Source organism: Phaenicophaeus curvirostris, chromosome 2, assembly GCF_032191515.1.
Source record: "Phaenicophaeus curvirostris isolate KB17595 chromosome 2, BPBGC_Pcur_1.0, whole genome shotgun sequence".
Taxonomy (NCBI): domain Eukaryota; kingdom Metazoa; phylum Chordata; class Aves; order Cuculiformes; family Cuculidae; genus Phaenicophaeus; species Phaenicophaeus curvirostris.
Window position 1 is genome coordinate 72,773,904 of NC_091393.1, and position 72,089 is coordinate 72,845,992.

Here is a 72,089-nt window from a genome sequence, read left to right on the forward strand (position 1 = left end):
GGTAAACTGAACACCCCCCCCTTCTCATTAATGGAAGAAAATACAGTGGGTGATGTGGAATGCATGTGTACACATGTACACACACATATAAACAAAGAGTTCCTCTTTTTCAGTTTTGACTCCCAAGGAATATATACATATATATACATATATATAATATGTGTTTATACACACATACTCTTATAATTTTTATGACAATTCATGTATTTTTCCTCTTTGGAGTATACTGAGGCATTCCCAGGACCAGTTCTCTCTGTGAAGGGATCAGGCAGCACTCTGGCATTACGTCTAATGTAGCCTTGAGTATTTATTCCTATTGTTGTCAACACAACATATAAAAACTCTTTCAGGCTGGCAACTCTCATCTCTTACATCAAGGAAATTGAATCAAGTACCTTGGCCTAAAAATTTAACATAGCTTGCATAAAAACGTTTTGATAATATCCTTGAGATTCCTGGTGAGATGAATACAAATACAAAGAAACAGGAACAGCATGTACGTAACACTTTTTTTTTTTATTTAAAAGCCATGGCATCAGTGACCATCTGTACTTAGCTGAAATTGCAGCACTGGATCCTATCAGTGCACTAAATAAATAAACAGATGATTATGTGTTGTGCATGCAGTTGAACTAATGGAGCCAGTTTCCTATCAGGTTATATCTTGTAGTTCCATTCTCTCACATCTAATAAAAAGTAACCTCTGCTTTAGTTCTTCCTGTCCTTGCAAAATTATTCTCTCCTGTGTGGATAAGGGGTGAGCAATCTACCCCATCATGGGGACACTAATTCAGGGCTTTTTCCTTTAAAAGATCAACAAATTGAAAGAAACTTGTCAGAAGTTAATTTGTCTGTTGAATTGTCCAACAATTCAAAAGTACTGGAAAGGATGCAGGGGTGCAGTTACACTTGCACACACAGAGGCATAAAGACAGCACAGTTATAATAACTCATCTCCTCCGGGAGTTATACTAAGCAGTGTATCTTTATTTGAGGAAAATAGAAAACATCAGTGTGCTGTTACCCATATTCTTTTAACTCCAATTTATTGTTTTTTTCATTAAGTGCATTGGATAATTGTTCAGGGCAAGAGCAGCAGAGAATACTGACGAGTCTGACAGTGAATGCTTCCCCATCCCATTGAGGTAAGATATAATTTTGTTTATTTTTATAGCAAAGATTCAGGGGAATTCAAAACAACTTGACAGATCACTAGGGTTTCTGGCCAGCTGGTTGCAAGTCTGGTCAAAGGTATTTAAGCTTTCACAATATTTGGTGATTTATTAACGAGGTTTGATTATATGCTTACAAGGCAGCTGCTGAAGTAATAAGTATGAAGTGTTGCTAACACATTAAAAGTTTCTGTATTCATTACAAGCAGTAGATTAATCTCTGGCTGGGGAAGGGTATTTCACAAACAGTATATGACAAAAGAAAGTCTACAGAAGAATTACAACTAAAGAATTTTATGTCAATTGTAAAATACCAATGCCTTCCATACAGAAATGAAAACACCAGTAACTTAAGTCATATCTTGGCTGGAAATTACATGCATCAGTTAATTACAATGTAATTGTTCTTTCACATGCTGCTCTCTCACAATTGCTCAATGATAAGCTAATATTTCTAATATGACATAAAAATGCTATCCAAGGTTAAAATTTCCCCAAAGGTCAGTTACACCACATGGCCTGGTTTTACACAAATGGTGCTGTAAGAAGGTGCCCTATGCCGGTGTGTCAGCATTGCATCTCTGGTGTGCTGAGCTTATCCCCAAATATCTGCCTAGGGCCAGGGGTGGAGGGAGGCAGGATGTCCACAGAGTTATCACCATCCCAGAGCCACTGACCATCATGAAACTTACTGGAACTTCAGTATTGTGACATCTTTCTTTGGTCAAAATTGGCTGAAATCAAGCTACAGGTTCAGGAGCTACTGGGTGGAGAAAGTCTCAGGGTATTGCCTGATAGAGGGACAGCGCAGAGACAGTCAGGAGACACAAGCTTTGTCTTCTTAGGACGTAAAGCTAAAAATACACTAAAATACTAAAAAATCATGGGACAAACATTTTATCATAGAATCATAGAATAGTTTTGGTTTAGTTTTAATTTAAAACTATTACCCCCTGTCCTGTTGCAAGAAGCCCTGCTAAAAAGCTTGTCATCAGCTTTCCTGCAGGCCCCCTTTAAGTACTGAAAGGTCACAACAAGGTCTTCCCAGAGCCTTCTCTTCTCCAGGCTGAACAAGCCCAACTCTCTCAGGCTGTTGTCATATGGGAGGTGCTCCAGCCCTCAGATCATCTTTGTAGCCCTCCTCTGGACCCGTTCCAACAACTTCATATCCTTGTTATGTTGAAGATTCCAGAACTGGACACAGTGCTCCAGATGAGGTCTCACAAGAGAGGAATAGAGGGGCAGAATTGCTTCCCTCAACCTGCTGGCCACGCTTCTTTTGATGCAGCCCAGGATACAGCTGGCCTTCTGGGCTGTGAGCGCACATTGCTGGCTCATGTTGAGCTTCTCATTGACCAGCGCTCCCAAGTCCTTCTCTGCAGGGCACCTCTCGATCACATCATCCCCCATCCTGTACTGAAACTGCGGATTGCCCTGATCCAGGTATAGGACCTTGCACTTGGCCTTGTTAAACATCATGAGGTTCTCACAGGGTCACTTCTTCAACTTGTCCAGGTCCCTCTGGATGACATCCCATTCTCCTGGTGTGGCAACTGCACCCTCAGCTTGGTGTCTTCAAATTTGCTGAGGGTGCACTCAATCCCACTATGTTATTGATGAAAATATTAAACAGTTCTAGTTCAAATATGGACCCCTGCGGGACACCAGTTGTCACGGATCTCCATCTGGACATTGAACCGTTGACCGCTACCCTCTGAATGTGACCATCCAGCCAGTTCCTTACCCACCTAATGGTCCATCCATCAAATCCATCTTTCTCCAATTTAGAGAGAAGGATGTTGTGGGGAACTGTGCCAAAGGCCTTACAGCAGTCCAGCCATATGACATACATAGCTCTTTCCTTGTCCACTGATGTAATAGCCCCATCAGAAGGGTGTTGTTAGGGAACAGATGAAGTTCTGAACTTGCATGATTTTTAGGACTTCAGGTACAAAGTTTCTTTTGAACTAGTAAAAATATCCACATGCAAAATAACAGCATTCTTCTGAAAACAGATCCATTCAGTTTTCAGAACATAGGTCAGATTTAGGCCAATTTAATTCTGCCATATCTAGGCAAATTCATGTTTATTTTCCCAGCTTGGAAAGCTGTTGTGTTCTGGCAGGTTTCTACATGCATGCAATAACTTCTGTGCTTCCACGCTGCTCTGCCTGGTTAAAATGCCCACAGGTGAGAAGCAAGTAAGGAGTTTGGGACCAGACAGGTGACCTGATTTTCACAGTTGCTACATATCCAGGCAGTTGTAGACAGCACTTCTCCTGGGCCATTATTTTTGTAAACATGCCCAGTTGTCTAAGGCCTTCAGCCTAGGATGGCCAATTTGGCTTACTTAGGTTTTTGCATCCATAATATTTTGGTTGAGCTATGTGCTGTTTCCCCTCCAATTAATTATCTTTTTAAAATCCTTTCCTGATTTAGTTGGCTTATAGGAAGATTTTTGGCAGATGGCATTGAAAAGAGAAAATAAATGTTCTCCACTAATTCTTATTACTGTTCCTGAACATTTGAAGTACCATCAGTAGTCCTGTTAAATTTTAAAATACCAATGGACTATGTAACTTAAGAAAATTACTTATAGTGAAATTTGTTCTTGAAAATAATTTTATTTTAGTAAAGTTTCCATAAAATGGAAGAGAATTCCATCTGTGATATGAAAGTTTCAAATTATAAACTTCTGAACAGATTATACTTCTTATGTAACCAGGAAAACTGTGGAATACTAAAACGGTATTAATTTTTCCACCTTAACAAATTTCTACCTTTCCCTCAAGTTGTAGTTCAGTCTCACATAAGGGTAGCTTCACCTTCAGGTTCTTAATGGAGAATTAGTTAGCAGCTGTAGTTATTTTAAAGGAAGTCTTCACTTGAAGATAAATAGACATTGGACTGATATACATTGGCTTATTTGCAGTAAGACTGAAAATTCTTGCATTCTTGTTGCCTGTTTAAGGTACTTTTTTTAACAGCACTTTGTTTGCTTTTTAGGGGTAATTAGTATGCTTTTTAAGAACCACATCATGCTGTTTGTTTCTGAGTGATACGGCTGAGGAAGATTCCAACTGTGGAAGAGCAGTTTCTTTCATTCCACAGATGCAGTAGTTTCCATAATGGTTTCCTTGAGCCCCCCCACAGAAGAACATTAATTTTAGACCTTTAAATTCCATCATGATGTTGTGTGTAGGCATCCTCCAGAAGCCTTCAGGAAGACTGAACTGGAGAGGGGCAGACTAAACTTGAGAGGGGCAGATTTAGATTGGATATTAGGAAGAATTTCTTCACCATGAGAGTAGTGAGACACTGGAATAGGTTACCAAGGGAAGTTGTGGATGCCCCATCCCTGGAGGTTTCTAAGGCCAGGTCGGATGGGACCTTGAGCAACCTCAGCTAGTGGGATGTCCCTGATCATGGCAGGGGGCTTGGAACTAGATGATCTTTAATGTCCCTTCCAACCCAAAATATTCTATGATTCTATGACTGAATGGGCACAGCAGGTTGTCTGTGATGATCCTTCTTCCATTCAAGGCCAGAAACAGGAGGCAAAGGAAGCAGATCCAGGAAGAAATGCTGTCAGAAAGGAGAAACAAGGGTCTTGTAAGAGTCACCAGTAAAAACTATCATTGAATCATAGAATAGTTTGGGTTGGAAGGGACCATAGAGATCATCTAATTTCACTCCCCTGACATGGGCAGGGACACCTTGCACTGGACCAGGCTGCTCAAGGCCCCATCCAACCTGGCCTTGAACACTTCCAGGCAGGGGCCATGCACAACTTCCCTGGGCAACCTGTGCCAGTGCCTCACCACCTTCATTGTGAAGAATTTCTTCCTAATGTCTAGGCTAACTCTTCCTCCCACCCTCTAATTTAAAGGCATGATGTCTCAGATGGCACACAGTAGCGATACCCCCTGCAACCTGTTAAACCCAAATTCCTTCATGACTTTAGGTAATCTGTAATGGGCTTTGGCAATATCAGCTTTGAGAGGTGTCCCTGCCCATGGCAGGGAGGGTGGAACTGGATGATCTTTAAGGTTCCTTCCAACCCAAACCATTCTATGATTCTATGGCTACAACTGTAATAAAGTTTTTGTGCCAGGACTGCTCCTCTTCCTGGCAACTGCACGGTGACTCTCCCTGATTTTGCCGCTTCAGGTCTTCACTAATGCAGTGGAAATGCAGTTTGTGTAAAGCTCAGAAACAGCAAAAGTTAAGTTAGCAAAAACAAGTAGCCAGCAAACTGAAGAGACACACAGTGTGTGATCACAGATGTGATCTATCCGGACTTCTGTAAAGCCTTTGACATGGTCCTCCACAGCATCCTTCTCTCTAAATTGGAGAGATACAGATTTGATGGGTGGACTCTTCAGTGTATAAGAAATTGGTTAGATGTATGCATTCAGAGAGTAGTGGTCAAGGGCTTGATGTCCAGATGGAGATCCGTGACAAGTGGTGACCCTCATGGGTCCGTACTGGGACCAGTGCTGTTTAGTATCTTCGTCAATGGTATAGACAGTGAGATTGAGTGCACCCTCAGCAAGTCTGCAGATGACACCAAACTGAGTGATGAAGTTGCCACATTGGAAGGATGGGATGTCATCCAGAGGGACCTGGACAAGTTGGAGAAGTGGGCCTGTGAGAACCTCATGAGGTTCAACAAGGCCAAGTGCCAGGTCCTACACCTGGGTTGGGGCAATCCACCATTTCAATAGAGGATGGGAGATGACATGATTGAGAGCTGCCCTGCAGAGAAGGACTTGAGGGTGCTGGTTGATGAGAAGCTCCATATGATCCAGCAATGTGTGCTCACAACCCAGAAGGCCAACCATATCCCGGGCTGCATCAAAAGAAGCGTGGCCAGCAGGTCGAGGGAAGTGATTCTGCCCCTCTATTCCTCTCTTATGAGACGTCATCTGGAGCACTATGTCCAGTTCTGGAATCCTCAACATAAGAAGGATATGAAGTTGTTGGAACGGGTCCAGAGGAGGGCTACAAAGATGATCTGAGGGCTGGAGCACCTCCCATATGAGGACAGGCTGAGAAAGTTGGGCTTGTTCAGCCTGGAGAAGAGAAGTCTCCAGGGAGATCTTATAGTGACCTTCCAGTACCTGAAAGGGGCTACAAGAAAGATGGAGAGAGGCAGATTTAGGCTTGATGTAAGGAAGAATTTCTTCACCATGATAGTGGTGAGGCACTGGCACAGCTTGGCCAGGGAAGCTGTGGCTGCCCCATCCCTGGAGGTGTTCAAGGCCAGGTTGGATGGGGCCTTGGGCAGCCTGGGCTGGTGGGAGGTGTCCCTGCCCATGGCCAGGGGGTTGAAACGGCGTGGGCTTTAAGGACCCTTCCAACCCAAACCATCCTATGATTCTATAGCGGGTCACCCCACGCCGTTCCCCACGCGCTCAGCCCCGCCCCGAGCCCCCCCCACCGCCGGGGCGGCCTCCTGCCACCGCCTCCTCCCGCCCCTCGGTCCCGCCCCAGCGCGGGGCCGCAGCGCCGCGGGGACGCGCCGGGGCCGGTGCGTAGCGGGGGCGGCGCTGCCGGGGCCGGGGGGGCGGTCGGGTCGCGGCGCTGTCTGCCGGCTCGGCGGTGGCGGGGGGCCGGTTTTGTGAGTTGGTTTTTTTGGTTTTTTTTTTTGCGTTGAAATGATGCGGAGCCGCGCGTGGTCCCCGCCCGGCTTTGCCGCCCCGGCGCACGGAACCGGCCGGAGCTCCCGGGCTCCTTCGAGCCCGAAAGCGCCGTGACTTGAAAAGCGACGTGACGGGGAGTCCGGGGGCGGAGGGGGGGGAGCGGGAAACGCCTTTAACTGTGGCTGTTGCTGTTTCGCAGCTTTAGGAGAGCGCGGAAATGGCTCCCTTCGAAAATAAGGGACTGATACTGAGCATAGTGGCAGGGACCGCGGGGTTAAGCCTGATGCTGATCTGGTACCGCAAAAGCCGCAAACGTCACGCGCTTGTGCGATTACCTGCGCTTCTAGGCGGGGGGAACCGGCTCAGTTCTCTGAGCCTGGAGAATGAAGCTCCTAATGAGCAAGGAGAAGTAATGGTTTTACACAGAAGGCAGCTGCAGATACTGGAGAAGCTGAACGGCTTGCTGCTGAGCGTAGAAGAGCTCAAGAGAGAGGTGAAATTCCTGAAAGAAGCTATTCCGAAGCTGGAAGAGCTTGTTCGAAAAGAGCTTCAAGGGAAGGGAGATGTTCAGAGAGTGAGCCCGTCACACAGAGTGACAAAGCGGAGAAAAGCCGAAACAGCTTCTGGTGCAACTGAAACTACCAGCTCTGAGGAGGCTGAAAGTGAAGGAGGGTGAGTCAATAGTATTTCGTATGTACTACATACACCTACAGTGCACGTTGCATCATTACCTGGCTGAAACTCTGTGTTGTAAACAGGATCCCTTTTGAAGTGCTGTGTATATTTCTCTGTATTCAGAGGAAAAACAAAACCAAAAAAACCCCCCAAAAATTCGCATTAGTCATTTTTAGATGAGAGAAAAGTCTAGGTGACCATCTACACCTTAAGCTGGCTGAACACCAAGCATAATAAAGATTTTTTTAAAGGTTCATTTGGTAATGATCTGATGCAGTATTGCTACATAGCTATGCAATGGGAGGCAAAGTTCAGAATAGTGATGTGATTATAAAAGCTTTTGTAATAAGAATGCTCTCTTGTGTTGCTGATAGAGGTTGCTCAAACTGTACAAATGCTCTTGTGCTTTTTGTGACAGTTGTCTTCTGTGGGCCTTAAAGGTGAGTTATTACAGTGTTATGCCCAAGGTATTACATACTATGAAAACTATGTCCAAATGCAACACGGCACAAATGCCAGCATGTTTACGTATATTTGCTGTTATATACGCATTCTGGTGGCTTAAAAAATAATCATGAAGGGTTTAGAATATTGACTGAGTAAGGCAGGAAGTTCCTGGGTTTGATCACATTTTGTAGTCCCATTGTGGTTAATGGCATCTTTCATATGCAGGAGTTGAGGGTGAAGGTGGAGGATCAGCTGCACCTGGAGCCCAGGAGGACTATACTTTTGTCTCTTCATATGTTACCTAATATACCTTTCAGTAGTAATGTAAAAATGGTAATGACATTACTCTCCTGTAATTGCAACTTTGTTTTGATATAATAAGATTAGATACTTACATGCAACTTAATAAGTGTGTGTTTATAGCAGCGGAGTTTTTAGAACCATCTCCTCAGTGTGTTGTATGCATACACTGTGTAGGCAGCATTGTGTCTGTAAATTACCTATGTTAAGTCACTTTTTTCTATAAAGGTATATAAATTAACTATAATAGTCTGAAGACAGCAACATGCTGCATATAGTAGTTAATGGAGTTCTGTTTGTTAAGAATTCCTTCAAGTTTGTTTTCAGTCCATGTGGCCATAATTTTTTGTTGTGTTACACACAGCCCACGTGCTTCACAGATCTTACATTTTGATACCGTATTTTACTGTTAGTTCTTTGTTTTAAGTATTCAGTATTGGCATGGGCATTCAAAGACATTTCCCCTTCATATAATGTAGAAACGTTTCAGTTATATTAGTTTCTCAGATTGTTTTATCCATTAGTTGGTTTGCAGAGGTGTTTGTTACACATAAATACTTGGAGAAGTAGACACAGCTAAAGAACCAATTTATGAATAATCAGGTTCATAGACACAGTATGGGGGTTATTCCACACTTAGCATTTGAGAAGATACTGCTTTCTGGTCAGGAGAGATGTGTTGCTCTTTTAGAACTAGACAAGAAAACTTGTCTGGTCAGGTTCTTCTGCGTGATACAGCAGCTGATGAGATCACACACAGAATCACTAGTTTGGAAAAGACCTCCAGGATCATTAAGTTCAACCATTCCTATCAACCACTAAACCATGTTCCCGAGTACCTCATCCACCCATCTTTTAAATACCTCCAGGGAAGGTGACTCAACTACCTTCCTGGGCAGCCTCTGCCAGTGCCCAGTGACCCTTTCTGTGAATAATTTTTTTCTGCTGTCCAGCCTGAACCTCCTTGGTAGAGCTTGAGGCCATTCCCCCTTGTCCTGTCCCCTGTCACTTAGGAGAAGAGGCCAGCTCCCTCCTCTCCACAACCTCCTTTCAGGTAATTGTAGAGAGCAATAAGGTCTCCCCTCAGCCTCCTCTTCTCCAGGCTAAACAACCTCAGTTACCTCAGCTGCTTCTCATAAGACTTGTTCTCCAACACCTTCACCAGCTTTGTTGCTCTTCTCTGGACTCGCTCCAGAGCCTCAACATCCTTCGTGTGGTGAGGGGCCCAGAACTGAACACAGTATTCAAGGAGCGGTCTCACCAGTGCCGAGTACAGAGGGAGAATAACTTCCCTGGACTTTCTGGCCATGCTGTTTCTGATACAAGCCAAAATGCCATTGGCCTTCTTGGCCACCTGGGCATACTGCTGGCTCACATTCAGTCGGCTGTTAACCAACATCCCCAGGTCCTTCTCCTCTGGGCAGCTTTCCAGCCACTCTTTGCCTAGTCTGTAGCACTGCACAGGGTTGTTTTGCCCCAAGTGCAGGACTCAGCATTTGGCCTTGTTAAACCTCATGCCATTGATCTCGGCCTAACCTGTTCAGATCCCTTTGAAGAGCCTCCTGACCCTCCAGCAGATTGACACTTCCACCCAGCTTAGCGTCATCCCCAAACTTACTTAGGGTGCATTCGATCCCCTCATCCAGGTCATCAATAAAAACATTGAACAGGGACCCAGCACTGAGCCACTTATGACTGGGTGATCCCATACCAGTGATTAAAGTGTGCAAGGGCTTTGAATGCGTCCTTAAGAGAGGCCTTCTCTGACAAGTATTTGTATACAGTCAGAAGGAAAGAAGATAATTCAAGGTTATAGACAGGGTTAGTCGTTTGGGTATGTGCTTTTCCAATGCTGTTTTTTAATGAAGAGAGGTGGTGTTTCCTATTAACACCATATACTTGATGTGCTTGTTTTGCCTATCTCCTCTAAAGCTAGTTCCATGTGCCATAGGTAAAACACCATGTGCATTCTTTTATACTGTGCTGGGGTGAATTCCCCACACAATAATGCAATCAGTTGCTAGTTTGTGCACTGGAGAAATAGTTCTCTTCATTTCATATTAAACATTTTTTCACTTCCTGTATTCTAGCTAAACTACATGCAACACGTTTCATTGCCTCAGCAGTATTTTCATGATCTAGAAGATAGGATTTTGCTTGTGTTAAGCACCTCTAGTTTTAACTGACAAATGGATACATGCTGGAAATTCAAGATTACTTCATCTTTCAGAGTTTTATGGACTTGTGCTGGATGAATACATTGGTTTCAGATTTGTAAACTTATTCCAGAAAAGCTTTTAGTAGTACCTCTTTTGTTCCCATAAAACATTTGGAAGTATGGTCCTCACTGCTTTGATCTGTTCCAATCACATTCTCAATGTGATTGTTAGTATTCAACTCCTTCAGAGGAGAAGCTTTGTATTTTTGCCTTTCAAAATTTATATTTTTTTCTTAAGTGGAAAATATCGCATACTTTTTAATAAATTAGATGTATTTTTATATTATAACAGGTAGCCTGAATGGAAGGTACACTGAATGATTGGATGTTGAATGCTAAAGAGCCTACAGTTTCTAATCTGTGCTTCTCTGTATTTTATTCTCAATAGTTTGTTTCAGTTCTCCTCACTTACTATTGAGAACCTCTATCTTTAACATCTGAGAATGTGCAGAAAGCACTCATTCGTTTACAAATGTGATAAGTTTTTTCTGGATGATCACTGGGGATAGAGAGTGTCACCTAATTCTCCTGTTTGTGATTTTAACGCTGTTTCCTCCTAGATACAGCATCTGGCCTGGCATGCGAGCTTTTCACATTACATTTGGTATCAGTCACCAGAAAGATTCACCTCAGTAAAAGCTTTTCCTGCAGATGTTTTATTTATAATATTTCCTTGATATAGTTTAAATATTCAGCAGGGAGGGTAATTTCCCTTGTCTGCTTCTGACTATTGCTTCACTTACATGTCTTCATTTTTTAATTTATTTTTTTTGTGGCCTATTTGTTTCCAGTGCAACTCTAAGCTGACCTAAGAATCTGGCTTGCCAATCTTTTCCTTGAAGGCCTTTCCCTTGAAGTTATCGTTACTGATGGATCTGTACTTCATTGCGTCATGGAGTGATCCAGACCAGTCTGTGACATGATCTCCTTTCTACTGAATTTGTTGGAGCAGATGAGATGGTGTTTGTGTCAGCTTGTGATTTGCTAAGTTGGCAGGGAGACAACATGATATTTGGTCTGCCTAAAAGCTGAAGTGCTGTGAACAGATGATACCTGATTAAGGCTGGTCTCTGCCAATTTACAGGCAATCCAAGACAGTTTTTTGAACCAGCAAAGTGAGTTTGTACTTCAGTTTTGTTTTATTCTACGTAGCTCAGCTTTTTTCTTGATGCAGTACTAAGTGCCTGGATTTATTGAACAGCTTAACCTCAGTGAAGTGAATCTCCAGCACTGTTTCCAGTTGTTCTTTGAACTTTGAACAGTCCTTTGTTATCCAACTGAGTCCTGCTGGCTGATTGTTGCCCCTCACATTTTTACCACTGATCTTTTTTTTTTTTCTTTTAAATAAAATCTATTGGTGAAAACAAATCAGCACTGATGGTAGGCATTTTTAAACTTTTCCCATTTTCTCAAATATTGATTGATGTGTTTATCACATTTCTATTTATCTTCTGATAAAACCTGTTGCAGGAGAATGCCAGGTAAAACTGCAGATGTCAATGTTGTTATATGAGACATTTTTAAAACAAACCATAATGGTTGCAAGGGTTGGACTAGATCATCTCTGGAGGTCCTTTCCAACACCTACCGTTCTGTGATAATGACTCTTCCTCATTTTTTTTGTTTCTCTCTCTTCTGAATTACTGTTATCAGCCCTGAGACTCTTTGAGTTTTTAAACTGTGTTAAGAAGAATCTTTGTTTCTGTTTATGTTAGTACTGATATTTTTTTATCATATTGTTCTTCATAACATGCTTTTGTTGAATGAGTGGTTGTATAAACACCCTAGCTGCTTTGCTGAAGTCAGTTATCAAGGTCTTCTTAATGTAGTTTTATATCAATAGTATCTGTTACACTTATTTTTTTCTTAAGTAGCTGGAAGGACTCTCTCACTTGTAATAATACTGACTGCAGTACAAATTGGTAAAGTACAGCTTACCCAGGTTGGTAGGAAAAATTTTAGCTGTTTATTTTTTAAGAGACCGTATTGCCTTCTTAACATGTTATGTTTTCTTGCTTGAAATATTTCAGCTATGATAAGGATCAAGCAGAGAGCTAGTAAGAAAAAATTAATGTCTCGGAAACAGAACAGAAAAACATTCTTTATGCCTAGTTTGCCAAAATATTTGAAGTGATATTTAGGGTTTTTTACTTGATTAAATTACCGCTGCCTTTTTACCCCCATGACTCCTGAGCAGTGTTTGAGTGTGAGTGAGATGCATGACTAGTGAGGGAGGAACTCATCAGGGGTAAGTCATGAAGCCCTTGGCTGTCACCTTGGTGCTTTTCCTGTAGGAAGTGCTGGAAGGTTGCACTGTCAGTGGAGCCAAAGAAGAAGAGACAGGGAAGAGAGGACCTTCTGAAGGCACTTTTCTGAGGAAACAAAGGAAAAAATTTAGAGGAACGCTGATGCATCTCAGGGATAGCTAACATGCCCAATGTTAAGCACTAGCAATTGTTTGCACTCCATTGGACATTTTGGTATCAGGACATATAATTCTTCCATGAAAAATACTATTGCCTTCGAAACAAACTTGGAGAAGATTTTAAACGTTTTTTTTCTTTTATTTGAGAGTGACATTCTTCCCTGTCAATTGTGCAGAAACTCCTGCCCCTTAGAGTAGCTCAGTGTCTTCTCAGTGTCTGTGTCAGCAGGCACAGGGTTCTACGGTTTGTTGCAATCCCTAGGAATTACTGGTGTTGCCTTACACTGAGAAGAGTTATTTACTGTTGTGTTTTTCACTTCCCACGTGTTGTTTTCTAGGCATTGTTTTGCCTTCTTTAAAGCACACAATCAACAAGTAAATTGACATTTATGGCAGCAATGTTTAAGATGGTGTTCTACCACCGGGTGCTAAGTACAAAGTGCTATCAGCACTTTGATGCTTTCAGCATCAAAGCTGAAACTCTCGAATATTCTGTGAAATCAAGTTTTACTCATTACAACAAGAAAGGTAACAAGTGATCTACAGTGATTAACAACAAGTTAACAAAACAACTTTAAAGGCAATGCATCTAATCATTACTACAAGAGAATTAGTAATTAAGAAAGGTACATCACCAGTTGTCCCATTATCATCATCCAGATCCGTAGTCCCTGCAGGAGCCTCTTTTGCAGCAAAGATTTGGAGAGCCTGTCCCTGGACAGTTGAAGGGGTCCTACGCAGTGTGTCCACTTGTAGGTGGAGTCTCCAAAGATCGAGTCCAGCTTTTATATCCTTGAATAAGCAACTTACATCATTCTAAAAACCACAGAATTTCTGGCCTCAGCTGCTAGTACTGCACCCCCCTCACCTCTCCTCTCCAAGAGAGGAGATAAGGAGACAGCTGGATATCTCTTATCTTGAAACTAAGGGGTATGTTGAGGTGCAGCACTCCTACATGGTTCTTCTTTCACACAGTGCTCGTGCTCATGCTGATATGTCAGCCAGGGTGTTGATTTCTTGTCCTGTGTATACTGGAGAAGCTATAATTAAGGTGGCACAGCCCAATTCTACTGATAATGCAACTATGATGTGTTTTCTCACATTCCACCAATTAAGAATAGCCCAGCATAATTCTATTGATAACAGCAATGTGAGAAGTTACAGACTAAACAATGCAATTTGAATTAGCCATGGGTCACCTATATTGCTTTAGGCCTGTCAATCAGGTGCTATTGCTTCAGATGGCCTGCCCCGTATTCAAATTCTTCAAGAATTCATAAAGTAGGTAAAGAGAGGAGCTGGGAGAGAATTTCCCAGGACAGTGGAAGTGAGAGAGAGTGGGGAAGAAATGATGTTGTGTTTCTGTAGGAGAGATGGGGTGAGGAAAGGCTTCAGGTAGTATGGTCTGACCTTAAAAGATCATTCTTCCATGATGTTTCATAATTGGCTTTAAATCAATTCATATCATCTGTTAGATTGTGACCTTCTTCACACTTTTTCCATTTGAGTGTCTCAGTGAATATCCTCATGTGACTTACGTGATGTCATATGAATTTGATATTTGGCCATAGCCAACTTTGATGCAGTGCTGCTGGAAATCTCTGCTGGGCTTGTTTGGAGTAGCAGGACTTGGCTATCAGCTCAACCTTGTCCTTTATATTTTTGCTGGAATAGTAACTTTTTCTAATAATCACTTTATTTGTTTTCTAATATCGGAACAGTAGTGATCATAGAAATTTTAGCAGATGTTTATGCAGTGGCGATAAAAGTGACAACATCCACACTAACTTCTGAACAGTGATTCCTTACTGTCATATCTGCCTGCTTAGGTAGGTGGATGCAGTGCCCAAATTCCTGTAACTAAAGGAGTGTTATGGTTGCAGTATTGTATGGGAATCTGAAATTGCCTTTACTGCTTAATTGTTACTGTTTTGTATTATCTAGTGGACTACTTCTAGGTCAGTAATTGCACAAACCTTCAGTGCTTTTATCTCTTAGTTGGTGGGTGTGTGAGCATCCAAACCATGTAAGGAAAAGTACTTTCCAAACACGCTTCACATCATGGTATTGTGTATAGGAGCTAAAAGACTGCCTCCCTCCCACCAAATCCTGTCCGCTGTTGGTCCAGTTAGCGGTCTTACAAATGCAGCTCTGTATGATGTAGCTCTGCATCCACTTCAAAATAACAATGGATGAACAAGATGCTGTGTTTTCTGAGATACTTCAGAAATCCAAAGTAGGTGTTTGGTGACTTACAAGTAAAAACTCTACAGGATACAACATCAGATGTGGCATTAACTTCACCATCATCAGGACAGTGTAAAACAAATCTGTAGGAATCTATAAAGTTTCTGATCTCTGCGCTGCTCCAGATTGTTTTCCAGTCTGAACACATACATATGGCTCGTGTATGTATTGGTTTATCCCAATGTATTTTTCATTCCTTTTTCCCTTATTGCTGGGTTAATTTTGTAGTGAAACTTTCATGCCATGTCTAGCACTTTTGTAGCTTGGTAAGCAGTTGTACTTCTTCATTTACAGGCTTTAGGTGGATCTGCTTTTGTTTTAGTTCCGGTCACTTCTGAAAGAAACATACTGAGAACAGAATGTTCAAAAGCCATGATTTTTAACCTCCATTTATATTGTTAACATTCTGTATTGGTTATATTTCTGAAAAAAAATGTGTTATTCAGTTGCTTAGTGTGTACAATACCTTTCATGCTTTTCTGCTCACAGTTACCATTTAAAAAACTCTGAGCCTGGCATCTAATACTTTTACATTATTATTTCTCATCAGAACAATATTTACAAAAGCAGAAATGCAGAAGGTTGTGCTTTTCTGACCATTTTTTAGTACCTAAGCAAAAAGCTACTTTGATGAAATAATGCCATTCAGCTGCTCCTATAGGAAGCTGGGGGGCCCTACAAAGACATGTAGTGATAGGACTAAGGGGAATGGGTGTGAATTGGAGAGGGTCAGATTTAGTGTAGGCATAAGGAGGAAATTCTTCACCATGAGGGCAGTGAGGCACTGGCAGAAGTTGCCCAGGTAAGTTGTGGCTGCCCGATCCATGGAGGTGTTCAAGACCAGGTTGGATGGGGCCTTGGGTAGCCTGATCCAGTGGGAGGTGTCCCTGCCCATGGCAGGGGCATTGGAACTAGATGATCTTGAAGGTCCTTTCCAACCCAACTTATTCTATGACCCTAACGTGTGCTCAGCACTTTGGACAGTGAGGCCACTTGCTTATCTCTGTTTAGTATTTATGGCTTTTGTAAATATTTCCTTTGTCCTTGACTGCCTTGTGCTGTGTACTTGTGCACTAAGTGTAATTAATTACTATAAGCCCTTTCCCAGTTTCAGGTATTCTGACCTTCTGGATGTGCAAAAGAAATAAGTGATTTATAACCACGGTGTTATTTCTTATGTTTAGATCTTGCAAGTGCTTAACAAAACACTATGTGTTTCTTACAGCACTTAAGTTTTGGTTAATAAGCTCATTCCTGTTTAAAAAAAAATAGGGAAATTGAGGTAAAGAGTTGAAGAGGCGTAGTCAGGGTTACAGAGCCTGTATCTTAATACACATTAATGATTTTAAGTGTTGTTCATTTGTAACACGAGGATACATGTGTTTCTGATGTGTATCTGCATTTTTTTAGTGCAGTATTAGGTAGCAGAATAGTGTAATTACTTGCCTGTTTTGTTTGGAATAGGGTTGTGGTGTCCCTTTGAAGATAAAGGTTTAATAATAATAATAATATTGATGCCATGAGTTAAAAACTCCTTTAAAGTTGAACAAGTGGAAGAACTTAATTAATTTGAATGTAACAATGCTTTACCGATATTTTTAGGACAGATGGTTATTGTTTTCTGTGATTTTAGTTATCTTACAGCTCATACTGATTCTGAAGGAGACTCTGAGGAAGAAAAGGAATGCATGAAATCGCCCAATGCTGTTGTGAAATCAGAAGAAGAAGAAGAGTTATTCAATTTTTTACAGCAGGTGGACAATTTGCACAAGGGTTCAGAGAATGATAAAAAAGAGGCCTTCAGGCTGCTGCTTGAGAAAAATGACAAGGTATTAATGGACAAACTTAATATCATGTTGCTATTAGCTTCTGCTTTGCTCTGCTTTTGATAACATCCTTGAAACAAGCATTAAAATGCGCATAGGAAAGGAAGATGACATTTCATTTATATTTTTAAAATACAGTAAAAAATAAATGTTTCAAGGTGGTATCAATATTCATGTTGGCTGGGCGTAGAAGTTTTATTATTTTATATCCCTTCCAGGTTCTGTAGCTTTGAGGCTTTGTTTGAAGTATGTATTGTGGCATGTGATGAAGAAAGATGATGACCTTTTTCTTTGTAAATGATACTTAACTTTTGCTGGTTTAAAATGGCCTTTGTGAGAAGGTCCTGTGGAATTAAGTAGTAACCGGACCAAGAGTAGTCAGGAAATCAGACTATGAGCCTGTAGTCTGCTTATATCTTTCTGATATACTTCATGTGACATTTTTCTCCTTTGACTTTTTTGTGCGCATATGTAACTCCAGATAATATTTCAAAGTGGTTTGATGTGCACTGCTTAGTTCAGTGTATCAATTTCTTCTGATTTGGCAAGCATTAATTTTGATTATATTTTGATTTGCCTATTAAAACCCAGGAAGGTGGATGAGATACTAATTGAGAGTGAGTGTGGTGCTTACGGCATACATAAAGAAAATATACATCACATCATTCAGGGATCTGTTGTGCTTTACAGTATTACCTTTTTATTTGTTATAATAAAAGAACTTTAGAACTGATTTATGAAATAAAACCTCTTTTTAGACAGTCTGCAATATTTCCAAAAGCTTCCTTCTTTGGTTGTGAAAAATTGGTCATCTGGTTGTTACTTAAACTAGAAGTGATATGAAAAGGTGCAAAATAACTAGATTTGTACAATCTTATAATAGTCTGCTTTAAGTGTTGTGAAACTGTATTGTTTAAATCACGTTCTGATCAGTTTAAGCACCCAGCTATCCTCTACTTTCAGTATGAAAACTATGTGGACTTCCTTTGGAGACTTGTGCGTTCTTATGGAGATCTGTTTGAGATGACTACTGATACTGAGGAGAAGAGGAAATATGTTACTGATGGTAAGCAAAGGAAAAATGTTTATGTCAAATGCCATCTGAATGTAGTGAAATGTGCTTTGAGCTTCAGTTAATTCTTCCAATTCAAGGAATTCCCAATGGGAGCATTTGCACCGTAATAATATTTTTTTATGAAATAAACTGCCATGGTATACAACTGCAGTCAATCCTTTCCTCCCTGGAGAGATCCAGAATTGGTGAAGGAGAAGTATCGTGGGTCACAGTTGCAGGCTGTTGACTCTGGATGCTGCTTTAAAATTCTGTATTCTGTTGAGAATTGGGCAGATACAGAGTGTGAAAAAAATAGATGCTGTCAGCATAGTTTCGTAATTACAACTTTGAGAGAATGAGAGGAATAAATGCCAAGTCAAAGTTAATGTTTGTTTTTCTGCTTTCCTGTGGCAAAGGAGTGCTCCTGCATATCAGCAGCCTCTTTTGTGGTGGTGGTGGGGGTGAAACTTTGTGAATCTGGAAAAACTGTTGACCAGAAACAGAAGTCACGTGATAATTGATGTTGCTTTCAGGCATCTCTCTGTGTGTGTTCCGTTTGACAGCGTAATCTCAACAAAGTTCTGATTTTCTTCTTCGCAGCACTTTTTCTTTGTTGATTTTAAAAGCATTGCCCGTTCTTTAACTGCCTGGATGCATATTGGTTAGAGCTACAGTTTACATTTCCCTTTTTGTTTTGGATCTTCTCTTTATTACACTAAAACCTACATCTTTTTTATCCGTGTCACTCTCCTCAGGTCAATGCACTGTTCTTACAATAACCCTTTTTGCCTGTGTCTGGGAATACTTTCTCTCTCCTTTGTTTTCTTCATTGCCTCTCCCTTTTTTGCTGAACCAAATTCAGGATTTATAAAAGTATTCCAGGTTTGGGTTATTTTGTCTTTTTTGACTCTTTTCTCTGTCTCTATTTTTTGTTCTGTCAGCTGTGACAACATCACTGACAAAGCAGATTTGGCTGCCCTTTGTCATGCTTAAAGGCAGTGTCATGTGTTTCTGCTGTCAGTACATATTCCATGGCCAGCCTCAGCTTGTCCAAGGTCCTTGTCTATATCTTTTGCAATCTAAATACTCAGAAACACGTGCACTGTCTTAGCTACTTAATTTATACACTCTTTGCTCTAGTAGCAATTTGGCTGCTTTGTATTGAAATCACCTAGTACAGTGAGAATTATGACACTAAATTACAACAGTAAACTCTGCATCCTTTGCAAACATAAAGAATGATGGAATGGAAATGGGTCTTAAGTGTTGAGTAGCCAGCTGAGTTTGGCTCGTTCTCATGAAGTGGTGGGTGGTGGCAGCCTTTTTCATCTCAGTTTTCTGCAAGTGATGCAGAGGGATTGAGACTGTGGGGGAGCTGGCAGTAGTTTCGTGGATTTTATTTCATTCCGCTGGGTTGGAGGACTGTGTATGCTATTATTGTTTTGATGAAGTTAACTTGCAATACAGAAATGTCAGTGTGGCTTAATTGGCTGCAGCTGAGACTTTGCAAACTGCAAGCATCTCATCTGAACTTCCTAGCGGGAGTGAGGGTTTGATCAAATCACCTAATATCATCTTTATTCAGTTAAAAGTGGAACTTGCTGGAAGTCTTTGTGCTGGACAGAATCTTCTTATACCCAAGGCAGGAAACAGCTTTGCTGGTTCTGACAGGTGCTTCTTTAACCTGCTTCTAGGGGTCTTCAGTCTTACAGACAATGCAGCTTCCTTTGGCAGTCCAGTCCTTCCATGATCTACCTGTATCTGAATTGGATTTGAAGTGAAAGTACTAAAATTGCACCCTGTCCTGGCTGGGATAGAGTTAATTTTCAAAGAAGCTAGGAGGGGATGCAGCCTAGGCAGCTGACCCAAACTGGCCAAAAGGATATTCAATACCATGGTGTAGTTTGGATCTCTGCTTTGTGGCTTGGTAATTGTGGCTGGGATACGTGGTTCAGGATTCTGGATCATAACCATGTGTGGCATCCGTTTTCTGGGCAGTGAGTGGTTTACACTGTGTATAATTTGCTTTATATGTTCTTTTATTGTTATTGTTACTGTTTTTCTCCTCCTTTTCTGTCCTGTTAAACTATTTTTATCCCAACCCATGAGTTTTACCATCTTTGTTTCTGATTCTGGTCCCCATGATATTGGGGCTGGGGGTGTGCCAGAGGACTGGCTATGGGCCATGTCTATGGATGTGTAAGTGATGTCAAGCCAAGGTGTTACATTGTCGATCTAAATGTTTACAAGAGAAGGAGGCAATTTTTTCTTTGCAGCTAGAATATATCAGGTTGCTTTATTCTTGGAATGCCTGAAATGTCAAAGAGTACAATAAATCCTTTAATATATTGTGTTCCATTTACAGGAAAGATACAAGCTGAAAAGGCTGTTCAGCTGGATGCCAGGAGTGCTGAAAGTCACCAGTGGTAAGTTTGAGAAAGTGTGCATTTGCAAAGTTGTATGTGTTTATCAAATCCAAAAAAAGAAAACCCTATCTATCTTTGGCTTTAAATGGTGCCCACTGCAAATTATGTTTATCATGCTGCATTTTGACATTCATTTCATGAATTATTCGTTAATATATTTGCATAGTTTATTGAACTCGGTTATCATCAGTTACAGCTAAAAGTTGCATTGAAGTATTCTGTGAAGCATTTTGAAGCATATTGAACAACTCAATAACCATACTTAAGTACAGATCATGAAATATAGAAATATTGAAATATATTTGCTTACGCTAGTATATTATTGCTCAGAGAAAGCATAATTTTCCATTTACCTTCTCTTTCAACAATTGACAAAAGAGTATTTTTTGACCTTATATTTTGTCCTTTCTTTTCCTTGTAGTAATCTAAATTCTAATAATTAAAAATAGACAATGAAAGGACTATGGAAGCTTCACTTAACTTCTCAATTTGTTTTTTATCGTATCATTTTCCTCCAAGTGCTTGGATTAATTTTGTAGACCTTGCCAGCACCAACAAACTCTTTGCAAATGTGAACAATTTTTATCAAATCAGCATTATCAGGTAAAAGATAGTTCTACTGAGTTCTAGCTGATAGTTCCTCACCGTACTATTTTAGAAATCGAAATGAAAAGGAAAAGCTAACAATACTAGAAAAGAAATCAGTAAAATTGACTAATATGTTCTTCATTAATATTGTCATTACACATGTAAGGTGGGATTTCTCTTAACTTTTACTTATCTAAACCAAAACCTTTTTATCTCAGGCTCCCTTCACAATTTAAAAAGAGGTAGCCGCTTCTGGAGTGCAGTTCATTTAAGTCCATTTTGCCCATCTGTGTTAGAGTGAGATGAATTTTTCCTGAGATTCAGCTGACATCGTCTCCATTGCCAGTAAAAGAAGTACATGTCAGCTAGCTCAGGTTTAGATACTTGGTTAGAAACAGATGTTTTCATATAAGTAGGTAACTTTCTGGCTTTGTTTCTTTCTCCTAAACTTCAAAGATGGCTATGTTGTTGTTCCATGCTGTGTTCCTGTGAGTGGTGCATATTTCTGTGATTCTTTTTTTTCCTTCTATTTACAACAACCAGTGATCCAAAACCCCGCTTTGTAACGATGGGGTGCTAGAAGTGGTGTGCTGTAGGAATCTAGACTAAGCTTCACTGTCACAGACAGATTTGCATTTTCTCTTTCTGATGTCTTGGAAGTAATGATGATGCCTGCTTGGAGGTGAAGCCTAGGCTCCAGGTGGCTATAAAATGGCAGTTTAAGATTGGAGTCTTTGCTTTTGGCTTTACCCAACTGCTTGTTAATTCCTATCAGGTGGATACTGCCACCATGGCAGCAAAACTAACAGGAGAAAATCATCTGAGCATCACACCTCAGTGCAATGTGTTTTGCAGACCGTGTAGCCTTTTTTGTCTGTGTTGTAAGTGAATGTGAGGGTTTTGTTAGTTACTGTTGAACTGGTGGCTTTGTGGTGATGTAGGTGAACACTACAGATCCAAATAGTTTATTATAATATCTTTTTCCTGAATATTTTATCTGCTTATCTTTATTTCCTGAAGTCTCTTCTGAAGCGTGATGCCCCACACTGCTTATGTTGCTCCGAGGATCTGAGTACTGGGCAGAATGGACTGCCGTGCTCCACACAGTCGTTTGTATGTTTTTGTATAGCCTGCTAACTTTGTTCTGTTTGTGGTTCCTGTAGGTCCTTTTCTACTTTCCTGCTGCTAAACCAGATGGACTTTTTTTTTTAACTGTACTTTTTTTTTTTCCTCTTCCTTGGTATAGTACTTTACACACATTTCATTGATTTCATGTTGGTTTCAGATCATTTCTCCGTTTTATTGAGACCATGTAAATGCTTGCATCCACTCCCGATTACAGTTTTATTTTCAAAGTGTCTTCTGGGTTTTTTAAAATCATTGACTTCATTAATTAAATTACTGGAAGACAATGGAGCCAGCACAAAACTTTGTGGAACACCTGTTATGATGCTTAGGTTCACATGAACCTGGTTCTGCAACCATCTACAGGTGATTTAATCTAAACTAAATTTCCGTGGTTAGATTTTAAGACAAATCAGGTAGGACAAAGTCAAAGGCTACATGTTGTATTCTTCTAATATTCCGGGCTTGTTTATATTGTTAGAAAAATAAATTTTTGTTTGTTACTGTTTGTTCATTAAAAACTTGCCTTAACTGTTTTGTATACTTCTAGCACTTACAGAATAATTTATCCATTTATCCTGGGATGTTTTCAGGTTAGGCTGGTTTATCTGTAACCTCTGCCCTTTCCTTTTTTTTTTTTTTTGATAGCAACTATGTTTGCCTTTTTGCTTTCTGCTAGGACTTTCTGCATTACCCAGGAGATCTTGGTAATGATCTGTATGTCAGGTCTGGATTGTTTAGGTCTGGCTGATGCAAACGTATCCAGTTTATCTAAACATCATCTTCGTGTTAATCCCCATGAGCAGGAAATAAGAGTTCAGGAAATCCCTGCAGAAATGGTGCTCTCAAAGATGTGTGCAACTAGAGTTTTGCGTAAAATGATAAAAAGGTAATATTATGTGTAAATAGAAAACAGTGTGATAGAATTAAGGCATGAAGAAATAATATATGAAAGTAACATGAAATCCATAGTTAACAAGGATAAAAAGAGAGGAAAAGAAACTTAAAAGAAAAAATATTTATACAAAAATACTAAGATCACTAGCAGATGGTCGCTCAAAGAAGAATGATGTAGCAGTATTACCTAGGTTCAGAGACAAAGGGCAGTACCCAATTCCAGTTGACACCTAAACATACTATGTCCAATGCATCTGTCTCCCTGTGAGCAAGGGGCTTGTCTTCCACTTAGAAGGGATGGAGAGTTAACGTTTGATAGGTGAGATGTGCCAGGATATTTGCATGGCATGACAGGTATCATGCAGGAACTTTGAGGGTCTGTACCCTTCCAGGTCAGCAGCTGGAAGTGGTGGAAAACCCTAGGGCATCTCTAGTGGCAATATGCACCTGTGTCCAGGCAGGGATTCTGTGAACTGAACAGGGTCTCTGTTGACTGTAATAGGAGGTCAGATGCACAAATGAGAAGCTCAGCATGAATGCAAGCTCAATTTGAAAGCAATGCTCTCTCAGACCAAAATCCTTACTTTTCATCTCACCACTAACAGAATTTTTTTTAAGTTCTGTAAGGTAAATAAACGTAGCCTGTGTAAGATAAGCCCATCTATTCATTAGACAGTTTTCTTATTCTGCATGTAAGATTATCTCATTCTGTATTAGCTACTGATGAGGATGCTGGCTTTCTAACCTTGCCTAAGGAAAGTTTTGGTTTATTTCTTAGTAATATGTACTTTCTTATTTCTGAGGAGTTTTGATAGGCCCTATCAGCACAACTGAGGTTTTAATTCCTTTTTGGTATAGCTGCTGTCTATATTGTCGACTCATGCATTATTTCTAATGTTCCCTTAAACTGTTTAATATATTATGGCTTACTAAATGAGTGAGGATTAAATGATAGGCCTGTTTCTTGTTCTCTTCTTACAGTTAACCCTTGAGGGAATGTAAGTGAAGAATAAATTTAATTCAGCCTTATTGGTTTCATCTTTTGTCATTTTTTCTTCTTTGCTAATTGTTCTGTACTTTCATGTACATTTCTCTTCCTTCTACTGTATTTATAGAGCCTCTTCTTATGGCCTCGTATATCTCTTGTAGATTGCAATTCAGCTTGTACTTAGCATTTGATTTATATATATATCTAAGTATGCCATCCATTTTTGATAAATATACATACCTTTAATACCCATCTAGTATTCCTAGCTTAGTCACGTGGTCTTATTTTCACTTGCAGCCTCAATTACTTCTGTATTTTTGAATTGTAAAATGGCGTGGGTTGGAAGGAACCTTAAAAATCATCCAATTCCAACCCCTTTGCCATGGGCAAGGACACCTTCCACTAGCTCAGGTTGCTCAAAGCCTCATACAACCTGGCCTTGAATACCTCCAGGGGTGGGGCATCCATGACTTCTCTGGTCAACCTGTTCCAGTGCCTCACCACCCTCACAGAAAAAAAATTCTTCCTAGTATCTTATCTAAATTGCCCTGCTTTCAGCTTAAAACTGTTACCCCTCATCCTATCCCTGCACTCCCTGATCAAGAGCCCCTCCCCAGCTTTTCTGCAGGCCTCTTTAAGTACTGGAAGGCTGCTAGAAGGTCTCCCCGGAGCCCTCTCTTCTCTAGGCTGAACAAGTCCAACTCTCCCAGCCTGTCCTCATTTGGGAGGTGCTCCAGCCCTCTGATCATCTACGCGGCCCTCCTCTGGACTCACTCTAACAGATCCATGTTCCTGCTGTTCTCGGGACTCCAGAATTGATTGCAGTACTCCAGGTGAGGTCTCATGAGAGCAGAGTAGAGGGGGAGAATCACCTCCCCTGACCTATTAGTCTCACTTCTTCTGATGCAGCCCAGGAAATCAATGGAGAACACCTCTCTGGAGCTGAATTAGTCTTTAAAACTATTTCCTGCCTTTCCTCTATATCAAAAAGGGTCATTTGCTATTGTGCTTTTGAGTATTGTCTCTTAATAATTTTTCTGTAGAACTTTTTATAACATTGCACTCTTTTATGGTTTAGTTTTCTTCATTAGAAATGTACACCATGCCTGTTAAGCAAGGACTGGGGCTATAGACCTCCTTTGAAAGTTCATTTTGGAAGCGCTGCTTGAAAGCTCTGTTTACCACATAAATATGTTTCTGTAATGCCATGACTGACAGAACTGCTCCAGTAAAGCCCTAGTGTAGACAGAGTTATGCTGGCAAAAACATCCCTTTTTCAGAGCATAGTTTTTCCTGTTTTGTAACACTGCTATAAGAAGTCTGCAAAGTAGAATGTATGCTTTGTCTCTACCAGGGGAATGTAGTGTAACGGTCTCATGAGCAAACTCATACTAATGTAGGAGTAGACTTCAGCTGTCTTGCCTTACTTTTCATATTTACTTCAGTTAGGAACAAAAAAATGCCACATATATTCTTAGTATGTCACCTATATTTTTCTTGTAAGGCTGTGTATATATATATCCAAAATAAAACCAGCCAACTTACTGATCAGAATACTGACAAATAACCAGTATTCATCCTCTAATTACATTAGATCAAATTATGCGGAAAGAAGAGAGCAAAATGTCTCTAAGTAGTCGGTCAGTTTTGGTAATGAAGTTTTGCAGCTGTAAATAATTTTCCTATCTGAATCCAGATTTTTGAAAACATGTGATCACACTTAATATTGTAGTTGCCAGCGAGATCAAAAAACGTTCAGATTTTTTTTAATGGTGACCTCTAACAAACTATGTAAATAGAAACACCGGAAAGAAAATACATAGCTGAAACCTTCTACTATTTGTATGACCACCCTAAAGAGAGTAAATATTCGAACAGATTTGTTGCTTTCTTCAGCCTGTGTCATATATTCAAGTTGTGAAGTAGCTCACATGCAAAGGTTGACATCAGCTAGTTGCAGGTTGTTTTGTTTTTCCCAAGCCTCAAACAAAACATTTGTGGGTCTGTGACTCTCAAATGATAGCTATCAATCCTTACAGCTCAATTTGGAACATGTAGCATCTTTATCACCCACATTTTAATTGGAAATGCTACAGAGTTCACTGCTGCAGTTACTTCAGATGGTGCTGCTTTACCACTTTACAGTTACTTGAAAACACAAAATATAGAGGCATGTTAATAGTGTTTTTATTTAAAATGAAGCAATCACTTTGAAATTATTTTTTTTCCCAAATAATTTAAATGTTTGTGGGTGGTTTTTTGCTGTTTTTTCTTCCAAAATCTGGAAGAGATCCAAAAGGCTGCTTCTGCCTAGAACCTCCTCCTGCACCTCCTTTTTTACGGGCTTTGCAGAGGAGAGAAAGGTTACTAGATGTGGACAGTGTTCACGGCGTTTACTCAGAAAGATCATTCATTGCATTGAGCTTTGGTTTATTTGCCACAAGCAAACTTAGTGCAAGAGTTAAGTTTGGGTTACTCTATAGAACTTACCCACTGGTAAGAGTCTTACAGCATGTGTCTCATTTAGTAAGGCATTTCATGGCGTGAAGCTATCAAGTGAAAACCTAGTAATTTTAAGTGAGGTCTCCCCTTGAATCACTGTTGCCCTCATTTTATCTGTCATGTATATGTGGGGAAAAGTGCCGAAAAAAAGCTTTACAAAGCCAAGGCTGTCCATGGAAGGAGGTTCCAGAGCTGACAGCCTTCCACTGACAGGGAACTTTGTGCAAGACAATGGATTTGCTTAGTTAAGGACATGAATAATTCTCACTTAATTAGGTGTTTTGTATTAGTAAAACAGAAAAATGGAGAAGGATATAATAAGAGAAATTGTATTGGCTTTTGTTAGTTGTAGAGATTTGTTACTCACTTCCAGGACTAATTAAAAACGTTGACCCTTATGTTCGCACATAATTTTGTGCTAAGCTTGTGCCTGGGCTAGGACCTATGCTTAGGGAGTCTTTGATTTGCTAGTATGACTTGTCCTTCTGAGTGGATTTGCTGCAATTTGTCTACAAAAAGTGAAAGAACTGATTGACCTGGTAGAACATATTGCAGTGAGAAACTCTAGAGTTTGGGGAGGTACTGAGAGGCTTCTATGTAACCTTGGGGTATCTAGCCAGAAGGCGTTTTATGTTACTTGAGACGTACAAAGTATCAGAAATGTAGAAAGCCATGTTTCTGCACTAGGAAAGTATTCAGAAATTTACAAACTTTTAACTCCTGTGTCTTGTGAATAAAAAAAGATGGTAGGCTCACTCATAGTAAGCTAAAGAACTGCTCAGAAGATTATTCCTAAGAAAGTTTACTACTATTTTGATCCATCCAGCATTAAATTTCTCCTGGATTTCAATCGATGGATTAACCTTTAAGATATGTGATATTACTACCCAGCATGATAAAGCCAAGTTCATAACCTGAGTAGCTTGGTTATTTTGCAGGAATGTGGCAAGTTGTGCAGAAGCAGGACAAATGTAATTTTTATGGTAGAACAACTTGTATGCTGGTTGGCATGTACATGCAGAGGGATTTTATACAAACTTCCTACAAAAAAGTGAATGTCATGTACTCTCAGCAGTAAAATTATAACAGACAATTTGTCAGATTTGTAGGGTGCAATGGCATAAAAAAATTTGTCTAGTGATACAGAACTCTTCAAAATTATAGAATATGTTTTAGGGTATTATACTACTGAAAATTCATACAGTGTTTCTAGCTAAATTCTCGTAACCTTCTGCCCTTAATTGTGCCTTATTTAAACTTAGAAGAGACAGATACCTTACATGCTGCGAGCATCTGCTTCTGTCATCCAGTCCTGTTTTTCAGGAGTTGATACCTTGTCCAGAAATATTGTTTTCAGTCAAAACTTCATTTAGCAAAATTTCACCTTAGTAGTTACTTGCCCTGTATTTGATTCATGGGGTGACCGTAAAGGCTTTACATCAATCTTTGTTTTTAGTTATGCTTAATCTTAGTCAATTATCTTTAATCTTTTCTGTTTAAACTACTATTTGGGCAAAAATAATTTAACCTTTTAAATATAGAAGGACAAATTCAAAAGCCATTTCTAAAAAGCTGTAACTTGTTCTGCAGTAAGTGCAGCAGAGGGATGTGTAGCTTCTTGTGTATTTCTGGTTAAAGAGCATTTAAGTGAGGCAATGGTGGAAGGTCATGCATTACGACTATGTGGTTGCTGGGTTTAGGGATTAGATCTGATAAAATCACTTTGCAGAAAAAAAATAAATCACAATCTAGTGGAGAGTTGGTTGGGGTTTTTTATTATTTTCCATTGAGCAGGTCAGTGGAATATTTCAGTTCAGAAATGTTGTTGCAATGTCTTACAGTGTTTGTGGTCCCTTCTCCAAGTTCTCCATCTGTTGATCTTTTTTCTCAGCACATATTTCCCTCCCCACTGAAGGCAAGTGTCAGATGCTAGCCCTTGTGCGACAGTGTAGCCCTTCACAAGGGACTGAGTTTAGGTCTGTAGGCCAGCCTGTGAAGAGGAGTGTGATGCATACCCTGGGGATAGGTTCTTGAAGTACCAGTGCATTGGGGAAACACTGCAGCATCCTTATGCAAGTGCAAAGGAGGTACATTTGAAATACGAAAAGATCTGTTTACTTCAAGCTTTTTGCTGGAATAGTCACAGCTGGCAACCTAGTGATTCCTATTACATTTCTGTCAAGGAGAGTTGTTGTGTCACTGTCTCTGAAAGCTACTGTTTCACTCTGTTTCCGCATTTGTGCTGTATGTGTTCTGTTAATTTCTTAAAGACTGCATTTGCAACTATAACAACTAAATATGTCTGTTGTAAAATTTGCACGTTCCATAGCCTCAGAAATGCAGAACGTATCATCCACATATTCTGCAGTTGAACATCTGGGAATATGCATTAAAAGCAGCATTTTTACTTGTTTTGGTATATTGTGTGCGTTAAATGAACTATTAAGCCAGAATTCTTAAATTTCTTTAATTTCAGGGGTTTTTTTTACCAAAATACCAGTTTGTTTCCTGTGTTTTTGCAAACATCACTTACATCAGTGTGTGCTACATCTGATATTTCCTTGGAGCTCAGCTTCAGTTCTCTAGTGAATTTTTAATGTATAAAACTATATTTCTGCCAGTTTCTGCAATGCAGACTCAGCTGTATTCCAAGAAGAAGGGAAGAAAAAAAAAGAAAAGAAAACAACCCCCCCCCAAAAAACCCACACGAGCACTTCACCCTGCACCTTGGCACATATTACTTTGTATATTGGCAGTCTTGCACATTCCTAGCTACTGCTTCCATACCCACACCACCACGAAGAAGGCGATACCAAACTGATGCTTTACTTTCCCATGGAAAGTTAGTATCAGATGCATTTTTATAGATGAAATACCAGGGCAGGAGAGTGATAGAATTTCAAGTATGCAAAACTGTGATCTTTGGAAAGGTAATGCAACAGGGATCAGAAACAGTAATGTAAGTTGCAAAAGTTCCCTACGTAGGAGTTGATGATATCTCCTTTAAACCAAATTAAAAAGAGAGCCTGAGGGTCTGGCTGCATTGCAGAGACTGTCATAATATGCAAGTGCGTGAAACTGATGAGAGAGGGAGTCAATGGCTAAGAAATAAGATGGGATGCACAGGACTCTGAACTGTGCAGAGATGGGGAGACTCAAGAATGCAATTTAGAAGTGGAATGGAAATGAACTTTCTTTTCATTAGGCCTCTGTGTTACCCACACATTAGCCTTTACTCATACTACCTTATGTGTAAAAAATGTCTCAGTCAAAGAGGAAGAAATGAAAAATAGGTAAGAAACAGGTGAATTAAATTCTTTGATATTAGCCAATATCACAAACTCTCTTCCCATTCACAAAGTTATACCAATTACAATTAAGAAGAGCTTTCTTGTTGACACTAGGCTAGTGATATTAGGCTGCTACAAGGGATACCTAGACTTCTAAAGCTGTGTCTTGTACCTACACATTTCCAAATTCTATATGAAATAAGAAGGTTTTTTGGAGTTGGAATACATGGAAGGAGATATAGAAGAAGGAGGAAAAATCCTATGGAGATACATGGTGGTTTTTTTTATTTTGATCCCATGAAATTTATCAGGGAACAGATAAAACTTGTGTTATTTTAGTGTCCTAATGTGGCTTAATCTTGATTCGAAACTTGAAATCTGTTCTGTAAATCCACCTTGTTATGGTTGTCGTTACTAAAGTCAAAGTGGTGGTAGTGTCTCTCAGCATTTTTGGTATTAAAATTCAGATTGCTTGCAAACATGTTTGATAAAACTCACTGCATCAGCATGCTGTTCTTCCTTTGGCAGCAGGTAAGGTATGCTCCTTAGCATTTTATCTTTTCAGAGTACTAACAGAAATTCTGGAACACCAGAAGGGAAAACATTAATTCTCCTTGATCTGGACCCCTCTCCGCAGGCACTTGACATCCATCTCTGTCACTATGGTTTCCTATAAGTCTGAGTTTTGGTGACGTTTGTAGCAAAAGGACATGGTGCTGGCTTACAATTGAATTACTTCGATTGTGTTTGTGCTTAGAAAAGGAGTATTAATTGTGGGCAACTAATCTGTATGCTTCTATATTGTTTTCAGTAACTTTTCCTCCACCTGGAAACAGCAGTTTTTTTCTGTTAACAAAAGTTCTGCATCTGTCTTAGGTTATGATCGTTATGTTTATTTTAGGGGAACATGTCTGTGTCTGTTTATTGTGGAGTAGAATTAGCTCAGCGGTTCAGTCACTTCCTCACAGCACCTACCTAGTTGGTATAAAAGCCCCTGCCGGGCTACCTGCAGTGCCGACAGCGGCCGCCAGGGGGCGCTCCCCTCAAGCCTGCGGCGGTGCCGACACCCAGGGGGAGCCTCTAGTTAGTCCTTCAGGTTTTATTTTTCTTATTCATTAATGTTACCCTTTGAGTCATGAAAATAAGGTTTACTTCGGTTTTTTAGCTCTTTGAAAACTATTTGAGGCGCCTAAAAGAAAAATCCTTCTGGGGAAAAAAAAAAACCCGAAAACAAACAAACCTCCCTTTTTCTGAAAAATTAGGTGAAATTAATAACTGAAAAGACATAAACCAGTTATTTAATTTTTGGAGTTCTGTACCAATTGCCTGCCTAGCCCAGTTAAAAAGTATAATATAAAATAAATTAAAAAAAATACCCTAATAGATGAAAGACATTCTTATTTTTCCTTGAGAAAAGAAAAGGTATTCAAAGTTAGCAGTTAGCTTATTTTTCATTCGTTGAAAATTTTAGTGGGATTTCCTTCCCCAGAGATTTTAGCTTTAAGTAGAAGTTTTTCTTTGAACTGGTTTAAACTAAGGCCCTCTTTCTTGTCACGCACAGACAGGGAAATACCTAAAGATGCTGGATTAGCTTGTTCGCTTTTCATTGTTTTCTTTTGTAGCAGCAATCCGTTTAGCTATGGTATGCTGAGTTTATCTGATTAGCACTTAATGAGTGAAGGGAATAGGGGAAATGTTGCCGGAGTTACTTAAGCCTAATAAAGTTTTCAGTACCTTCCCCCTCTTTCTAAATACCTGAACTTTCCTGACCCCCACCCCTTGCTTTTTCCCTCTGTTGCAGCTCATTCCCACATGAAATGTGCTCCCCTGCAGCTTTAACTGTCAGAAGTAGCGATGCCATTAGCTGGATTGTGCTCAGTGCACATTGGTCACAACACGCATCCTGCTCAACAATGTTTGACAGTCTGTCTGGAGCTCTTACAAATTCAACTACTGTTGTTGATGCTGACTCACATGCCTTACCTGGGAACGCTTGCTGACTAAAAGCAATAACCTGTAGCATGAGTATTTCTATGTTAGACTCAATAGATATAACCATAAACAAAACAATAATTTATTTAGTACATTTAGTGCGTAGTGGTACATTTTAATGAGGAGCCTGAGTAATTACATTATATAAAGAAATTCAAGAAAGCTGAGGTTTACTAGTGCTTAAAAACTCTGTGCCGTACAGGTTATGAGTCTGTTACCATAATTAACTTAGTAAGTTTCTTGCATAACTCTCATGTTTTCCTCTGGACTTCAATTTGATTTCCTTCTTTGAGGATTAATTTTTTGTTTTAATTTGATATTGCATTGTAACATTTCAAGTACGGAAGTATAATACTGAAATGTTTACAGAAATAAATCTGCCTTAGTTTATGCTGCTTAAATATATCTTTGGTAGTTCTTTTGATTTAATGCAAAATCTACAAAGTTTTCTTAATACAAATTAAAATAGCGTAAAGGAAAGTACAACTGTCATATATGCAAGAGATTCCTCATGCATCATGTGTTCTGTAGCTGTTGAAGTAATAAGAAAAAAACAGTAGATGTTTAGGTGGAATGTCTATAAGACAATAGCATTATTTGGAAATCAAACCATTATCAGTAGTGACCTCCGAAAATATTTTCAGTTATACCTGCTTAACAATACAATTCTTTTATAGATATGATCTCTTGTTTCTTTTATCACTTCCAGTGTCCCCAGTTTATAACAACAGCAATACTAATCTCAGCAACAGACAGCTACTAATAGCAGTAGTGATTCTGTAAGAGCAAAACTTGTGTGTATGTTTTAAAATAATTTTAGTGATATTACAAGGAGGTGAAGAATTCACCAAGATGCTTGAGAAGGGTAGAAGCTAACTATGAATAATTTTTGAAGTCTGTGCAGCTTCCTGAGCACATCCCGAGGATTTATCTTACCAGGTGAGGTACCATAGCTGATGATGTTCAAGTTGCCAGTGTATTGCAGTGCAGAGCGCCGTGTGTCCAGTTAAACTGCTATCAATGCTGGAGGCAGTCTGGAAATGTTACACTCTGATCCAAGTGGTACAAATTTTGGAAGAGTTTTTTTCACTTCACTGACAGCCCAGACAGAATCCTTTAAATTTCTTGTTTCTGTTACTGGTTTGGGTTGGGTTTTTTTGCCTGCTCCTGAGTATTAGCAGCTCATGCTAAATTCCTATCTGATCATCAAAATGGAAGAAAAACAGGTGCTCATCTGTGAATTGGGGGTTAAAATATTTTGTAATTTGACTCAAAGATTTATTTAAATCACAAAAAGTATGTGTGTATGTTTTTCTTTTCCCCTCTCAGGTTTGCAGTTATGTGTGGCTATATGTCTCAGTTTGAAAGTGTACAAAACAAAATCAGGAATGGTTATCTCTTTAAGGTATGTTTTTGTAGGGCTTGGGGGTTTTTTTAAGCTATTCCTTTAAATTATTTCCTTATATAGTGTCAAAGACAGATTTTTCCAACATGGTAATTCAGCCTCACAGGTCTATTTTGGTACTGATGTTAAAGTGAAAAAAGTTTTTTTAATGTATGTAGATAGATTATAAACTTACAAAATATATGAATTGAGGTAGGATTCTGGGAACAGCATTAAGATTTCTGTTCTATTATGTAGTCAAAGTGAGGGAGGAATAGAGAGGAACGATTCTGTGTAGAAAATAAAAACAAATGGAATACTAAGTGATGAACCAACACAGTTCTGTAATCATCTTTCATGCCAACCTTAGGAAGTAATATTCATTTTTAAATTGTCCTTTCATAGCTAATTGTGGGGGTTTTTAGAGTTAGCAGTTTCTGTTACATGTACTATTTCTTCCCTCCTTGTCCTCAGCATTGCTTAAGCGCTTTCCATCCCTTGCTCTCCGAGCCAGCGTCCCCCCTTTCTTTGTGTCAGTGAGAGACAGCAGATGTGTTCCACATCCTGGGGAATGTGCAGGATGTGTCCCTATCACATCATGTCCATGTTAGGGCTTGGAGTGTCACCAAGCTTTCCTATGAGAGAACATTAATTACATTTAAACTGTGCCAAGCGAGCTAAGCCCCAAGCACTGGGACAAGCTGGGAACAAAGGAAAAATGACAAATAACACAAGTGCTGCAGTTGTTTAAGGATCAAGTTTAAAAGGAGCCCACAGTGTTAGCAGCAGCCTTTTCAGGGAGGTTTTCCTCTTCACAAGTAATTACTGAGGTTCATGTGAATCATTTTGAAATGTTAAGGATTTGGGGATATAATAGCACGAAAGCACAGCTCCTGTCTGAATAGTTTGTGGACAAAATGATAGAATAATAGGCTCTTAGATCTGTGTAACTCAGATATGTTGGTAATTGGCTTAATTAGAAAAAATGAGTTTTTGGAGGGGTGGGGGGAGAAACCTTAGTGAAATTTATCCTGGGAGGCAAATGGTAGTTAGGGGCAAAATAACATGTTTTGTTTCTCTTCAAACTTAAGTTGATCAATAAGAGTTTGCTTTAGTAAACGAAAGAGATAAATGAAGATGCTTGTTGCCTGTAGTGGAAATGGTTTTGGAAGAAGCACCTCATTAGATACTGTCTGGATTTTATGATTTCACTATAAATGGAACCATTTTATTTTCTGAATTTCACATTATAGTAACAATTTATTGTGTCATGTACCATTCACTGGGGCAGTCACATTCCAAGGTGGGAAAGATTATGCTTCAGTGATGGGTGCTGGCATGTAAGATATGTCAAATAGAGTGGTTGCTTTCTCACTGGTTTGGTGTGTGACAGTTTCCTAATACTAACTGGAAATGAAATTATTTTAATTGAAGTTGTTGCCTTTTTAAGACAAAAATGCTTGAGTTCTTTGATTGAACTTTAGAGCTGCTTAGTCTTGTTCTAGATACAGCATGCCTTCTTTCATTCTGTGCGAAGTTCTGTGTTTGTGGTTTCCCTCCATGAGGAAGGGGTTTACTAGTTAAAATACTTTTAGGTTGTTAGAAAGAATTGCAGCAGAAGATAATTTCTGAATTTGTTTATGATTTGCAGCAAACTACTTAGAATGTAAACATGCTCGCCAAACAAACATCTAAAGTGACACTGATTTTCTTTCTAATAGGAACATCTAGACAAAGCAATTGAACTTAATCCTCAAGATCCTTTCTTATATTACCTAAATGGAAGATGGTGCTATTCAGTAAGTTGTTTTTTTAATCTAACATATGAATTAAGTATACTGAAAAATGATAATGCACTTGAAATGGTGGGACTTAAGACAAAGTGGGTGTTTATTGAAGTAGGTGTTTTGAGAAAAATGAAACAGTACATGAACCAACTTCTACATGTGTGATGTTAGCTGTTGACTGTTCCTGTCACATACATTAAGCTGTGCTTGTATGTCATTCGTTGTTGTGTTCAGATTTCTTACCTGAATGTATGAATGAAAAGTAACTGGTATTTGGAAGGAAGGAAGGGTGACTCCTTATGTAGTAAGTCTTTATTTCAGTTCTTTATTCCGCCACAAACTTTCTGGGTACCTGGGGCTGGTAACATAGCCTTTTGGTGACTTTATTGCTCATCCATAACTCAAGCTAGAGGCAGTTGCATGCTGTGGAATTATGGCTGTGGCAGCAATGCTACCATACCAGCTTGGTAAATTCCAGGAGAATGTCACAGCAAAGATGCAGGCATAAAAATCTGTAATTCACCAAAAAGTTTCACAAGAAAGACAATGCATGTTATGCCAATGCAAAAGGTACTTTTAAATATTGTGTTAATGATGTAGAGATAAATACTCATGTGTGAAAAATTCAAATAATTGTTTTACAAGCTTTGCTGTTGATTGTTTATTTATTTTAGAAAAACAGTGCTTGTGTTTGTAATATGAGAGTTGTCTTATTCTTAAGCCCAAATATTTGATGGCTCAGGTAGCTATCCTTGTTGCTTCACCTTTAGTGCTTATCTTTCATCAGAAGAAAATGTTCTTGCGTAGTCTACGTTGTAAAAAAATTGCTGGGAAGCTTCTCAGAATAACTACTGCTAATGTGCAGTGAATTCCAGCCCTGCCTTTTTTCTGCTGCTACTCCCAATGCTAATCACTACGAAGTGCCTGCAGAGTGGAAAGAAGGAGTTGCTATCTTTGATTTCATCTTTATCTGCAACAGGACTTAATGCAAAGTAATCTTTCAGCAGTTTTTTCTGAGTGTATATTTAACTTTTAAAGAGCTTTCAGCAACTACCCTTTTTCTCAGTTGATTTGAATAAGGAATGACACTAGCTTTTTTGGAGGGTTTTTCGTTTTGGTTTTCATCACATTTGTATTCTTGATTATCAGCATTAGCTATGCAGAAGTGAGTTGCTGAGGTTGTCCTATAGTATACTCGTTGGCCTGCTTTTGAAGAACATCTCTCTCACCAGTGATTCCTTAAGCACTTTTATACTCTACTGTGTCCACCAGCTGACTGCAGCTTCCATTTATATCTAACAGTCTCAGACGTTTTTCATGGCTTATTTCTCACTTAAGTTATTGCTTTTGGAAACTTTACATGTCATCTCAGTATACCTCACATTGTTCTTATTACATAGTTTTTTTGCTATTGTTTAGTTTAAGTGACAGTCACTGCTTCCTGACTAATTCATTTGGTTTGTTGTGCTATATCATTACAAACTCATGTTGCACACATAGCAGGGTGTATGCAGGGCTTCTTTACTGAGCATTAAAGCCACAGATTAGCATATGCTTTAGGGTATGACCTCATCTGCATTTTACTAAGTGAAACAATCAGCCTAAAGAGATGTAGCTGCTGAAATACTTAAGGTTTGATACCTTTTTTCTTTTATTTTCTTTTAAATTCTTGCCTTCTGTAACTGTTTTGATGGCCATGTCAAAATAGTAGCATGAAACATAGTACATAGTATTTTCATAGTACATAAATGCAAGTATAGGACTGAATAACATTCTGTTTTAACTTCTGGGGCTGTCAGCTCTTAAAAACTCTCTGCTGGTTGCACGCTTGCAGTAGCAAGATGAGGCCATCATTCAGGAGCATTAGTTTTGAGGCTCTGCTATGGAAACTAGATCCTGATACTAGACCAGTGAAGTTGGCGATATTCTCATAGGTAGATGTAAATGGGTTTTGCCCATGATAGAAATAGGTTTAGAAGATTGTGGAAGATGTGGCAAATTCCTTGTCCTTTTCTGCAGACTGAGATGTTTCATGCAGTGGTAATTATCCCAGAAGCAGACTGCTGGCTGTGGAATGGGTTCCAAATACTTTTCAGGGTAGAGTTTGTGATAGGGTAAGTGAAAAAAATATTTATCACTTCTTCTCTATACTGATACCTGTGTATGGGGTAATAATGCTCCCTTTAGGCCTTCTTGTTTTACTGTTTTGTCTAGCTAAGGTTGAGGCTGGGAAGGCTGGAAAGTGAAAAGCCCAGGGAATCAAGTTGGATAAATGCCTAAATGTCTGTGCAGACTGTCCTGGTTCCTCAGCTGGCAAGAAAGAGAATATTTGTGTTGGAAGACAGTATTTTAAAACTGCTATCCAGTTACTTGATCTCTTCCAGAAGTCAGAGTATTGCAAAACTATTTAATACAGTTCTACATTAATATATTGTACTAAAAAAAGAAAAATAAATTCTCTGGGCATGTGTAGGTAGGTGCCATTAATACTTTATTGGAGCTGGATCAATGGGATGGTTTTCCTTTATGGAAGCTCATTGTGTGATCTGTCTTCAGAGAGGTATTATCAAGCAAACATCGGACAAAGATATCCTTTAGTGCTGCAAGTCAATCCTGGCTGAATTTTCGATCTTAGTGGGTTAGTTTCCATGGTCCCAACATCCTGGTATTGGAAAAGAGCTGTCAATGGGCAGGGTTTGTGTCTCATCAGAAACAAACAGAAGAGAAAAACCAAAACGCAAACTCCAGCCAGTGTTTTGGTTCATATGTGTTTTTTGTTGATGCTCGACTAAGGAAGAGAAAGAGATGTTGGGAGATCTTTTTTCTCAATATTTAAGGGGGAACCATATTTTCTGTCTTGGTCTTAAGAGAAACGAGAGGCCTGATAGAAGTGTTCTGGCTATGAACTTTACAGTCAGCTGCAGTTTAAGTCTGTGGGTGGCTTTCTTCTGTCTCTGGTATTAGTAGTGATTTGAATAGAACAAATGGATGAGGGCTTGCTGTTTGACATATCTATATGAGAGATTGTTTGAGATAACCAACTCTTAGCTTTGCAATACTGAAGAGTGGCCTCCTGTCCTTGGCAGAGGTCAGGCTGTTCTGGTGATTTACTTCCCTCCAGCCCTAGGGAAGTTCAGGAGTTGGCTGTTGGTCCTGTAGGCCCTTGCCTTTTGCCTTTGAGTGAGTGGAACTAGCTCTCCTTATGTGTGGCAGCTGGGGAATGTTGTTCCTTGAGTGACCCAATACATTAAAACTTGATATTCAGTGGAAGCAGTGTTCATTGCAGTGCTCTTGTGGGGCTACTGAGGGGACTGACATCTGGCCCTGGGAGACCTAGAAAACCTAAATTCACTTAAGGCTTGGAAATCATTTGTAGGGCAAGGGCAATGTTCATCCTTTAATTTTGTTGTAACGATTGCTTTTTGCGGTAGCTGTTTTTCTTATTACTTTCTGCTGTCTTATACCATTTTTGGAACTTTAATTAAGTGAACTCATGGTTCCACTGAAGCTGATGATGGTTACAGTCTCTTTGTACTTGACTTTGTATGGACTTCAAAATAATGTTTTGCACTATTTGGAATAACCTTGACTGTAGAAGTCAAATTTGCTCTACACTAGAGTGTGCTACACCAGGGTTTCTGTTGCCTATGCTTGCTCACACACAGAGAATGTCTAATAAAGTTGGTTGGTATAGTAGGAATGACGTTTCCATTTCACTGAATATGGTGTAAGATTTGTTCTAATAAAGTTATTTCAAATTAAAGACTGTGCTTGTGTGAGTTTAGGCGAAGGGTATCATTTCCTCTTCATCATTATTGCTCCAGGACATAATTTTGTGTCTTGCATAAAACAAGTCTTTGCCATTTGTCCCACCTTAGCCGTGGGGCAGTGCAGACTGACTCAGGTGGGGCATGGTTAAGCTTTTGTGATGGGATTCACCTCACTTGGCTTTAGCCATCCAATTGTCTATCCAGTTGTGTAATTGTCTGTGCTCCTTTTGTAGTTGAAGGAAAGAAGGAGGAGAAAGCTAGGAGTGTTGGTCCCAGGCTAATGTAAGTGGAGAGGAATTGCCTAGTAGAAATGCCTCTCTCTGTATTGACCATTCCAGGAACCTGGACAGGTTGTGTAAACCACACACTTCATTTATGGATGGCTAGAGTTAGCTGCGATGAAATCATAAAGCAAATGGCTTGTAAGTCTGGCTCGCAACATTACAGAACTCTCAAGCTATCTGTGTAATAGTCACTAGCTATTGTGTGTGTAAAACTTGCTGTTGTGCATGCATTTCACTTTTAAACATTGTTTTAGATTGGTGCGATTTGTAAAATAAAAATGGCCAAGTGCATATATGTTTGAGCTTTTTTAAGTTTAAGTAGTACAAAGCAGCACCCAAGACAGACAAAATAAAGACTAAAATCTCAGTAAATTAGTTCTGATTAAATCTTGTCAGAAAATAAAACAACTGCCAGGAAGAACTTGTGTTTTTAATAGGTAATTGTAACTCCATATGGAAAAACTGCAATTTTTCTTTCCTCAATATTGCATAACAGCAGACACGTGTGTGGTAATTGTATCTGTGCAGTGTATGTATATCTCCAGGGTGTTGTGTGGTCTTGCAGAGAACAGTATAAGCTCTTACATATTCTCTTACTTTTTCCCTCCTCTCTTCCTCCCTCTCTAAGCTGCCTCTATCTTGATGTGATGGACCTAGAAACATAGAAAACACTTCCCTCTTCCAAAAGAATAGAGAACACTGCAGCAGTAGATTGGTACAAGGAAAACAATACTTTTGCAAAGACCCTTTTAATGTTTCTCACAGAATGTGTCTCAGAAACGAGAGAGCGGCTGGAGAAATGAAGTGTTTGAGGGAATTATACACGTACCTACAATTTGAAGTTTTAACCAGCATGCTGCAGTTTGTAACACAGTGTGAAAGCACTGCAGTATGGAGAGGAGGAACATCTTGTTGCTTCAATGAAAAACAATTGTGGGATTGCTGGACAGCTTTTGTAAAACACACTATATTCCCTTAGAAGAGGCTTTAAGAGTGGGATGTATGAAAGGGAGAGAATGAAAAGCTTTCTTTTCTGGTATTATTTCTCTCTAGAACAGAAGTTTTAGTGGTTTGTGTAAGAGGCTTAGCTGACAGCCTCGAACGAATAAGGCATTGGACCCGGCCGAACAACCAGCAAGAGTTGACCAGGCTGTCTTCTGTCTGTAAGAAATGTTGCTCTTATGTAGCAAGAGTCAGTGGGACCAGACGAGAAAACACGGTCCTATGCATTTTCCTGTTGCTTGCTGGGCTGTATTTGTACTTTTTGCAATGCTATTTGTTGGACAGTTTGCAACAAGAAATGCATAGAGTTTGATATCTTTTCAAAAGAGAACTATTCTGGTTGATGGCTGTGGAAACCTGTGTGTAGATGGATTCTACATTTTACCATTATTAACTGACATCTACTGAATAATTGCTGGATTTACCTGGAGAAGGCGGGGGGAACAGCAACAGACCTGTAGAAATTGGGAAACAAGGGAATGAGGCAGGAATCACCTAAGGCTATCCAAAACCACTTAAATTTTTACAGCAGTAGAAAAGTGAGTTCAAGGCTCAACTCTGTTACTTGAATTGCAGCTCCCTCTGAAAAAGAGATGTCTGTGTGTAACTCATATTTCACTTCCAGGTCTCCAACAAGAGACTCTCTGCCTGTGTGTATACCTTCTCTGTGTTGCTTCTGTATAGATCAGTCCATAAATTGCTAGGAGAATGTAGAACCTTGGGGTTTTTTTACCGTTTTTTAAACTCAGCAGTGTTCTGTGACAGGAGCCATCAGTACTGTGTTACAGTACTGATTTGAGGGAATAAAGTCCTGACTTTTCTTTACAGCTGTAGTACAAGTATCCAAAGGAGATACCTTCGCTTTCTGCATTTAAACAGGCTTCAGTCTCACAATGCGGCTCCATCCTTTGTTAGAGATGTGACGTGTTTCACCACGTTAGATAGTGGAGCCAAATACCTCACAGCAGTAACCAAAGCAGTTTCTGTCAGGTGTCAGTATATGCAGGGGAAGAAGTCACGTACATTATGTGGCAATATGACAGTTTCCTAAAGTTTTTATAGCAGCCTGTCTTTGACAAGTGCTATTTGGCAGATTTGGAAAGGAAAAAATGAAGCCTATTTCTTAACAGTGGTTGTCACCAGCTTCTGTGTAATAAATGAACTTGTTTTACAAGCTCCAAAAACACTCACATTTTGACTATTGCAACAGCTTTTCATAATGTTGAAAAGTAGTCAAGTACATGGCCTATCACGCTAAGCTGTCTGTCTCATGAAAATCTTAACAGGTTTGAAACACTATGTCAAGCCTTAGGGTTTAAAAAAAAGCAAAGTCTTGTGAAACTTAAACTTTACTTTCAACTTTGAACATTGGAATAATGTCGTATCAATTAAGTTGGTGATTTGTCATTTTTTTCTTAATGTGTATAGTTCTGGTTAACAATCTAAAATCCAATTGACTATGCTTTGAGCTGGGAAATCAACAGTATAAAACAGTCCTTTCCAGGCTCTTTTGCAAAATAGGTTGTGCAAGTAGTACAGTGGCACAGGACAGTATTTACTCCAAACCTGAGAAGCAACACTAAACACTTTTGATTTATTGATTTGTTTGTTTGGTTTAATTTTATTTAATTTTATTTTTTATTATAGGTAGCTCAGTTGTCTTGGATTGAGAAGAAGGTAGCTGCTGCTCTCTTTGGGACTCCACCAACTTCAACAGTAGAAGAAGCACTGCAGAATTTCCTTAAAGTGAGTCTTTGCCAAGGGTTTTCCTGTGTGACTGTTTACCCAGCTTCTATATGGGACAGTTGTCAAGATGACTACTCAACAGATTATGTTTAGTAGCTGTAAATCCAGAGCTCTCAAATGCCACAGAAACTGAAATATTTTTTTTTTATTTTCTATTTTAAAATTTGTTTGGAGGTGAGTTGCTAGCATCTTTCTTCTTTCTTGAGTTTTTGAGAATTCTTTAATGTCTTTCCATGGTTAGTAGTTATTGGATTTAATTGGAGATGGATATAGATTAGTTATATATGGCATTGAAATAAATTAACCATAGCAACAAATGTTTATTTGCCCATTTCTGCAAGAGGGCTAACAGAGGCAAGGAAATCTGTGATGTTTTGATGCTTCTCTTTTTCTGATCTGATTATTTTCATTGGATTTCAGTAGAATCCTTTCTTGTTTATGGAGGTGAAATTACATTTGTAGTGAAGCAGAAAAGATAGCTCTGTCATGTAGGTCTGTGTTTCTGAGCATTCTTCTTGAATGGACAGTTATGAGAAAACACCACATATATAAAATAAACCTGTCTTTCAGTTCTTTTATATGAGTCATTTCTACTTCTGAAGCTGAAAACCACTAATTTTTCACTTGACTGAATAAAAAGCGTAACCTTCCATCATTGCAGTTACTTTCAGACAGCTTCTCAAAGGTATTGGACAAGCATATTTTCTTCACTATCAAAAGTGCTTGTTTTCTGTGTTCTTAGTCTGTTTAAAGATAGAGTGATCTCCTGAGTTTTGGACAATATTCTACATTACTATCTTCCAAGTCTAAGCGATTTTATCTTTAATGTCAAACTCTAAAAGGGGTAAAAATAATTTGAAATGTTCACGTTAGCTTCAGGGTATTTTGTGGTGGGCTGTGATTTTCAGTCACTTTCTGCAACAAAAATTAAATTACTCTCTAGAAGACAACTATTTGGGTTTCTTTTTTGGTTGTTTTGATAGTACACAGTTGTAGTAAAAGCAGCATTGTTTTGGTCCAAGAATTACAGCTACTATATATTTCACTGATGTAATTTTTCTCCCCCCAAAGCTGTTTGTTGAGTAAAGCTGTTTCTTGGCTAGTAAAGAATTGGTAAGGTTTTTACTTGTCTTTCAAACATCTGCATCCTTGATGTGTTTTAAAAGGAAGACAATCTTGAACTATTTTAATGATCTGAATTTTTCAGAAGGTGATAATGTGAAAAGAAAGGTGAACCCAGACCTAGAAGATACAGGTCTGTGAAAGAAAACTAATTATAAAGTTGATAGACACAGTTCATTACTCGTACACAAAGTGTGAATGGTTAGTTGCTTGTTCATTTCCTTGATGAGGAAATAAATATTAGTAATCTAGAGAGTGCAATGTCTTCCAACCCACTGTGGAAATGAAAGAATCCAATAGATAATCTATAGAATGATCCGGTATCTTTACAAAGTGCTTATGGAGACAGGAGAACAAGTAGTACAGAACGTTTTTACATGTTCAATATCACCACCCCCTGTGCCTATGTTAGGGTTTGGATTTGGGGGTTTCTTCTTTTCATGAGGGTTTTTTGAAGTGCTAAACAAATCATGATGCACACAGTTGGGGTGATTCAGTCTGATGTTTGAGGAAGCTTAGTGCGCTACTAAAAATGCTATGCAGACCACATAAATCTCATCACAAGTTTTATGTCTATTTTCTTTCCTGTTTTTTATTATTTAGGCAGAAGAAATGTGTCCAGGATATTCCAAATGCAATTATGTGTATTTGGCAAAGGTAACCAAGCTCTTTTGAAAATAATGATTTGTAGATTCTGGTATTCTTACAGTGGTCTGATTGGAAACAAAATGTTTTTTCTTCTCAGTGCTATAAGGATCTTGGCCAGAAAAACAATGCACTGAAGTATTGTGATTCTGCACTGTCACTTCTCTCAGTTACTAATGAGGTGGGTATTGAGAGTGATAACTTGTTCTCTTGCGACCGCTGTCTTGTCTTTGGCACCCATTACTGCACTGGCAGGAGTAACGTAATGATTCACTTTTTTCTCTGAATACAGAACCTTCCTTTTTCATCCATGTTAGGTTGGCTCTTTACAGTTGTCTGTATCAACAACTTTAAAAAAAAATCTTTGTTTGGGGAACTGTCAGGGACCTGTCTGTGTCAGAGGCTGTCAGAAATGGAATTCCGCTCTTTGTAATTCAGCTTGTTTTGTTACAACTATCATAAGCATTAGCAGTTGAATGTATCACGCTAGCTGTGCTGAAATTTTGCCCCACTCCTACTTTTTCTCAGTTGAAAGCATTCTGGGTTTTTGTCTCACCATTCCTCTGCTGTTCCTCTGGTTTGTCATTCTGGTCGAGGCCTCCAGGACAGTGTGTTAGCTATAGCAGAGATAGATGAGTTATTCAAGGTTGCCTTTGTCTTCAACCACAAGGCAGTTAAAGAGGCATAGTTCTTCCATTTGCATCTACTAGAACATAGTTTATTCTAAGACATTATTAGATTCCTTTTTAGGCCTCTTACATTATTTTTAGTATGTGGACACAAAACTTTTACAGCAATTAGAGAGATTTTAATTGATTTCGTTTCTTAAGTATAAACCAAGTCATTGCTAATAGGTTCACTCTGTCTGATCTCGTGTATAAGCAAGTTCCGTAATTACCAAACTATCACTGGAAATGTCTTACCATCCTAGAGCATGACAAGTTCAAACCTGAGCTTTGTCAGCCTAAGGGACCCCCTTTGAGCACAGCAGATGTGGTAGGGAGAGGGAGATGTGATTCCAGAGATGAATTGGCCCTATCCCATTTAATTCTTTGAAGTTAAGGAAAAAGACCATTAAATAGCTTTGTAACTTGATTGACAATAAATGCTGTGTGTGGAGCACTAACATGTTTATGTCAAGTGTTCTGCTGGGAAGAAAGACCACTGCATGCCTCACTAGCAACTGCTCTTGGGTGGCCTTTATTTTGGGGCCAAGTTATAGTATGTACCAATCATAAATTAAGCAATCGTTGCTTAAGTTCAGTGTTTCTTTAAATATGTATTCATACAGATATGATGTTAATAATCTCTAAACTCTGCTTTATTCTTTACTTACTGTTGAAATGAACCTTCAACTTGCCTATTAGAGAACACAGGAAAGACTGCTATAAATAATCCATTATTTGATACCTTACATCTTTGCATAAAAGTGGGATCAATGGTGTAAAAGGGAGAACGTACAACTGAAATGGCTTTATCTCAGCCTGCTTGTATATATCTGCAGTAGTTGTGCTTGTGAATTTTTGTTTTTTCCTGTATTCAGCTTACTACAGGCCAGCTAATCTTGCAATGAGCTCTGAAGCTATCTGGTAAAATTGCAAATGAATATATATCACAGAATGTCCCAATGGGAAGGCTGCATGTGTTTAGTGAATTGAAAGTCATTCAACATATTCATAAATACTCCATGAAAAAGTATGGGGAGAGCATAGATTGCAGCTCTGATAACAATAGCTGGACAAAATTTTGGTGACCAAAAGTAGTTGCTGAGACTCCCTCTACATGTTGGAGACAGACAGATGTATCTGGGTGCTTCATCTTGCCTCTCTGTCCCCTGATGGCAGAGAGAGACTAGATATGAAGATATGTGTAAGGTGTGTGCCTAAGACACCTGACTCTCAGACTGTTCAATTAGTGGGAAGTGAATCCTGCCTCAGAAGTCCGTTGTCAACAGGAAAAGAGGAGCTGAAGTTCAGTGTGTCCTAAGCCACCTGGAGGGGCTTAGTCCCTGGTAAAAAGAAGGCCCCATCACGTGGCTAAAGTAATAGCAGACCTCAGGGTCCCCTGGGGTGAGAGCAAGAATGTGGGAGCAAACTGAGGGGGAGCATTATTCTGACAAGCAAGGTGGTGATGAGAATAAGAATGGTAGTGGTTTGTGAACAGAAGAATGAGCCACAAATGGGCCTGGAAAATCTCTTGTCCATCTGAGGAGGACAAGATGATTTGTCTTCTTCCATTTTGGTTAATTCTTTAGATGTCACAGGTTTGTCTGCTTTGTTTTGTTTACTTGTGTTGTGGTTTGAGTTTAGAAAAAGAAGTCCGTAAAAATATGGCATTAAGGCAATAATGTGTAATTCAATTTAAAAAAAAAAAGCAGTCAGCACAAGGTAAAACCAAGTGCACGCTGAAGGGAATTATTGTAAAATAGAGATCTGGAACACATACTTCACTGATGCTGTTACCTCAAGTCCCATCTGAGTTACGATATTACATGTTGTTTTGGCTATTGTGTTAGAGAAGGACTGTTGCTGATTTTGAGGGGAAACATGTTGGAGCTGAAATTGTTCAGGGCTTGGAGCTGTACACAGGAATAACATTTAGTCAAGTTACTTGAAGGGAGAAAAGAGACTGTAACAAGACTAAAGAGGCACTGGGGAGACAGTAATAAATGGCTGCTGATAAAGTGCCTGAATTGACTACAGCCCTGTGAAAGATGAGGTTCATAGCCCGAAACAGAAAACACAAATCAGCAGCAGTCTGAGAATTTCTTTTCAGTTTGCCACAGTACAGGATCTCAGCCAGCACGGCTTCACCAGGGAAAATCCTGTATGACCAACTTAGTGGCTTTCTGTGATGGGGTAGATGCAGCAGTGGACACGAGTAAACCAATGGATGTGATCTGTCTAGACTTCTGTAAAGTCTTTGGCATGGTCCCCCACAACATCCTTCTCTCTAAATTGGAGAGAGATAGATTTGATGGGTAGACAGCACTGTGGATAAGAAACTGGTTGGGTGGTTGCATTCAAAGAGTAGTGGTCAATGGCTCAAAGTCCAGATGGAGATCTGTGACAAGTGGTGTCCGTACTGGTACCAGTGCTGTTTAATATCTTCATCAACGATAGTGACAGCGAGATCAAGTTTGCAGATGACACCAAGCTGAGTGGTGCGGTTGCCACACTGGAAGGATGGGATGTCATCCAGAGGGACCTGGACGGGCTGGAGAAGTGGGTCTGTGACAATCTCATGAGGTTCAACAGGGCCAAGTGCAAGGTCCTGCACCTGGGTCAGGGCAATCCCCATTTTCAGTAGAGGATGGGGGATGGTGTGATTGAGAGCTGCCCTGCAGGGAAGGACCTGGGGGTGCTGGTTGATGAGAAGCTCGACATGAGCTGGCAATGTGTGCTCGCAGCCCAGGCCAGTGGTGTCCTAGGCTGCATCAAAAGAAGCGTGGCCAGCAGGTCGAGGGAGGTGATTCTGCCCCTCTATTCCTCTCTTGTGAGACCTCATCTGGAGTACTGTGTCCAGTTCTGGAATCCTCAACATAAGAAGGATATGAAACTGTTTGAAAAGGTCCAGTGGGGAGCTATGAAGATGATCCGAGGGCTGGAGAACCTCCCATAGGAGGATAGGCTGAGAGAGTTGGGGTTGTTCAGCCTGGAGAAGGCTCTGAGGAGATCTTATAGCGACCTTCCAGTACCTGAAAGGGGCTACAAGAAAGCTGGAGAGGGACTATTCTTAAAGGCTTGTGGTGGAAGGACAAGGGGGAACAGATATAAACTGGAATGGGGCAGATTTAGACTAGACATTAGGAAGAATTTCTTCACCCTGAGAGTGGTGAGGCACTGGAGGAGGTTGCCCGGGGAAATTTTGAATGCCCCATCCCTGGAGGTGTTCAAGGACAGGTTGGATGGGGCCTTGGGCAGCCTGGGCTGGTGGAAGGTGTCCTTGCCCATGGCAAGGGGATTGGAACTAGATGATCTTTAAGGTCCCCTCCAACCCTAACTATTCTATGATTCTATTATCTCAGGGTTGTCAGCAGCACAGTATGTGGTCATAGTCATGTGAAACCCATCATTCCCAACTGTAACCATAGTTTCTCATGTGAGTTTTCTTTCTTCAAGCAGGGAAATTCCTTTATTGTTTTTAAGTTTTGGCTTCTACTAAGAAACATATATATGTATAAAGGCATAAAATCAAGAGCAGACTGAGAGACGAAGTTGCTGGAAAGGTGCCACATTGAGGAAATGAGTAGTATTTACTGATACAAATCATCCTGCAGCGTAAGCATGAAAAATAGTAGCATCCAGTTTCCAGTAACTTCAGTGGGAACCAGAGGCATTCGGCATCAGTAAAATGGCCCATAGCTCATTTTAATCCTCAGGTCAAATTCTCAGCTGGTCTAACTCAGGGCATTTCTTTGACACTTTGTCTAGGACTCATTTAATGTAACATTTCAAGTTAAGTGAGATGGCTTTTGTCTTGAATGTTGTATCACATCCAAATATCCCTTATGTGCATCTATTCTACCACTTAAAGAATATGCTTTTAATTCAAGGGGTAGAGGGGCCTCTAAACAGAAGTAATTCTTGTTAAAGAAAAAAAAATAATCAGATGGCCAGTTTCAACCCTGTTAAGAAACTTTAAGAGGTAACTAAAGAATTCATCAAAGAAAAGGAAGCTTCTGATTGAATGACTTCTGTAATTCATAGTACCAGTTTTTAACAAGAGATTTGGTGCAAATTGCATCTGGAAAACAAGGTTGATGTTACAGTAATATTTTAGAGACCTTTGTCTTTATCCTCTCTGCTCTAAATAAAAACTCCCAGTGAATCATGTGGCCCATCCTTGGCCATAAATACTGTAATATTGTAGAGTGGTACTTCACTGCTGGAGGTGTACGGAACATTAAATCCTCCTCTTTTTCTCTGGTTGCTGTCCAGGTGGATAACCCCAGGGTCCTGGGAAATATTTACCCCTTCAGTAAAAGAGATCCTAATGTTCAAGGCTGCTGTGAGTTATTGCGAAGTGCATAACAGCTGTTCTGTTTATCTAGTAGATGTTACATTACTCCTTCTGAGAATCATTACTTTGTAGTGCGCTCAAAGACTTGTGAGTGTGACTACATGAAGGGATGTTGAAACCAGATGTGGTGGACTACTGTGATGGGAAAAAAATACTTTTTCAAAATTAGGGAGAAAAATGTATAATAATTCAAATTTGAAAACATAAGCATTTGTCTTGCATGTTGAAAGACAAAATGTGTGTATGCGTGCTTGGTTAAATACATAGCACTTTGCATGTAAGGGGAATAAGACACTAAATCTCTTTATAATAAAGTGTATATTCAAGGCTGGAACTTGCAGAAAATTTAAGTCTCAATGTGGGATTGTGAAGTATAATAGTAAATTATTTTTTCTTGTATCTGGAGATGAGCATTAGTATGAGAGTGAACTCTGTGCTTGTAGGACCACTATGCTCACCAGAAAGCGATTAGCAGTTTAGCAGAGGAAGAGATTAAAATTTCAAGCTTCTGGTCTCTGACATTTTTAAAAATTAATCTAAAAAGCAGCAATTATGTTACAAGAAGTGTAGTCTTAGAATAGCCAAAGATAGCAAAGCAGGAAGAATGCAAAGCAAATCTGTTTGCACCAAGAGTTCCTGAAATCTTGCTTAGAATGCAGATAAAAACTTCCCTGGAAGTGAGAATCTATTTTACAAAATTATTGATGATTTAAAAAAAACCTAAAATCTTGATTTCAAAAATCATTTTCCTTCCCAGCAATTACATTTGAAGGCAATTCAGACTTGAAATTAACAGGTGAGAGAGATATAGATATTACTGAAATTGATCATTCCAGCCTTCACTTCTTACAGGTATAGAATGGCAGGAAGCAGAGACTTGTTAAAGACTCTGCCTTTGGCCTCAGTGGTATTTGAAACTCTAAAAAAACCTAAGTGGAGGAGGTGGTAAATGTAAAAATGGGTAGGAGTAATGGCTGAATGTATGCACTAGAAGGCAGCTGCTGTGTAGAAATCATGCCCATAAGATTTGCTCAAGTTTTTTCTAACATCACCATAATTGATTGCCTGGGTCATTAATTTAAATTTTTAATATTGTCTGTAAGGAGAACAGTGGAACTTACAGAAAGATGGAAGAGAGGGCAGAGTATAAACTTCAGTACTCGTCAGCTGTTCCTGTTGCAACAGAGTGTTTTTATATCTTGACTTTTCCAAAACAGATTTTCCAAGAAATGCCTACCCTAGCCACCATGGATTGGCCATATGTTGCAGACCTTGCTGGGATATTTCCAACAGATCTGCTGATTCTTTTAAAGTGAAGGGTATAGATTATGATTTGTTTCTGAAAAAACTACCCTTTGAAACTATGGGTTAACCTTATAAAAATGTTTTTGTTTTTTCATCAAACAGAACATTTTCTTTTCTTAACATCATCCATTCAGTACAAAATGTCATTGTTTTCAGAGGCTATTTTGTTCATTAGATTTTATGCACGTTTGTTCTGCAAATGCCAAGCAAAAGTCCATGGTGTTTCAATTACGAAATAATGGAAGTATTCAGATTTGTGTTCATTTTGAATAATACTGTTTGTGGAGTTAAACAAAAATTTACTAACAGCTACCACCAACCCAAAATTAAAGTATCTCTTAAATATACTTTTAAAAAATATTCCTTCATTATTGATTCTGTTTATGCTGAATATGGGTGCTTCAAGCTCAGGGAATGGGCCTTTTAAAAACTCATTATAAAAGTTATCAGATTTCAAACTCTAAAATGCTGGTAAAAATAAGACATTTGTAAAAGAGCTGCTAAAAGAATTCGAGACCTCTTGTATTTTACATTAGTCTGCACTTGAGAGAATACAGTCTATTTTTCTTTTACTGATGAGACTGATTTGCTGTCTGCGTGGTTTTGAAGTTCCTGCCAAAAGGTTTGTTTGCATTGTCTGCTTATTCTTTTTCTCCCTCCAAAGACAGTTCCAAAAAAATGATAAAGATATTTTTGTAGTATGGTAGTTTCATATATAAGGATAAACTCTCTCCTGGGAAATACTGAGCTCATATTTATGATTAAATTGACTAGTTTGTCACAAAGTATTCATTTCAACATCCTACAAAATGTAACACAGTTTTAGTACAGGTCTTAGTGTTGTAAGACTGATCAATGGGTGATTCCTGAGTGCAGAGTGTATCTCCTCCACTAGTGTGCTGGTGGTGCAGGGGAAGAGCTGGAGGTGTATTCACGGAGATGGTGGTGCACTGCAGGATTAAGAGGTTTGCAGGTGTTTTCCTTTCTTTCCACAGTGGTCAAGGGAAGTCAAACTTCCAAGAGTTTGAAATATATTGTCTTAGAGTCAATATACAGGGTGAAGGAGAGCCTCAACAGGCATCTTTCTGAAGGGGCTGTAATTGGGCATGATTGTGATCAAGCTATTTCAGTGATGACTGCACAGAAGAAGAGGCTGTAGGTCCTACCATGGTAGGAGTGACAGCTGGACAGAATGTGTACAATAGTAAAGATAGTGAGATTATAGGTGGAACTTCATCCTTTAACTTATAAAAGAATTGCTGGCAGATAAAAATCCTACGCAATTATTAATTATTCTAAGTGAAATTTTTCAACAGCAATCTTAGAACTGGCTGAACTATTCATTCGCCGTCTTCTGGGTATGGAAGGTTGTTCTCTCTATTTGGAGTAGAATCAGAATATGTTGAGTTATTGGCAGCTCCGCATTTTAAAGCTGTGCTTGCCTTGATTCTAAAAGCCTTGAGACACACGGTTCGTCCCCAGAGGAAGATAAAATGCCCTGAATTGTGACATACAGCAGTCAAGAGTAGGTTGCAAGTGGATGATTGCATTGACTTATTCAACTATGTAAGAGGAGAAAGAGCATTAAGCAAATTTACACAGATTAACACCTAGTACAGTCACATCATCTATGAAAGCCTATCGCAAAACTGAGAATGGATAGCATATGGCTTTATGCTATTTATATTGTCCACAGGAGCTATTACTTTCTAATTAATTATCCTCTCTGGGCATCTCTTCTGTTACAGCCCAGGATTTCTCCTGGAGCTGCAAAGCAATGACACAGCTGTACCCGAAATGAGGGGTGGCTCTCGGCACCTCATTGCTGTTCCTGCATATCACAGTACAGCTTTTGACTACCCTTGCAGCACAACTCATTTAATATACCATACAGCCCTGCTGACTTAAGTGAAACCCTACGGGATGCATGTCAGCTAGGGGTTTGGCGGTGGTTGCACACAGTTATGTTATAGTTGGCTGGTGTAACCATTTTGGCTGTGGTCATGGGTGCGTATCATTCTCTGTTGACAGTTGGGACTTTGTCAACAAGTGCACACATGTGCAGTGCCTGGGTTGAGTGTGTTTAGTGCATAAGGAAATAATTAGCAGAAATGGAAGGTAAAATCATTAGCTTTAGGTCTCTGCTTTGATTGCCATGTAATTTTTACATGCATCTTTATATGTGTATGTCTGTGGGTATAGATATTTATCAGTAACATTTGTCAGCAGAAATTAACTGTCAAAATGTATACTCCCTCCAGTTAAGGCAATGTCTCTTTTTTTACTCACCAGCTCTCACTTCCATCTTGTTCTTGTTTTCAGCTCGCTCTCCTCCCTCATTCAGTCCCTGGCCTCCCAGGTCTTTATTGACCTATGCATATCCTCTGTGGATGGTGAAATGTGAAAGAAAAACAACTAAATAGGAAGAGGGGAAAATACAGTCACTGACCCTGTAATCTGAATACCTTTTGTGCAGCAGTTTGCAGAACATTTTGAACTCACATTCAACTCCAAAAATGATCTGAGGCATGTTTAATAAATGTAAGCCTTGACAGTAGAAAGTCAAGGTTGAAAATGGCAGTATATTCAGTCAATGCTGAACTAAGCCTTAGGGTGAACAAATGGTACTGACAAAAATGTATTGCATTCCTCCTACAACTTGCACCTCTTCCTGTCACTGTTGCTCTGTAGAGGGAGATCAAAGACTGCCCGTCTTTTAGTAGTAGTAATAATAGTAATAAGCCACTCTATTGTTCAGTTTTAGAAAGCCACAGATCCAGGAATCAATGAGGGAGATAGTTGCCTAATACAGGATTTATGGCTTTGTCTTCCCATTAGAGTCAAACTTAGGGTATTGATGAAGTTTTCATCCTTAGAACTGGAAACCAGTGTGCTGAACAGAGCTGTGGCTTCTCTTTCATTTTAGTGTGATACACCTCTTGGTCTGGAAGGACTTTATCCAAAGGTGACATGTTAGTTCCCTTCACTGACCATTCTCTGCTTTGTTTTTAATGCCACTACTGATTTTTTTTAATGCTTTTGCCATCTGAATTCTTATTATTGACTGGAAATTGCTGGCTCAATTAACACAGTCTGCTAAGTAGTTTGCAACAATAATAATTCCTGCTTTCACTGTTGTAGTCTTGTTTAGAACTGGCAACCAAGAGATAGGATGCTTTGCACGTTTGCAGTTTCTTCTCCAGCTAGTTCTTAGAGCACTTATGGGTTTTTTCTTATTATTTTCCTGAGCCCAGAGGAAGATTCAGTACAGATTGCCCAATATTTTTGGGACTTTTGCAACTCGAAGTACTATATTTTCCAATCTAGTACTTTGCTTCTAAGGAGAGGCAAAATTACACGAAGTTGTTTGGAGAGATGTTTTTAAAATGCAGTATCTTGCAGAGTAAGTTATTCTTTCAACCCATGAAAAGCTGAGCTCCATGTAGATATGAGAAAACCTGCATCTTTATAACTTTCAGCTTAGAAAAGTGTGGGAAGAGTAGGACCAGATACAATGAAACCTTTTTCATTTTCTTAATAGCATGGGACAGTATCTGGCTTTTTACTGTTTTGTTTAATGGAGTTCAGAATAATTTTCACTTGGTACAGAGAAGTGTTTTTCCCTTGAATTCATCAGCATATTGATATGAATGTTGCATACAAAAGTTTTCATTGAAAGCCACAGGCAGCCTGTGGTGATGTGGAGTTTAGGGGTGCTGCGTTCTGTGTGACATTTCCTCCTGTTAGAGTATTTTGGCAAGAGTTTACTGTCTTTGCAGTGTATGCCTTTTTTTTTTTTTTAAAGCCTCTGATAAATTATTAAGCAGATAGTTTAGCCTGTTGTTGCCAGTGGGAGCAAGGCAGCGACTCCAAGAGAAGCATCCAGCTAATGTATTAATGCCTTAATCCAAACCAATAATATAATGTAGTTTGACATGTCTGGCATATGGTTTCTATCATCTCAATATTCTTCTCTATTCCTGCGTGACACTATAGTCAACTAACCAAAATAAAGAGAAGCAGGAATTTCTTCACCCGTAAAATGTATTTTAAAATAGCCTGCATTTTGTTCCAGCTCTTTGGTTGATTTGATAATGAAATGATCCTGAAATTCAGCAATTACTTCACTGTCTGTCTACAGTATTTTCTTTCAGAATTGCCTGTAGTGTTATCTTGGGAAGAAATGCTGGTTTCTGTCATTAGAAATACTTGCACAAAATTTGTGATGTGCAAGTACTTTCAGCTTGCACTGCTAAGCACACTTGGGTGCACGTATTGGGTGTTTGATATTTACCAGCTCGCAGGTATGAGGTGCTGACTTCAGAAATGTGGTTTAAAACCAAGGTGCGTTTTGCAAGCTGGAAGTTTAGCAGTGGCAAGTAAAGCAAGAGGACTATATCCAGGAGACATTTCAAAAAGCAAGGGTAATAATGGAGTTTTTGTACTGTATTTATACATTCATATGCGTGTACCCCTTTCTGAACAGATTATACATGGAACAGACAAAACATATGTCACTGGTTACCTGTGAAAGTCTGTGGGCTGGGTTTAGTTCAGAGCCCCATGCAAACTGTGCACTTACTTATCAGCCTAAAGGAGCCTTTCCCTTCTGTCCTAGGAGGTAAGGTATAGTGTTGGCTCTGAAAATAGCAGATTACTTTCCTCTTGCCTCCCCCATTGGCTTTACTCTGCTATGAGCCCAGTAGTGTAGGCAAAGCCCACCGACACCAGCATGGAAGATATCAAGGCTGTAGTCAGTCTATGGTGACTATTGCAGGTAGATATGGATGTATACACTGAAACCACAACCTAACCTATGTCATTAATTACATTTCCCTATGTTTTATTGTTAATTGTGTAATAAATCATTAGCAAACATCGTAGAAATATCTTTATAAAAATCCTACACAGTTGACTTGAAAGCTTATGTAAAGTGTAAAGCAAGGTGGTGCTTTATGCAAAGTACACCAGTAAAAATTATGGCCTAAATTGAAAGGCTTACAAGTCTGCTGAGAGGGCCATTTGTGGGCACATTTCTAAGTGCTTTAATAGAGCTGTAAAGGGAGACTTGCCATCTGTCTTGTTTTCACTTCAAACTTTATTTTCACAGTCACTGATAAATTAACTTACTATGCAGCCTTAGACATTCTGTGGCTGTTGTGTGTTATGTCTGTTGTTAGTAAAGAAATGTGGATAGGCACGTATCAGGCAAATAAAGGGATTTATCCTATCTAAATGGATGCATGATTATCTGTTTCTTTCAGGATAAAGAGGCCCAGAAAGACTTAGAGGCTTTACTTCTCACACTGAAGCTGTGATACTACGCACTTTTTAAACTCTTCAAGCTGTGATGAAATCGCAAAAGTAAAATGAGAATCTACAGTGATGGGGAACTGCGGGTGAACTCCAGCTAAGTCAGTGGGAAAACTGTCATTGATTTTGGTTGGCTTAGATCATGGCCTTTAAGCATCTGGCAATTATGATATGAAAATGATGCATTCATTTTGATTACTTATAATCTTTTACTGAAGTTTCCTTTTAGATTGCTGACACTGTAAGTCTGATTCTCTGAACATGAAGTCCACTGCTGGCAATGGACATACTGGGGGTTAGAAGGCAAAATGCATAAATCTTACTATTTGAAAGATTAATGAACTAGTATGTGATGCCAGCGTAGTATCGTGTGTAGCAAAAACAAACAAACAAAACGTTTCTATAGTAAATTATATTTGTATCAACTAATTTACACAGATGTGTACAGAAGAAAATCATTCATATTTATGTTTACACATTACTCTTATAAAATTAAAATCTTGTTGAAGTTAAAGAAAAAGCTGTTTCCTCCACAAAGCTGTTTTTACTTTAAACTTACTGCTGGTTTTACATGGAAATGTAAAAAAATTTATAAATTAAAGTTATATTTTATTTGTAACATCAAGTACAATATTAAAAATCAGACCAATGAAATTCAGTGTTCTGGATTAATCTATTACAGCTGTGATGCTTAATTGATTTGTTACAGGACCTCCATCAAGCTTGTGAATCCCATCTTCCTGTCTTTGAACAGTTGCCTAGCATGGTGGCATCAGTGCGTCTTCAAAGAGGCTAGTCCAGCATGTGACCATGCAGGCATTACTGTGTGATGTCTCTGAACAAAACCTGAATGTTCAGAACTGGTTCTGAATTCTTGCTGTTATATTTCTGATTTTCATTATCCCGATGGTCTTCACAAATCAAAATATGCATTTTAGTGGATTTTAGTGTTTGTTTTGAGGGACAATAGTTCCTATACCTCTCTTTTGATTCCAGAGTTCCTTTTTTTTCCACACACGACTTCAGAGAAAAGTGGAAATACCATATGAGATAAATACCATCAAATAATTCCTTCTATGGCAGACTAACTGAATTGTGAACTACAAAGGAGCTGCAAAGTTGATGTTGGTAACTGGGTTTTGGTGAAGACTGCTTTTGGCATTTTCATAGCCAGTTGCAGGAAGCAAGTTTAAATAGATTTACAAACATGGTTTGTATTTCAGGTGGTTGTTAACAATTCACTGTCACCTAAGAGGATTTAATAAGGAGGCCTTTACTTGGATCAATTTTATGATACTAAATATACATTATAAAATAGATTGGAATAGATATTCCATTTACAAGCAGTTATTGCCAATAAAGGCTGCAAGTGTATCAGAGGAATAGATTAGAACAAGAAGTTATTTAAATTAATTGCTTAAATTAGGTGACATAAGTAGGATTCACTTCACTAAGGGCAAATAGAAAGTATTGGATTGAAGTAAGTGACAGGAAGAGTCTGGAAGAGATGTGGCTACTTGTGATAATTCTGTGGGAAAGGACATGCAGATTCCACTGAGTGGCAAGCTAATCATGGGTCAGTAATGTCATGTTTTTGTGAAAAAGCAGATTTCATACTAGACTGAATAAGTAAGCATTCCCCATTAAATTTCCATGAAATAACCTTTTACTCTAATTAGGCCTGATGAAGTCTAATGAGATCTGAGCTGGAACACTATATCCAGTTTCAAACACCACACTTTGAGGAGGTTGAGGGCTAATTGGAAAAAGTCCAGCAGAGCAAGAAAAGAAAGATAAGAGCGCTAGCATCATTTTGTGTGTGAAAATTGAAAGAATTTAATTTGTTTAGTCTGTGGGAGCAATGACTAAAGGAGTATTCCCATTTGTAGAAAGTCAGAGAGGACTGAAACAAAAGAAACCCAAACCTAGTTCTCCAAATCCAGTGTTAATAGGACAAGAAGTAATTGCCTACCTCTAGGTTAAGCATCAGGAGAAAATAATCCTGATGGCAGCTTTGCAAAGCCCTGCAATACATTTCCTGCGAACGTTATAAAATTATTTACACAAGTTTTAGAGTAAAAGTTAAACAAAAAAGACTTTAAACACTGGCGATGTTTAAGGCACAGTTCATCCTCTGGTAAAGGATGGACTAGATGACTTCTTAAGTTTCCTCCTGGCCTTGCTGTCCCTGTGGAGTGCCCAGCTCCAGCCCCTTACAAGCTCTGGGCATTTCTGCTACGTTTCTGTGGTCGATGGGATTGTGTCTGCAGTCGCTGGCTCTCTATTTGGGCCCAGACTGCCTAATAAATTTGTACTGTGAAACATTCACCAGCATGTTTTGAGACTTGAATTTAAAGGTGCACATCATGGCTGCCCTCAACTATTTATTGATCACACCTGTGTTTTTAATCCACATGTTTACATATTTTTTAAATGAAATTTCTGATTTTATAAATGAAATCACTGATCATTCTTTTCGGCCTTCTGAATTAAGCCCATTTCCCTGTTTCATTTCTGCTCATTACTAGTTTATGTGTAGAATCAAAAAATAACATCTGGGAGAGAAAATGATGGTTTAAATTGTTCATTCTAAGTTGTCTTCCATAGTTCACAGAATTATTCCTCACACAGGTAAGAAACTGTTCTTTTATATAGCTAAGATATTTTGTGCTTTTTAAATGTTCTACTAGTTGGTGTACGTAAGCATTCTTAGCTTTCTTGTGTTTCCACTTTGCTGATCAGGCATCTTTTAAAATTGAAGCATGTTGCCTATATTGTTCTCTAATTGCTCCTTGGAATAAAGCTTCTACATTTAGCTCTAGGCCTAGACTGTCCGTTCTCTATGATGTATTAGCTGGAGAAACAGCAAATATAGTTCCACGGGGCCATATGTTTTCTTTTTTGTTTAAAATATCTACAAGCAGACATTCGCTTCCTTAGTTGTATCTCTGTGGAGGAGCTAGAAGTTAACTGTATTAACCCTTGTGGGTCTTTAAGCTATGTGGAGCAGATGGGGCTACAGGCTCCCTGAAGCTACTGTGCCTTGGTTGTGGCTCACTACCTCCTTCAGCTCTTCCACTGTGACATCTCTAGCTTGTTCTCTGCTCCAGTACATACACTGTAAGTTCTTGAAGGGAATTTGTAAGTTCTTGAAGGGAATTTGTCTCTTTACATGTTTGCAAAAGGTGAGTTCAGGTGGCCTTAATCTGGTGCTAGGATTCTTGTGTTTCGTTAGAGTTAAAATTGCTAGTTCAGCCTTACTGGATAACTGAGATAATTTTTATTTCTTGTGGTGAAGCTACAGGCTCTGTCACTGAATCCTGATTCCTTTAAAATTGTCCACCTGCCACAGCAGGTAATCACAAGCGAAGTTAGCTATTTGTTTGTAGCAGTTGGATACTGGCACAGTATGGAAGCAGTTACAGTGATACTCTCTTTAAATTACTGTATTTCCTGTTGCAGAGTCTTAGGGTGATTTACTCATTTTTATGTAGTAATATTGATACACTGACTTCTGCAATTAGCTAGGAAGCTACCCAACAATTAGAGTAACTGACAATTTAGAAAGGAAAGTGACAATTCCTGTATCCAGTTAAATTAAAAAACAAACAAACAAAAACAACAACAAAAACCCAACCTAAATCTGCACCTGTAACCCCATTATTATAGTAGTAAAAGCCTGAACTAAAAAATATTACCAACCCCTCTTCCCCCTCAAAAACCCCACTGTTGAAGTGGCTACTAGTGATCCAGCCATGTTCAACACAACCATATCAGCTTAGCTGGATCTACTTATCTTCAGACATTACTACTTAAACACCTTCCACTTGAAATACCTAGAACTGTAGGGAGGTGCTGTGGGGTCCAGAAAGGGCTGTGGACTTTCTGGAATTTTCCCAGACACCCTGGAATGTAGTTCTATGGTGCTTTCTTTCAGTGGGCACAGCAGCCCTGACAGATGTGTTACATCTACTCCAAATCAGAAAATCCTGCAGTAATGTAACAATTAAAACTGTTTAGGAGCATTCATCCTGTGCAAACTCAAGAAGGAGCAGCTCTGACTGAAGTATCAACATTGTTGTTTGCTTTTTTTTTCTTCTGTACATAAGGTTATGTTCTTATTTTCCAGCACTTTTCCTTCTTACAGTCTCCCAAGCTCCTTGAAGAAGAAACAAATCAAACTGTCTTGACAACACAAGAAGAAGTAAGCTTTTCTGGCCCCTTCTATGTTTGTGTAACCCATGCATGTGTGACACTGGTAAATGAAGCACTAGAACTAAGAATGTGAAACAGTAATACTGTTTTTTTGAGGAAATATTTTGCTCAGTTTCATTAAAAATAAACAACCAGTCATTCTAGAAGTATCTGAGGGAGCAATGTCCAGTTGGAACTTGAATAAGAACAATCTGAGCTCTGTGCTCGGTAGTGCTACTTGACCCATGATGTGACCAGAGGGTAAGCTACTTAGCTACGCACTCAGGTTACACACATGCAAGCACCATCTATCCATTCTTCATATGTCTTAATTATTAAGCTTAATTATGAACTTGTTTGAATTGCCTACCAGAAAAACAATCACACAATATTGACTGGGAATATTGTAACCTAAGCAGGTCCTAAGGATGCGGTCATGGTTGTAAATATACTTTTTAAGCTATACTTTTTAACCTACCTGAACCTAAGTTCAGGTTTCTAGTTCATGGATAAAGATATTCAATGTGGCTGATGAAATTTCAGCCCCCAGGTGCAAGAAGTGTTCTTGTTGTTCAGAAGAATGTGGTAAATCAGCAAAGTGGATTCAGTGATTTACTTGTGTTTTCTTAAATCTTAGAAGAGGATAATTTATAAAGAAATAAGAAGTCATTTGTAAAGCTTCTGACTGTGGCTCTGGGTTAAGAATTGCTGGTTTTCAAAATGCTAGACCAGCTTAAATAGTGCACTGTAAGATTATATACAGAGTCTTAAAGTAGTAATAAAATTTACATTTTTCAAAATAAAAGAGCAGAATGCTTCTACAGCAACACTTTCCAAGGGCAGTAAGGGCTTCATACAAAAGCACTATTAGACAGAATGCTAATTTCGATGCCACCAGGGTGGGGGTATTGGCAGTTTCAAGCAAAACGCATATTCTTGGTGCATCCCTCACAAATCCCTGAACAGAAATTAATTACCAGTGCATGCTCGCACCAAAAAAACATAATTGAGATTGTGACTACATGGTCATTTGAGGTTGTCTTTGTTTTAGAAGTGTTTGTCTTACTAAAGAGTTGTTTCACTGGATTTGTCCAGTGAAATAGACAACCTACCTGTGGCATTTTGATGCTATTGAGAACATTTCAAAACAGTCTCTGGACATCAGTGAGACCCAGGATTTGTGCTAGAATGAGATTTCTGTAAGGGCCTGCTTGACCTTGTGTGATATGCTTCCGTACATCCTGACACTTGGGTTGGCTTGTTCCAGGAGCGTACTGCTTTCAGCCCCTTTTGCAGCCGTTACTACACTATCAAACGTGTCGATTCATGGAATAAGAAGGCAGGTCTTTTCAGCTGTTGTGGTTGAAATTCAGAACAATAGATGGGGGACAGACACCTTAAATGATTGGACCTGGACCTGTATGGTCATTTCAGCAATGGTTTTAATTAGTTGTTTACTAGATCTCATTTCTATGAAGGGTAACAGAGAGGAGGGAGCTGACCTCTTCTCCCAGGTGCCAGGGGACAGGACAAGAGGGAATGGACTCAAGTTCTGCCAGGGGAGATTCAGGCTGGACATTAGAAAAAAAATTTTCACAGAAAGGGTCATTGGGCACTGGCACAGGCTGCCCAGGGAGGTGGTTGAGTCACCTTCCCTGGAGGTGTTTAAGGCATGGGTGGACGAGGTGCTAAGGGGCATGGTTTAGTGTTTGATAGGAATGGTTGGACTCAATGATCTTGTGATTCTTTTCCAACCTGGTGATTCTATGATTATATGGTTCTTGGGGGAGGGGGTGGGAGGAGCTTTATGATCAGTTTAGCCTATTGCACACCACAGAACTTTCCTCCAGCCTTTACATTGTAATACTCATTTCCCCCTGTCCTGTATTTTGGCATCTGAAAAAAATGGGGTTGATAATGTTTTCTTGCCCATGGGGATGCTTTGAAGAACAGCATGTCTGGTGGCAAGAGACAGTTCTGAGCTGAGACACTGAGGCTGGCATTGCAAGAAGGCTGTCCTGTGGTCTTTAAGGAACTGGTAAAGACAAGCCAAGGGCAAACCAAGTGTTGACTCGTTGAAGAACACCCACAGCAGTAAGCAGTCAAATAGACTTCACTTCTTCAGCCTTTTTTACTCTTTCCATCAGCACCTGAAAAGCTGACAGGTAAGATGAAGCCTTGGGAAGCATTTATGCTGCGTTTCCAGACTGGCTGGGTACGTGCAGAAAGCTCATGCAGATACATCAATGGATTCATACTGTATTTTCAGTCGTAGAAATGTATTTGCAAGTATGGCTGCGAGCAGCTGCCCCAGCAGATGAGCAGTGGTCAGGCAGGGAGTGGTGCAAGGGGCTGGCGCAGGGCTCCCTGCTAGGCTGAGGGAGGGGCAGGTACACCTGGCTGCATTGTGGGGTTCAGGTGGTTCCTGGCAGCAGAGAATCAGCAATTTGATGCGTAAAAATGGACTAAAGCTTCCTAGAGAGCTCTTGAGAGGTGTCTCTGGGGAACACACGCTGGTCACTCAGGAGCTGTGTTACTGTAGGACTTTTCTGGAAGATGGGCTGAGCCTCCAGATGCTGCTGCCTGGGGCTGAAGGAGGAGTGGGAATGTGCTCTGTGAGATATCCAGTTTCATGCTGCTGGGTCTGTGTCAGAAAGAGAGTTTGTGCCACGTGCCTAGGAAAGCTAACCAAAGGTAATAAGAATTTGGTAACTCCTGACCAGAAGACATGTTAAGTCTCAAGCCTATAACTGCCTACATGCAAACCTCCTCTGTGCAGGGCTTTGACTCCCCTCAAGGCCTGCAGCAAGGCTTGGGGAATGCCCCAGAGCCACCTTCTGTCATTGCCGCATCCTCCTCTAGGGCACTGGTGTAGGTGACAGTGAAATGAAAATGTTTCTTTTCTTCTTTCCTTACTTCAAAATTTTTTTTTTCATGTTCACTAACTTAAATTTATATGGAAAAATACAAGGTAGAAAAGACATTTCAAATGCAGTAACTATGAGCTGCTATTTTCTTTTGGGAAGAGTTTGTTGCTGTTAAGCAAATGACTGCTAAAATCAAGCTAGAACACAGTGAGAAAACATTGCTGCAGCTTGGTTTGGCTTAATTGCCAATATTTTATTCAGTCTCCTCCATCACTGCTTACAGCACCTAGTTAAAATCCTTGCTGACTGACTTCCACAAAAGTCAAGTGTGGGGTGTGGAGTACTCAGCAGGTGCTGTGAATGAGCAGAGCTCCGTTTGCAGCGCTCTGCAAGGGCAGCTAACGCTGATTCCCAGCAGCTGAGAGCTGCTTCATCCCTTGGCAGCCTTAAATGAAAGCCAAGGAGTGTTGTGTTTCTCTTCAGTTGTTTGGGGATTTGTTTAGTGCTTAAGCTTATAACAGAGCAGGAATTTGAATGAAGGAGCTTTTCTTATACCAAACAGTAAACAGCAGAACAGAAGCAAATATTTGTTATATCTACAATGAAATCGGGTAAAGGTAAACAGGCTGATTGAGTTTACCTGCAATGCAGCGTCCTGGTTTCTGAGTTGCACTGGATTTACTCAGGTAGGAATGTCAAGGATCCTGTCTTATTTTGAATGCCAAATTGTAATTATAATTGCAGAAATTGTATGGGGACCACAGTTTCTGTGTCTCTGTGTATATATACATATAAAAATATTTGTGTGCTATATATATCCGTAAGTTTAATAAAGGAATTAAAAGAGGTATGACTTGCTGTATCTATCTGAAAGGAGGTTGTTGAGAGGAGGGAGCTGGGCTCTTCTCCCAAGTGACAGGGGACAGGACAAGAGGGAATGGCTGCAAGCTCTGCTAGGGGAGGTGTTTAAGGCACAGATGGACGAGGTGCTGAGGGGCATGGTTTAGTGATCGATGGGAATGGTTGGACTTGATGATCTGGTAGGTCTCTTCCAACCTGGTGATTCTATGATTCTACAATAAGCAAGTTGGTTACTTTGAACCTTCTGAAATTTCTAGCTATGTATGAAGTAAAAACTTGAGAAAGTCTCTGCCTGCAAATCCTTTTAACTTCTAAGAGCATAGTAAAACTGCTTCATAAAAGGAATTGCTGCAGTTCAGCACTCAATTGGGCCCCCCTGTGTGAGGAAAAACGGGAAAAATATCTTCTGAATAGAAGGTATTACTAGATACCTTGTATGTTGGAGAGGAAATGCTAGATGATAACCCTACTCAAGACTGCAGGCTCATTTTGATGCAGAGCTGTCAGTGCCTGTTGAAAGCCTCTTAGATGTTCACCTTGGGGCGGGCAAATGGTGAAAGAAAAGGTAAAAGATGCTGTAAGTAAATATATGAGCTTTCTTTCCCTTGGCTCCTCAACCTGTGAGCTTGTCAACTCCAAAGGGTTTACTGAGTCTGTAGGAATCAACTTGTAGTCCGCTAGCCTTGTCTCTAAGATCATAGAATAACCAGGTTGGAAGAGACCCACTGGATCATCGAGTCCAACCATTCCTATCAAACACTAAACCATGTCCCTTAGCACCTCGTCCACCCGTGCCTTAAACACCTCCAGGGAAGGTGACTCAACCACCTCCCTGGGCAGCCTGTGCCAGTGCCCAATGACCCTTCCTGTGAAGAATTTTTTCCTAATGTCCTGCCTAAATCTCCCCTGGCAGAGCTTGAGTCCATTCCCTCTTGTCCTGTCCCCTGTCACTTGGGAGAAGAGGCCAGCACCCTCCTCTACAACCTCCTTTCAGGTAGTTATAGAGAGCAATGAGGTCACCCCTCAGCCTCCTCTTCTCTAGGCTAAACAACCCCAGCTCTCTCAGCTGTTCCTCTTAAGACCTGCACTCCAGCCCCCTCACTAGCTTTGTTGCTCTTCTCTGGACTTGCTCCAGAGCCTCAACATCCTTCTTGTGGTGAGGGACCCAGAACTGAACACAGGATTCGAGGAGCGGTCTCACCAGTGCCGAGTACAGAGGGAGAATAACCTCCCTGGACCTGCTGGTCACACCGTTTCTGATACAAGCCAAGATGCCATTGGTCTTCTTGGCCCCCTGGGCACACTGCTGGCCCATGTTCAGTTGCTGTCAACCAACACCCCCAGGTCCCTCTCCTCCAGGCAGCTTTCTAGACAGACAGTCTGTAGCACTGCACAGGGTTGTTGTGCCCCAAGTGCAGGGCCCGGCACTTGGCCTTGTTAAACCTCATGCCATTGGACTCTGCCCAGCGGTCCAGCCTGTTCAGATCCCTTTGCAGAGCCTCCCTACCCTCCAGCTGATCAACACTTCCACCCAGCTTAGTGTCATCCGCAAACTTGCTAAGAGATAAACGGTTGTAATTGGTATCCTCAAGCCATTGTATATTCTAGGGAGTTGGTGGCTGAAGGGGAGGGGTGAGGAGGAAGAGCTTTATGTATGTAGAGGTGTTGTTTTGTCTTTTGAGGGTGTTTTTTTGGTAAGGATTGTGGTTTGAAGAGAAATGCTCAAGAAGGCTTGCTTAATACAGTCTATGGTATGTTTGATTTTGGTTTCCTGCACTCAGGACTCATTTACGAGAAAGTAAAGTGATTTCTGTGGGAGTGGGAAGAGAAGCAAAATTTCAGGCAAGATTGAAGCAATCTTGAACACTAAGCATGAAGAAATTGAAGTGCATCCCTGAACAGCTCCTGCTGAGACTCTAATGGATGGTCCGTTCACCCGTATTATACTGGATCTCTTCCAGTTTTCTTGCTAAGTGGTATTTTCAGTTGTACTCCAAGTAAGGAGAAGTCAAATTGTTACCTTAAACTGGCAAGTTTAGAGCTAGTATTGTAGGGCCTGCAAAGTGTTTTTTCTGCCAAGGAGGTACGTGGGACATTTGCAGGAACCACAGGCTTGTCAGCTTGAACTGAGACAATAAGGGTCCCATGGCCAAAAGAGAAGGTCCATAAAAATTAAGTCCTTAGCAGAGTTATGCACATCTCCAGGACTTCAGTTTCCAAGGTTTTTGGAAAACTGTTTTTCAGTGTTGATCTTGTGTGACTCCTCTCTGGAGTTGGCTTTGATTTTTTTATTTGGATTCTTATGACACGTGGCAGTCAGAAACGGACAGGTTTGGATCCTCAGTTTGACACTTGCTTTCCGCTTTGGTATTTTCATTACTAGGTACAGTCTCCAATATATTTAAAGCTTAATGCATACAGTGTGTACCCCTAAGGGGAGGTAATGCTGTATTTACTGGGTTATTCAATTATTGTTTTACCAGAGTGCTTCTAATTACATACCTATTGCATCAGATGGGCTCCCTTCTTATCTCTAGCATAGACTTTAGTAGCAACTAAGTGGAGCACCTCTTTTTTTTTTTTCAGTCTTCTAATGACTACGAAAATATTTCTTGCACTGGGGGTTAGTGAAACATTCTGGTCAGGTAGTATTTCATTCAATAAAGTTATGATAAAATACAATGGATGTGGAAATTTGGGTAGGATGCAGCCCAGTTCCCCAGGTCTACATTTTCTCTTTTCCAGAGACATAATAGATTTCCAGTTGTTTTTGACAGGTTTCATAAGGATGTATCTCGTATTCAGAGGCAGGTTCAATAATTCTTCATATTGCGGGCATTACAGCAGCCTTGGAGAGATGTGTGATTTTTCAGCACAGGCAAGAATTATCGATTAAATTTTGAAGAATAGTTTAGAAACTTTCTAGTATCAAAGGATACCCTTCTCAGGGTTGCTACATGTAAAGCATTTTACACCAATATTTGTGTGCTATAACCCTTTACAGCTCTCTTCTTAGGCACAGTATTTACCTTATCTCTTTTATTTTTGAGAAATATTGCATATACCTTTTAATACTTTTATCCTGCCATTGACACTTGCCAATTGCTCTGCATTCCTTGTACTTCATGGTCTTTATTTATTTAAAACCAAACAACATAAACCCTCAATCCAGTCTTTAACTCATGTGAAAAGCCATCCAGGTGTCCTGGTTTTCAGTAGGCTTTTTTCTGCTGTTTGTAAGTGGAGTGTTCTCAGGTGTGATAGCGAGTAAAGTGCTGTAAAATTAACTGTAATTATCTTTTGGGTTGTTTTTTCTGCCCGAAAGGATGTGAAGTGACAACAGATTAACGCCCTGGGGTAAAGTTAGCCAGTGCAAGTGTTCAGAGAACACAGTTTGCAGGTTACAAAAGCCACAGTTTCTAAACTGACTGTAAACTTAGGGGATGGGGGAGTCAACAGGTTTTGTGGTATAGGAAGAAAACCAGTACATTTCCACTGCAATGTTATCAGCATGACACTTCAGTAAAGAACTTAGGTAAAACTTAGAAAAATCATGTTAAAAACATATTGAATATGTTAACTTTGAATTATTTTTTTTTATCAGTTAATGCTTTTTTTTTATCCTTTTCTCATGCAAGTAGCGTTATTGTTTCCCTGGTATTAATATGCAAAGATGCATGACTATCAATTACATTTAAATATACATATATATATAAATGCATCGTGACTATTCTACGCATGAACCGTGACTACATGGCAGCCTGTAGGTCTGTCCAAATAAGCAGATAATGCTGTGAGGACACAAGTAAGAGGAAACAGTGATGCTGGGCTGCTGCTAAGTTGCCAGCCACGTGGTTCCTTCTCTGACAATGTGTAAGCCTTAAAAAAGAAAGAAACGAGGAACCTTGATGTGTGACATGATTACTGCTTTGACTCTCTGTGGTTCCCAGCTGTGTTTCGGCTGGGACAGAGGGACACTGAAGAGTCTCAGCAGTGTCAGGCAGCAGTTGCTGAGGTGCATGGGGCACAACGTTCATTCTAGGAACACCAAGTTTTGTTGATTCTACAATTAAGTGTGATGTGATTTTAATTTGCTGTTTACTCATTTTTTATTTCCTTCATTTTTGGCATTCTGACCCAATTTTGATGAAAAAATTGCCTTGGGTCTTGAATGCTTTCCTGGAGATGAAATTTGGATTAGCAAAGCACTTTCCTAGGATCTCCTCCTTAACACCTGGCCCTTTCCCTAGGGAAGAGATGGGCTTACTGTGAGGGCTGTGGATCAGAATATGCGCATAGGTTTCATGGTAACGTTAAGAACGTTTTCAAGGGGCTTGAATGCATTGATGTGGTGTTACTCTTAGCTCTTCAATTTCTGGGTTGAGGAGTGAAATTTGTGAGCCTGCTTGGGATTCCAGCCCCGGAAAAGAACTGAGAGAATTTAACTATCTCCCAGCATAGCAGCAAGGTGTGTTTTCCTAGAGGTCTGCAGCCTTCCATGTTAAAACGCTTAAGGTATCATGTATGTCTGCATCCGGTGATGTTTTCTGTCTGTGCTCTGACCCTGGCAATGAGCCCATTCACTGGAAAAACTGACATATCCACCCTAAGGAAGTGAGAAGACTTGTCTGCCCCTAAGTGCCACCCTTCGCTTAGGTGTACGAGTGCCACCTGACTTGTTTCATGTGTTTGCATTTCATTGGACACTAACAGTAGTTTTTAATTTAAGGGATTGTATTTAACTGTCGGTGACTGTGAGTTGGTTCCAAGCAAGGTCTTCTGCTAAAATCACCTTGTGTTTGGGGATTGGCCACAGCAGTATTTACTATTTCCTGAAATGCAGGGGAGGAACAATACAAATGTGCATCTGTGTGGAAGATGTTTGGCATTATAATGTTTTTGTAGGATAACTCCTTATTATTGAATGATTATTGCCAGGACTGTGTTGAAATTCTTTCCTGCAAAAATATGAAACTTAACCACAATATTTGTATTTCTTTGCATGAAAAAACTCACAAAAGATAATTGGCAGGTTATTAGGGTTTGCTTGTTGATTGTTGTTTTTTCTTTAACAAGCACTGGAGAATAAGTAACTTTGTAATGTAAGTAACTTTACTTCCAGATTCTTGGGCACATGGGAGTTAGGTGCCTAAATGCCTTCTATGGGATTACGGCATTGAAAACTTGAGAGCTCCACCCTGAGCTGGAGCAGAAACGTGTTGGAAGCATTTGGTGTTTGTTGTGTTCAAGCATAATACTGAAATTTTGTCCTGCTGAAGTAATCAATTTGCAGTTTAACTTAGGATCAATTGAACCTCCTTGCTAACAATGAATATCCTTCCTCAACTCCTGCAAACATCAGAACTAAGGAAAGTTTCTGTAGAATTAAAGTATCTCTGTGGCTTGTTCTCTGAGAGCACGGCTCAGTTCCATTGCAGCAGCAGGCTGCTTGCCAAGATGCATCTTTAACCAAACTGCCAGAGCCATAGATGTAGGTACCAAGTTCATGTTCCCAGCTTTTCTAGTCATTTACTCTTCAAATACAAATGCAGAAAGAGCCTAGGGTCTGGTGTTGCTGCAGCTAAGTGGACTGTCTGCTCTCGCTTGGTTTCTCAGTGTAGGGTAGCTCTATTGGTAGGGCAAGCAATAAATTGTAGCTATTGACAATGATACAGGGATTAGAGGATTAAATTCTAGATACTGTGCTACCTGTGAAACTACATCTTATATTCTATCGTGACCAAGACTGTAGCTGGAGAGTGAAAAGGGGAAGAATTTGCTATCTGGGATGCAAATTGAGGCTTTTTAGGGGCTTACATGATACAGAGTTTACATGATACAGTATTGGTGTAAACCCTTCCTGCAAGGAGGCAGAAGGGGATTTACTGAGCTTGGAATTAATTAAAACCATGCTGAAACTTTTCTAGCAGGTGCTAAATGTGACATAGTGTGTGGTCTCCCTGAACAGGATTGGCTTTCCCCTATAAATGGGGAAGTGCAACATCAGATGTTTCAATGCATGCACATGGATAAACAATGCTCTTATGGTGTATTAAGAGCAGTTTGGTTTATGGCTCTTTAGATGGATCTTAAAATCTTGTTCTATGATGACTTTAGCAGAGCCGTCCAATTTCCCAGATGTGGTTCTAAAGCAGGATGAGGGTTGTACCTGTTTTTCATTAACTATATTATAAGCTAAAAATAAACCAGGTTGCAGACAGCTGATAGCAATGTAGACCCTAAATGTGTTTCATCAAAAATAATTCTCACGGGCATGGTGGTGAAGATCAAGCTCTTTTTGCCTCCTTGAATGCCTTTTGCTTGTCTAGGGGAAGAAAGTAGCCTGACAGTCTCTGAAATTTACTGATACTCATCAAAGTCACTGGAATGCAGCTTTAGTTAATTATGAATTTTAACCCCCATGGTTTAGCTTGTTCTTGAATAAAATAAGTGGTTTTGTCAAGCCTTGCAGGCTACTGGCAGAGAAGCTTTCTGCTAGTGTGTATAGAAGGATCTTGGGATTGTGTGTCGAAAATTGACAACTGCAAGTGCAGAATTATAATGAGGGTGGTCTGATTTTTCAGACCAGCACAGGGATGTAGTGATTCTTTCCAATTTGTTATTTAATCACGTCAGAATGTCTTTGTGAAGAATGGACTCAAACTAACTTGGGAGTTGAAGTTTCAATATGGAAATTCATAGGACTTCTGCAGGAGTGCAAGCTAATTGTTCACCCCTGCTTGAGGGCCAGTCCCTTGAAAGAAGCATTATGAAAAAATCTATCCTGGCCAGAACTAGACAAATGAAAAGAAATATCCTAGAAGAACACTGGGGTCTTTTTTTTTTTTTTTATCTTTACTATGTAAGCCTACACTACTACTGAAACCTACTTCCCCAAGAGTCATATTTCACTGTAGTCTGTCTTTTCTAATATCACTGCTATTTAGTAGTCAAAACTGAAAAGGCAATAAACCACATGCATTTAAACTGAAAACTTGTTGTGCCTCCTAATAAATATGGAGACAATTTTTGTGGCACAGTTTAATAAAACTTGGTTTTGCAAATGTCTGTAAACAAATATTTTTGTGTGTTAGATAAAAAAAAAGCTTTTATAAAATCTTAAGTACAGTTTTGATACTTGTTTTTGATAACAAAATGTTTTCTGGATGCTGGGAAAGTAAGCCTTGTGCAGATTATTTTGACCAATTGCTGAGCAAGGATGAGAGAGCAAAGGAAGAAAAAAAGCTACCCACAAACCAAATGCTAGAAAGAAAAATGTAGAGTTCTAATTTCTAGCTATTTTTGAAGTGCTGTTCAGTGACCTTGGTTCCCCTGTCCAGATTTGGATTGACATAAGCTGTACTGTTTCCTCTCTTTAAACTTTAATTTTCAGTATGCGGTAAATTAAAAAATATGCAGTAAAATGTAATGGCAAGATTAGGCACTTAGGTGCTTGGAAACTTGTTGTTCTGTAGCTTTTATCTCTTAAGTGCTGATTACAAGGTTTGATTGAAGACACACCATGCATTTATCAATGTTGTCTTGGTATTTGGAAACATGAGAACAGACAAACAGCACTTTGCAAGGAATTTCTTTTTATATATTGGGGGGAAAGCTTAGATTCCTTGTTTTATCTCCATTAAAATAAACACCAACTTCTGTGCTAAAAATTGGTTAGCAAACAAGGCACTGTTAATTACCCACGGCTTAAATTGCAAGGCTACTTCACTCTACTGCTACAGGAAAGGTTGCTGCATGTAGTGCATGACTGTTACTTCATATGTTGGCGATATTGTGCCATTTAGAACTTTAAAAGGATTAAAAACTTAAAAAGATGTGGGAATTTTCACCCACAGTGGGTCATACACACCCTGTGGCCAACAGGTCAAGGAAGGTGGTTCTGCCCCTCTAATCCTCTCTTGTGAGACCTCATCTGAAGTACTGTGTCCAGTTCTGGAATTCTTAATATAAGAAGGATATGGAGCTCTCGGAATGGGTCTAGAGGAGGGCCACAAAGATGATCAGAGGGCCGGAGCACCTTCCCGTATGAGGACAGGCTGAGAGAGTTGGGGTTGTTCAGCCTGGAGAAGAGAAGGCTCTGAGGAGACCTTATAGCAACCTTCGTGTACCTGAAGGGGCTATAGGAAAGCTGAGGAGGGACCTTTTACAAAGGCTTGTAGTGATAGGACTAGGGGCAGTGGCTATAACTTGGAGAGGGGCAGATTTAGACTAGATGTAAGGAAGAATTTCTTCACCATGAGAGTGGTGAGGCACTGGCCCAGGTTGCCCAGGGAAGCTGTGGCTGCCCCATCCCTGGAGGTGTTCAAGGCCAGGTTGGAGGGGACCTTGGGCAGCCTGGTCTGGTGGGAGGAGTCCCTGCCCATGGCAGGGGGAGCGGAATTAGATAATCTTAAAGGACCCTTCCAACCCAAATCATTCTATGATTCTATACATATGTACATTGGTCCCAGAGTTTCTGGAGTGATTCTTGGTTAGAGCCTTTGCTTATGAAGCATCCTGGACCAATCCTGCTCCTGTAGGTGAGCAAACCTCTCATTCCTGAAGTCAAGTGGAGAATTCTCCACTTCTCTGTGCTAGTCTGGGTCTTCAGAGAGAGCTGGCAGTACATGCAGTTCCTGTTTAGACCAGAAAACAGAAACATCTGGGGGACAAGTGACTTACTAGCAGGAAAGCCTGTGACAAACCATCCTGGGCAGGTAGATCCTCTCCGCTACGTGCTGAAGCAGGGAGCAAATGCACATAAATCACATAAAATCCAGCTCAAAACAGCAAGGAATGGGCAGTAATGGCTCTCTTGTATGGCCTTTCCTTCTTCCTGCCTCTGAGGATGCTTCTTAAAGGGAAGCAAAGAAGGGAAGGCTTTTCTCATTCAGTGTGAGTGCTGAGGAAAAGCAGTGGATTTCCCAGGGTGATGACCATACACGTTTAATAGGACAGCAAAGTGAATTA

General features: G+C 39.8%; 1 protein-coding gene across 2 annotated transcripts; it reads left to right on the plus strand.

Moving 5' to 3' along the window:
* Positions 1-7,005: 7,005 nt before the first annotated feature.
* Positions 7,006-55,910, plus strand: RMDN2 (regulator of microtubule dynamics 2). 2 transcript variants are annotated; one of them, XM_069852484.1, is made up of 10 exons: positions 7,006-7,489; positions 16,763-16,958; positions 17,919-18,021; positions 20,375-20,435; positions 33,147-33,222; positions 34,923-35,000; positions 41,692-41,790; positions 43,516-43,569; positions 43,658-43,738; positions 55,149-55,910. In XM_069852484.1, the coding sequence occupies exons 1-10, from the start codon at positions 7,035-7,037 to the stop codon at positions 55,200-55,202; spliced, it is 1,257 nt and encodes a 418-aa protein (XP_069708585.1). In that variant the 5' UTR covers positions 7,006-7,034; the 3' UTR covers positions 55,203-55,910. The 2 variants fall into 2 exon arrangements, with proteins under 2 accessions (XP_069708585.1, XP_069708587.1); XM_069852486.1 differs by lacking the exon at positions 55,149-55,910 and adding an exon at positions 52,723-53,478.
* Positions 55,911-72,089: the final 16,179 nt, after the last annotated feature.

Excerpts from the sequence above, each read along its gene's own strand:
- RMDN2 (XM_069852484.1), top strand. The coding sequence starts at position 7,035 with ATGGCTCCCTTCGAAAATAAGGGACTGATACTGAGCATAGTGGCAGGG. Across the intron at positions 35,001-41,691 it reads ATGGAAGATGGTGCTATTCA|GTAGCTCAGTTGTCTTGGAT; the intron begins GTAAGTTGTTTT and ends TTTTTATTATAG. Across the intron at positions 41,791-43,515 it reads CACTGCAGAATTTCCTTAAA|GCAGAAGAAATGTGTCCAGG; the intron begins GTGAGTCTTTGC and ends TTTATTATTTAG.